We start from the raw sequence: 63,832 nt of genomic DNA, 5'->3' as shown, positions 1-63,832 counted from the left end.
TGATCTTGATCTTCATCTTGAGTACCAAAAGTGTGCAAAGTACACTCCACAATCAAATGACCTTGTAATCTTTGCTTGTCATGCTTCTAGATTTTCTCAAAACCAAACTTATATGCCTCAATTACTTATAAACATATTTCCAATTTGAGGACCTTTCAATCAAAGTGACTCTAGATCAATCCAATATTTGTCACTTTTCTGGCAGATTCTGCACTCTTCAAAGAAATAAGCATATCTTCCAAAGTACAAATCCAAATATCACAAAATTTGGTGGAGATGTGATTTACTAAGTTATCTAGCAGCTGTAAAAAATTAAGCTTCATTTGACTTCTAGATTGCTACCAGATTTCAATTCTTCCACTACTGCTACATGCTGAAAACTGCTGCACTATAGCTGACAAGATCCACTCCAAGACTGAAGCATTTCTTATCCAATTCTCATAAAAATTTTACAGCATCTTATACCATAAGTCTAGAGCATGTACACAAATTTTTATGCCAATCCAATAAGTTTTGATTACTCAAACATGGCTAAGATCACAGTTCATACAGATTTTCAATATAGGACAGATTTCAATCACTTGAGCTATACTTTATCAAATATGAATCAAACTTGAAACTAACTCGTTTGAATACTTTCACAAGACATAAATTCATTCAATCTACTTACTAAATATCATCTTATAAACTTATCCAAAACAAATCAATCCAAACTTGACTACTAATCAATTATCCATTCAATCATCTCATAGCAAGCAACATTGCATATTTATCCAATTCAATCAACTCATATGCACCCAAATAAAATGATCAACAAGAGATATACCTTGGTTAGCTCATGATCATCCAACTAGCAAGCTTCAACTCAATTATTTGTAAGTCATCAAATATATCCAATGAATCACCAACAACTTGAATTATAGCACTTGGACTTTACTCAGTTAATCATGGCATTGGGATAATGATCATCACTTATCAATATTTGGCTCAACTACATAATCAACAAGATGAATATCATTTGAACCAAGCGTCTAATGCCAATGGTACCTATAAATAATCATCCACTTTTTGATGGTACCCAAACTAGTTTGGGTCCTCTCAAGTTAGGAGCAACATACTTAGGCATAGCCTTAGTATGAATAGCGAGATGTTTTGCAATAACAACCATAGCGGTACCATTACCATCCTTCCCAAGCATAGAATCATCATCAATTGAAATATGCTTAGGAGTGTTACCTAGGGGACATGAATATGCCATGTGTCCCCTTTCCCGGATGAGTAGCACTTTCTCTTTGATTGAGCCTTCTGTTCCATGCTCATGTGATGCTTCTCATTTCCTTGCCTCTCATGGATTGCTTGAGCCTTCTTCTCAAACTTGGTAGGACATTTAGAGGCAAAGTGTCCCATACTTCCACACTTGAAGCACTTGATGTGAGCGTAATCTTTCTTCTCATCTTCATTCTTGCTCATCATCTTGGCATCTTGAGTTTGCATTGGATACCTTGCCTTTCCACCCCTTCTTGTTTTCTTCTTCTTTATCATCAAATCACCACCATCTTCATGGTTGATCTTGATTTGCTCTTGAGGCGTCTTCTCTTGCTCAACTTGTGGCTTTGGTTGAGGCTCTTTTAGTTGCTTCACCAATTGCTTGGTTGGGCACATTGAGGTAAGGTGACCCCAAGTGTGGCACTTGAAGCACTTCACATGCCTTAGCCTCTCTTCTTCTTTCTTCAACTTGAGCTTTTCTTCATTGGGGCAACCATTTGCAAGATGTCCCACTTCATGGCACTTGAAGCACATGAAATGAGAGAGCTTCTCTTGTTCTTGCTTCTTCATCTCTCTTTCATATCTTCTCTTCCCCCATCTTTTGCCCTTGATCTTGCTCTTGTTGAAGCCAATGCCACTTATGTCATTGCGACCTTCTTGATGATTGACTTTGCTAGTCTTGAAGCCGACTCCACTCTTGTCACCAAAGTTTCTTTGAGTCTTCAACATATGCTCAAAGGTGACTTGAGAGTTATAGCACCTCTCTAACTTGTTGCTCAATTTCTTCACTTGTTCATTGAGCTCGTTGTTCTCCTTCAAAAGGTTAGTCTCACAAGACATAGAAGTAGAACAAGTATCTATATGCGAAGAATATGTCATAGCTAATAAATCATCACAAGAGGTGGATACATGCTTCTTGCCTACATCACAAGGGTTAGCAACAATATGTGATTGATCAATTGACCCATGTGATGAGCTCTCGCTATTTTTAAGTTTCTTTGTTAACACTTTAATTAGAGAAGCATGTTGTTCTAATAATTCATCATGAGATGCAAGTAGTGTCTCATAATTCAATTTTAGCTCATCATGTGAAGATTTGAAAGCATCAAGTAATTTCTTATGTTCTTCACAAGAGTTCTTTAGAAACGAGTTCGTTTTCCAATTTCAATGTTTTAGCTTTCTCATTTTCTAAAGACATGGTCATGCAAGCAAGTCTACTAACAAGCTCATCATATGAATCAACATGATCAACCACATTATCATTTGATACATTGGTGTCACCTTGTGACATGAGATAATGTGGTGTAGTTGGAGAGATTGTAGTAGCATCATCATCATCATGGCTTGAGCATGAACCAACATCACCATCAAGTGTGCATGGGGTAGCATCATCATTTGCAACACTTATGGCATCATCATCAACCTTGTCAAGTGAACTTGTAGTGAATCGATCATCATCATCATCACTTGACCATAAGGTGGAGCAATCTTTCTCAATCATCAAATTGTGATCATGCTCGACACACTCATGCGCCTCCTTCTTAGGCTCATCCTCCTTCTTGAATTTGCCATCATCCCATGTGGTGGAATCACCGAAGGTGTCCTTGATGGACTCCCATATCTCACGAGCGGTTCCCGTATAGTTTACTTGTTTCATCAAATCAAAACTCAATGCATCCATTAGAAAACAACAAGCATGTGCATCAAGTTTATAGAGAATTTTTTGAGCTTTGGTGAGATTTCTATGATCTAAGACATGAGTGAGATCACTAGTGACAATCCACCAAAACTTAGGTCCCTTTGCACGAAAATAATCAAGCATGTGATTTTTCCAAAGTGCAAAGTTTGTGCCATCAAAAATATGTGTCTGACAAACATCTAGTCTACTAGACGCCATCCTCTCGGGTCGGTGAAGACAAAAAATGAGAGACCTAGCTCCGATACCACTTGTTAGGTCAAGATGGCGGACTAGAGGGGGGGTGAATAGTCCTTTCTAAAATTAATCGCGTCGGCTAACCGAAACAAGTGCGGAATTAAAACTATCGGTCTAGCCAAGACTATGAAAGCATCTAAGCCCCTAGTTGGGTTTCGGTGATTAATGACAATACATGATTACTGTGACTAACGTGTGTTTTGCAGAAACAATTAAGTTAGGTCACGGTAATGGAGATCGATTGGGTAATTATGGTTGTCATGCCTCTACGATGGAAATCGTTTTGGTTTTCAAAGGATGGACGACAAGGTTAAGGATGGACTAGTTCTAAGTATCGATTGGAGTTGGAGAGACACTTAGAGTAGTTTAGGACTTTGTTTTTCCTTTGGCCGTACTATTAAGGGCGGTATGAACGGGTAGCTTGACCTAGATGAGACTAGTGAGTTAGGTGTGGTGCACACTTGTTTAAACTAGCACTAGGTAGCTCCATAACAGCCCTTTGATCCAATGGAGCAAACTTCATTCACATATGATCGAGAGTTGGAAGTCAATGGAGGGTCAAATACTGACCGGACGCTGGCTCAGGGTCCAGTCAGTTCATTTCACCAAGTTGAAAGCATCTGGAAGTGACCGGACGCTGCGAGGTCAAGTCACCGGACGCTAAGGACCAGTGTCCGGTTGACTCCAGTAAGGTCCTAAAGAGGGAGAATCCTGATCGGACGCGTCTGGTCAATGCTGACCAGACGCTGATCAGGTTCTGGCTACTGACCGGACGCTGCTCAGCAAGTGACCGGACTCTGGAGGTCCAGCGTTTGGTCGACATCAGTAAGGTTCCAGTGAGGGGAAAACGTGACCGGACGTGTCCGGTCAGTGCCGATCGGACGCTGCCAGCGTCTAGTCAACACTTAACCACTAGAGTTCGGGGTGTACTGACCGGAGCGTCCGATCACCCCGTAGAGGCACATAACGGTTCATTTTTCAGTCGGTGTTATAAATACAACCTCCGCTCGTGTGTGGGGGTACTTTTGCTCATTCCAATAGCTGAGAAACACGTTTGTGAGTGCCAAGAAGTGTAAGGTCCTAGTGAGGTGATTGAGATTTGAGAATCCCAAAGAGAGCCCTCATTAGTGAAGATCAAGAGTAGCAAAGTGTGCACCCACCGTTCTCATTAGGCTTGTCATGGTCAAGTGAGAGTTCATGCTTGTTACTCTTGGTGATTGCCATCACCTAGACGGCTTGGTGGTGATTGGGAGCTTGGTGATCATCCGGAGAGCTTATGGATGGCCCAACTCAAGTTGTGAGCGGTTGTGGGTGATTCACCGCGACGGAGTATCAAAGAATCAACCCGTAGAGAGCACTTGATCCTTGCCCGAATCAAGGGGGAGCTACACCCTTGCGCGGGTGCTCCAACGAGGACTAGTGGGGAGTGGCGACTCTCCGATACCTCGGCAAAACATTGCCGCGTTCCTCCTTCTCTATTTACTTTGAGCACTTACTTTGAGCAATTCAATTCTTGTCTTTACATTCATAGAATTACCATGCTAGAGTAGGATTGGAACTTAGGTTGCAAGTCTTTTGTGCGGTAGAACAATTAGAAACACTTTCTAGGCACAAGGGGTTAATTGGGCTAACCATAGGATTTAATTATTGCAAAGAAATTTAGAATTAGCCTAATTCACCCCCCCTCTTGGGCATCTTGATCCTTCCAATTGGTATCGGAGCCTCGTGCTCACGTATTTAGGCTTAACTGCCTAGAGCAAGATGTCTCACGAGGATAGACCTCCTCCTATCTTTGAGGGAGATGATTTTCCTTATTGGAAAATTCGCATGGAGGCGTATCTAGAAGCTCTAGATGTTGGTATACTTAGAGCCGCCTCACAAGGCTTCCTAAAACCTCGAGATGCTACTCACCTACAAGGCGATGAGGTGAATTACGAGAAGTGGAATGCAAAGGCTTGAAACACCATCTTTAGAGGCCTTTGCAAAGATGTGTTCAATTGGGTGAGGAACCACAAAGACGCCTATGCACTATGGTCGGACGTTTGTGCGCTCCATGAGGGAACTAAGAGTGAGCGTGAGGAACACTATCATCTTGTCATGAAAAAGCTCAACTCTTTTGAAATGCTTCCTAAAGAATGTGCTAATGAAATGTATTCACGTTTAAATGTTCTTGTAGAGGAAGTCAATGGGCTTGGACTTACTCAAATGCAACCATCTGATGTTGTAAGAAAGATCTTGAGTGTCCTCCCCATTAACAAATATGGGCATATTGTGACCGTGCTACACCAAGGTGATCTTTCCACCGCTACATCGACACAAATCTTGGGGAAGATCAATGCTCATTAGATGTACATGCACATCACACCTCAAGATGGCTCATCCTCTACAAAGAAGAAAGAAAAAGATTTAGCATTCAAAGCTAGCCAAGAAAAGGGCAAAGCAAGACTTGAGTATGAGAGCTCAAGTGATGATGAAGTTGATGATGAAAGTCTTGCTCTCATGGTGAAGAAGACCGCCAAGATGCTAAAGAAGCTCAACAAGAGTGGCATCAAGTTTGATGGCAAGAAGAAGTTCTTCACTAGCTCTAGAAGGAAGCCAATCTCCGAGATGGATTGCTTCAATTGTGGAGAACTTGGTCATCTAGCACACCAATACACTAAGCCCAAGAAAGACAAGTTCAAGAACAAATACAAGGGCAAGAAAGATGACTCAAGTAATGAAGAAGAAGAAGAGAAGAAGAGAAACAAGCCATACAAGAAGAGAGATGGCAAGAAGAGGGACTTCCATAAGAAGAAGAAGAGTGGAAAGGCATACATTGTCAGTGATTGGCTCATGGATATTGATTCATCTAGTGCCTCATCCGATGATGATAGTGACAACGAGAAGGTGGCCGCAATTGTTATCAACTCTTCATCATCTTCATCGCCACCACCGCCATCATCCTCTACACACCTATGCCTTATGGCCAAGGGTGACCGCAAGGTATCGAATAATGATGATAGTAGTGATGATGAGCATGCTAGTGATGATGATAGCGATAGTGATGATGATGAATATGAATCACCTACTTATGATGATCTTGCTAGATTGCTAAAACAATACACTAAGATCATTATAAAAATTAGAGCTAAAAATGAAAAGCTAGAGGCTAAAAATGATGCACTTTTAGCAAAATGTGATATAGCCGAAAAGGCTAGTGTTGAGCTTAGAGAAGCTAATGATGCTATATCATCCAAACTCAAGGAGCTCAAATCTTCTAAGAAAGAGCTTAAAGATAAACATGATAAACTTGAGAAGACACATAATGAGCTCATCACTAGCCACAACAAGCTAAGAGAAGAATATACTACTCTTAAGGTTAATCATGATAATCTTGTTATTGCTCAAGAATTCTTATCCAATGAGCCACATGATGCTACTAATGATGTTGTTAAGATTGATATAGCTACATCATGTGATGACTTGATTATTGAGAGCATTGAGCAAAGTTCTAGTAGCAAGGGCAAGCAAGTGGTTGAGGCCGATGATTATGATGAGTTTGTCAAGCTCAAGAATGACAATGCAAAGCTCAAGAAAGATCTTGAAGAGATCAAAAGCCACAACACGATTGTGCTAGAAACCCTTGATCATGATGGTGATTGATGCTTGAAAATGAGAAGCTCAAAGAAGAAAACAAGAAGCTCAAGGAAGAGAAGAACAATGATGCTCTAAAGGAAGAAAACAAGAAGCTTAAGTTGGAGAAAGAGCATCTTAAGATTGGATTGAGCAAGTTCACTAGAGGCAAGCATCTTCAAAGTGAGCTACTTATGAACACCATCATGAAGATGGATAGAAGTGGCATTAGGTACTTGGCAAGTCAAGAGAAGAAGGCTCAAGCTCAACAACAACATAAGTCTAAGCCAAAGCCAAAGAGATGTTTTGAGTGTGGACAAGAAGGCCACTTTGCTCATGAGTGCCAAACTCCACCACCACAACCCTTGCCCAAGCATGCTAGACCTTTTGCATTCAATGCTCACTACATGCTTAGAAAGGATTCTAGTGGAAAGATAAAAGTGATGTTCTTAGGTCCTCCCAACAAGAATAGGCCTAAGAAAATTTGGGTTGCAAAGTCACTTGTTGAGAAGGTGAAGGGCCCTCAACAAGTTTGGGTTCCTAAAGCTTGATCTCTTATGTGTAGGTGAACTACAAGACCGGTGGAAGTCATTAGGTTATTGATAGTGGTTGCACACAACATATGACCTGTGATCCTCGTATGTTCACCTCACTAGATGAAGAAGTAGATGGACAAGAAAGAATCACATTTGGAGATAACTCAAAGGGCAAGGTCAAAGGATTGGGCAAAGTGGCTATATCAAATGATCATTCCATCTCCAATATGCTATATGTTGCTTCATTGAGTTTCAACTTGCTATCCATTGGACAATTGTGTGATCTTGGCTTCCAATGCTTATTTATCGAGAAGGAGGTTGTTGTATCCAAGAAGGATGATGATCATGTGATATTCAAAGGTTTTAGATATAACAACCTATATCTAGTGGACTTCACCTCCGAAGGTGCAAACTTGAAGACATGCCTATTTACCAAAACAACACTTGGGTAGCTATGGCATAGAAGACTTGCTCATGTTGGGATGAACTCACTCAAGAAGTTAATGAAGAATGATTTGGTGAGAGGGTTGAAGGATGTGAAGTTTGAGAAGGACAAGCTTTGTAGTGCATGTCAAGCTGGCAAGCAAGTTGCAAATACCCATACAACAAAAGCTTTCATGTCAACCGCAAGAGTGCTAGAACTCCTTCATATGGATTTATTTGGACCAACAACATACAAGAGTTTGGGAGGAAATCTTTATTGTCTTGTGATTGTTGATGATTATTCAAGGTATACATGGGTATTCTTCCTTCATGACAAATCCAAAGTTGCATCTTGCTTCAAGAAGTTTGCCAAGAGAGCACAAAATGAATTTGAAGTGAAGCTTAAGAAGATAAGAAGTGATAATGGGAAGGAGTTTGACAACACAAACATAGAAGCTTATTGTGATAAAGTTGGAATCAAATATGAGGTCTCCGCAACATATACTCCTCAATAAAATGGTGTCGTTGAGAGGAAGAACCGGATATTGATCACTCTTGCAAGAACAATGCTTGATGAGTACAACACCCTCAAAGCTTTATGGGTGGAAGCAATCAACACCGCATGTTATGCATCAAACTGCCTATTCCTTCAAAAGTTCCTTGGCGGGACACCTTATGAGTTGCTCAATGGGAAGAAGCCAGATGTCTCTTTCTTTAGGGTGTTTGGTTGCAAATGCTACATCTACAAGAAGCGGCAACACCTAGGGAAGTTTCAAAGACGTTGTGATATTGGTTTTCTTGTTGGTTACTCATCAAAGTTCAAAGCATATAGAGTATTTAATCATGCCACCGGCTTGGTTGAAACACAAATGATGTGGAATTTAATGAATCTAACGGCTCCTAAGGAGCACATGAGAATCTTGATGATGTAGGTGATGAACCATTGAGGGAGGCTATGAAGAACATTCCGATTGGAGACATCAAGCCTAAAGATAATGAAGATAATGTACAAGTGATTGATCCACCTTCTTCATCAAGTGTGCCATAAGATGGTGAAAAAGATGGGAGAGTAGAAAATGAAGATACTCATGTCTCCCATGAACAAATGGTGGTACAAGCATAAGATGTTGATACTCCACAACTTCCCCCTCAAGTGGTCAATAGAAGAAATACACCTCTACTTCAAGATCATCCATAAGATCTCATCATAGGGAGTCCATCAAAGGGTGTAATGACTCGATCTAAAAAACTTGCTTCATTTATTGCTCATCACTCTTTTGTCTCTTGCTTTAAGCCTACTAAGGTAGAAGAAGCTCTTCAACATCTGGATTGGATAAATGCAATGCATGAAGAGTTGAACAACTTTACCCACAATGAAGTTTGGACTCTTGAAGAGCGGCCGAAAGGTGCAAGAGTCATTGAAACAAAGTGGGTGTTCCGAAACAAGCAAGATGATCAAGGTGTTGTTGTGAGGAATAAGGCAAGACTAGTGGCAAAGGGGTTCTCTCAAATTGAAGGTTTGGATTTTGGAGAGACCTTTGCACCGGTTGCAAGACTAGAAGCCATCCGTATCCTCCTTGCATATGCATCACATCATGAAATAAAACTTTATCAAATGGATGTGAAAAGTGTATTTTTAAATGGCTTTATTAATGAACTAGTCTATGTTGATCAACCTCCTGGGTTTGAAGACCCTGGATATCCTAATCATGTTTATAGGTTGTCCAAGGCATTATATGGGCTTAAGCAAGCTCCAAGAGCTTGGTATGAGCGCCTTTAGGACTTCTTCATTGAGAAGGGCTTCACCATTGGGAAGGTCAACACCACACTATTCACCAAGAAGCTTGATGGGCATATCTTCATTTGTCAAGTGTATGTTGATGACATCATCTTTGGATCATCAAATGAATATTCATGCAAAGAATTTAGTGAATTGATGTCGAAAGAGTTCGAGATGTCAATGATTGGAGAGCTTACATTCTTTCTTGGTTTTCAAGTCAAGCAAATGAGAGAAGGGATTTTCATCTCTCAAAAGAAATATACTAATGATCTTCTCAAGAGATTCAAGATGGATGAATGTAAGCCAATCAAGACACCAATGCCAACTAATGGACATCTCGACCTAGATGAGGGAGGTAACCCGGTTGATCAAACTCTCTACCGCTCTATGATTGGTAGCTTGTTATATTTGACCACATCTAGGCCCGACATCATGTTTAGTGTGTGTATGTGTGCTAGATTTCAAGCTAATCCTAAGGAAACTCATTTAATTGCCGTAAAAAGAATCCTTAGGTATCTTAAGCACACACCAAGCATTGGCCTTTGGTATCCCAAAGGAGCTATATTTGAATTAGTTGGCTATTCCAATTCGGATTATGCCGGTTGCCAAGTTGATAGAAAGAGCACATCCAGAGGGTGCCATTTGCTTGGTAGATCACTTGTGTCTTGGTCCTCCAAGAAGCAAAATAGTGTGGCTTTGTCCACCGCCGAAGCAGAATACATTGCCGCGGGTGCTTGTTGTGCACAAATACTCTACATGAAACAAACTTTGCTAGACTATGGTGTAGTTCTAGATAAAGTACCTCTTTTATGCGACAATGAAAGTGCGGTAAAACTTGCAAATAATCCAATTCAACACTCTCGCACCAAGCACATAGATATTCGCCATCACTTTCTTAGAGATTATGTTGCTAAAAATGATATATCACTAGAAGGTGTAAGGACCGAGGATCAATTGGCGGATATCTTCACTAAACCGCTAGATGAGGCAACATTTTGTAGATTACGGAATGAGCTCAATGTGCTTGATTTTAGTAACTTTACTAAAAGATGAGTTTGTGTTGTCCCTTGCATTGCATTGTAAAATACAATATGTTTAAATCTTTGGTAATGCATATAGGGCTTGTCTAACATGGTTAAGATAACCATCGAAAAGCGTGTGAAGAAGCTTAACCTTGGATCAAATTTGACAAGCAACTAGATTTACTTACAAGTATTGCATTGCATATGCATGGATGTTGTTTTGTCGTTTGTCTTCAAATTGCCCTCTTATTGTCTATTTTCTTAAAAAGAATTATAGCCTAAGGCGAAATATTTTGAAAAACTTGAGGGTTTGAGAGAGGTCACTCACATCAGTCCCAATTGGTGTTTATTTGGATCTTATTCAAGTTGGGACTTGATTGAGAATAGGCAGCACGAAGGACTTTGAAGATTTGTTGAAGAAAGAGTGATCGGACTCTGGGTTTCAGCGTCCGGTCAGAAGGGTTTCAGCGTCCGGTCGTGTGGCGAAGACGAAGGCTATATTGATCGGACTCTGTGCTGCGTCCGGTCGGTGTTTACCGGACGTGTCCGGTTGCGATTCCAGGGGTTTTGGACCTTACTGGAATCGACCGGATGCTAGGTGGCTGTGTCCGGTCGCTGCCACCGGAGCGTCCGGTCAATGGGAAACGTGCGGGATTCAATCTCTTTTCTTGTTTCCTTTTCTAATCCATCGGGGCCACCTTAAAATCCCATCTTCTGTTGACCTAAGGCCCTAATCCACCGCTGCCCTCAGCCATCATCGTCGCTGCACCTAAGCCGCCATCCTCACATCGCCACACAGTGCCTCCCCAACGACAGCTTCGCCCGCGCGCCTCCCTGCTGCACCGCATGCCGCCGCAAGCCCCGCACCAGCGCCGCCGAGCAAGCCCACGCCACCATGTCGTCCTCTCCTATGCGCCAGCCATGCTCCCACGCCGTCGAGCACATCCACTGCCCTAACCGCCACCGCACCACCATGCTAGCACGCCGCCGAGATCCACTGCAGCGTCCACATCCCACGCCCAGCGCTGGTAAGGCCATGCCCTAGCACTCACATTGCTTTGCCCGTGACCTAGATCGGTTTCAAAGCACTGACTTCAATTGCATCCAGGGTCGTCGATTCACTGCTCACCACGAACCCTAACCCTAGCCGATTCGATGGTTCCCCGCGTGACGCTTCTCTTTTCTCGGGTCACCGATTCGATAGGTAGCAAGCCTCCGTTTCAATCTCGTACCTAAATTGCTTGCTTCCTAGGGTTTCGTATCTATTAGATATATTGTATTTATTTGTATATCCTATCTATTCCATCATGCAGTGAGCCAATTCTGTTGAGGTGTCAGTGGCAGTTGTCAGATAACTCGGGGCCAAGCTCGCGAGTACAGAACGAGGCCAAGCCTCGTAAGTGACAGTTGATCTTTGTCAGGGGCAGTTGATCTTTTTTTATCCATCAGATGGCTCGTACGAAGAATGTCAGAGGTGGTCCCGATGATGAGGATCTGAGGCCCCCACCTCGTCAGCCTGCAGATCCGAAAGGCAAGGCGACAAAGAAGTTGGTAGTAAGGAAGCACAAGTATCCAGATGTAGAGACAGCAAGAGCCGCCATAGTTGCAGAGGCCACAGAGCGTGCCGAGAGAGGAGGCACTCGCAGTGGAGTCCAGATTGCTGATCAGCTTTCACCAGAGGCGAGGGCTTCACTTGAGCGAGTTGAGCGCCTTCATGGTGGTCCAGCTAGGACCCTCATGATTGGAGGATGGCGTGTTGCCATTGATGAGGTTCAGCCTTAGGGGGAGCCACAGTAGCAGCCACAGGCAGCGGAGCAGACTCAGGAGCCATAGCCAGCATAGCAGTCTTAGGAGGGTGAGCAGGTCGAGCAGGCCGAGGAGACAGAGCTGGCACCACAGCCACAGTTACGCCGCTCTAGTCATACTCGTGCTCCAGTTACACCGAGGCCATACACTCAGAGGAGGGGTTCTCGTCCACCGCCTCGACCACAGGGTCCGCCTCTAGTGACCCATCTTGACCTGAGGGCCGCCACGGCCAAGCAGGTGTAGCAGCTGAGGTTCGTGGACATTGAGGTGTGGTTTCCACCCAGGAGGGATGAGAGAGCATCAGAGGGATTCTATACACCCCTGCAGGAGGACTTCTATAATACCTATCTTAACAGTGGCGTAGTCTTTAGATCACAGAGAGTCTGCAACATAGAGTCTATACTGGCAGCAGCTAGAGAGCACATTCGCCCGTATCTATCTTATTTGCCAAGGCTGATAGATCTGATCGGATGGACATGCCTGTATGTTCCATCTTGGGTTCGACAGTTCTATGCTACTCTTTGGATTGACCCGTAGCACAGGTTCATACACTTTGCATTCAGAGGTAGAGACTACCAGCTGACGAGCACTAGGGTCAGGGAGATACTCAGACTTTAGGAGCAGCCTATCAGGTTACATGAGGTGTGCTATGGACAGATTGCACCCCCTAGACGCCCTCATGGTGGTATGGTGCCCCCTATAGACTTGGTTCATTATTGTTTCATAGAGCCCTTTGGCGAGGGGTCACAGAAGAACCCCAGTGATCTCAGTCCCACTGCTCGTGTGATTGAGGCTATCATGAGGACTTTACTTTCGAGGATGGGATATAGAGAGGGACTGACTCGGATACAGCTATGGCTTCTCAACTCTATGATGCAGCAGATAGTTTTTGATATTTGGGATCTTCTTCTATCAGAGATGGAGGACACTATAGCTGAGGGCTTCAGAGGTCACAGGCAGCTACCCTATGCTCACTAGATCACATTCCTTATCCATAGAGCTATTACAGTTGCCTGAGATGATTGCTGAGTACAGTGGTGCCACTATAGAGTTTCCTGCTTATAACCTGACTTAGATGATCCACCACAGTACGCCACAGGCACCTAGCCAGCCACGCCGTCGTCCAGAGGTGCTAGAGACTACAGCTTAGCAGGATAATATTATCAGGGGTATTGCAGCCATAGAGGAGGAGCAGCTTGCTCAGCGGGAGGGGTTAGTCACTAGCGAGCCCAGTGACAGTTCTGATGATGACTACCAGCCCATTCCTCAAATGCCTCCACGACGACATGCTGCCAAGGCCGATAGCTCTAGTTTAGCGCCACCTGCCCCGCAGACAGACCCCGCTCTTCTTGCTATACTTGAGCGAATGAGGCAGGACCGGGCACGATAGGCTCAGGAGGGTAGCTGCTACATTTGCTTAGTTCTAGACTCAGCTGGACGAGTTCCAGCGACAGCAGCTAGTTATTCAGCAGCAGACACAGGCTCTACAATAGCAGCCGCAGGCCATGCATCAGCAGTAGATCCTCATGCAGTAGCAGCTTCTTGGATTCATGCAGCATGTAGTGACAGCGATTGGGGCCCCACCGCCATAGGCTTCGCCTCAGCTTGGTCAGCCTACCACCACTTTGATGACTCCAGCATTACAGCCTAGTGGGCTTCAGAGTCAGGGACAGCCACTAGCATAGTATGCTTCACCGACAGAGCAGGTGTCCTAGTGGTTCGCTTCGCCAGTGATAGCCCCACAGTTCGCACCTCTTCAGACGGGCTTCACACCGGCACAGACGTCGTCGTTGCTAGTGCCAAACACTTCAGTCTCTAGGAGTCTTGGAGCCTCCTTTAGTGAGTTGACAGGGTAGCCCACTCCTCCATACCTGCATGTTCCAAGTCCTTCTATGGCTGCACCTATCACAGCGACTACAGAGATGCTCCCCTCCTCAATGGCATCATCAGAGCCAGCTGCTTTAGTTATACCAGCATAGCCTACAGCAGCACCAGTTCCTGATCCAACCTAGACTGCTTCAGCATCACTACCAGCTATAGAGGGTCAGACTGCTCGGAGCTCCGGATCAGATGATGATGGCACCTAGTTCCACCTCGCTCCTCGTACCTCAGCGCCCGGCTCATCCGTTGCAGCCCCGCCGATCGACCCTTAGGTTTTGGTGTTTGACGCCAAAGGGGGAGAGGGTTCGAGTATGTTAGGCTTAGGGGGAGCGACATATCTAGGGGGAGCTTAGTTATTATATTAGCTTATCTATTACATTTGGAGTTTTTATATGTGAGATACACTATTATGCATTTATGTGTGTGATACATTATGCATTCATGTTTACTACTATATTTATGTGATAGTGATATCTACGTGGTCGTGATATATGACATGTGTGCTCTCTACTTTGAATTCTTTATATGTCATATCACTTATGCTTTGCTCATTTGACTTTACTTCCGCGTTTTACTCCGATGCAAATGAGCTTTATTACTTGTACTCATGCTTATTTCATATCTTTTGAGTACATCATGTTGGCTTGGGTCATATAAGCTTGCCTAACACTTTTGTTCTTATTGCCAAAAGCTTATATGAACCAAGCATGTTAAAAAACCTCATCTCTTTCACATACTCGAGGTAGTATTGTCATCAATCACCAAAAATGGGGAGATTGAAAGCATCTAGGCCCCTAGTTGGGTTTCGGTGATTAATGACAATACATGATTACTGTGACTAACGTGTGTTTTGCAGAAACAATTAAGTTAGGTCACGGTAATGGAGATCGATTGGGCAATTATGGTTGTCATGCCCCTACGATGGAAATCATTTCGGTTTTTAAAGGATGGAGGACAAGGTTAAGGATGGACTAATTCTAAGTGTCGATTGGAGTTGGAGAGACACTTAGAGTAGTTTAGGACTTTGTTTTTCCTTTGGCCGTACTATTAAGGGGGGTATGAATAGGTAGCTTGACCTAGGTGAGACTAGTGAGTTAGGTGTGGTGCACACTTTTTAAATCTAGCACTAGGTAGCTCCATAACAGCCCTTTGATCCAATGGAGCAAACTTCGTTCACATATGATCGAGAGTTGGAAGTGAATGGAGGGTCAAATACTGACCGGACGTTGGCTCTGGTGTGACCGAACACTGGCTCAGGGTCCGGTCAGTTCATTTGACCAAGTTGAAAGCATCTGGAAGTGACCAGACACTGCGAGGTCAAGTCACCGGACGTTGAGGACCAGCGTCCGGTCGACTCCAGTAAGGTCCCAGAGAGGGAGAATCCTGATCGGACGCGTCCGGTCAATGCTGACCGGACGCTGATCAGGTTCCGGCTACTGACCAGACGCTGCTCAGCAAGTGACCAGACTCTGGAGGTCCAGCGTCCGGTCGACATTAGTAAGGTTCCAGTGAGGGGAAAACGTGACCGGACGCGTTCGGTCAGTGCTGATTGGACGCTGCTAGTGTTCGGTCAACACTTAACCACTGGAGTTCAAGGTGTACTGACCGGAGCGTCCGGTCAACATGACTAGAGTGTCTGGTCACCCCGTAGAGGCACATAACGGTTTGTTTTTCAGTCGGTGTTATAAATACAACCTCCGCTCGTGTGTGGGGGTACTTTTGCTCATTCCAACAGCTGAGAAACATGTTTGTGAGTGCTAAGAAGAGCAAGGTCCTAGTGAGGTGATTGAGATTTGAGAATCCCAAAGAGAGCCCTCATTAGTGAGGATCAAGAGTAGCAAAGTGTGCATCCACCGTTCTTATTAGGCTTGTCATGGTCAAGTGAGAGTTTGTGCTTGTTACTCTTGGTGATCGCCATCACCTAGATGGCTTGGTGGTGATTGGGAGCTTGGTGATCATTCGGAGAGCTTGTGGATGACCCAACTCAAGTTGTGAGCGGTTGTGGGTGATTCACCGTGACGGAGTGTCGAAGAATCAACCCGTAGAGAGTACTTGATCCTTGCCCGGATCAAGGGGGAGCTACACCCTTGCGTGGGTGCTCTAATGAGGACTAGTGGGGAGTGGCGACTCTCTGATACCTCAGCAAAACATCACCGCGTTCCTCCTTCTCTATTTACTTTGAGCATTTACTTTGAGCACTTACTTTAAGCAATTCAATTCTTGTCTTTACATTCATAGAATTGTCATGCTAGAGTAGGATTGGAACTTAGGTTGCAAGTGTTTTGTGCGGTAGAACAATTAGAAACACTTTCTAGGCATAAGGGGTTAATTGGGCTAACCATATGATTTAATTATTGCAAAGAAATTTAGAATTAGCCCAATTCACCCCCCTCTTGGGCATCTTGTTCCTTTCAGACTACACCCCTCTATTTATGTTCTCTAGCACCTTTCAAAGATATTAATTAAGCAACAAAGGTGCCAGGCTAGCTAGAACTCACCTAACCAATTCTAGAAGCAAGGTCACACAAACCTATGCCACTAATACTTTAAGCAACAAGGGAGCTCCTACACATGCTAGTAAGCAAAAGCACAAAGCCAACTAAGCTCCCTAGCAATGCTCAATAACAAGGCAACCAAACCCAAATTAGAGAGCGCAAATACTTAGCTACACAAACTAAGCAATGTGACTAACAAGGTTACACAAACCAAATTAGCCACGCAAGGGAGCTATTTCTATGCTACACAAGCAAGAAGGTAACTAGTGAGCTACATAAGCTAACTAATTACAAGAGCAACTACACAAGCACAATGTATATAAAAGTAATCACAAGCTTGTGTAAAGGAATTCCAAACCAACAGGAAGAATAAGGTTGACACGGTGATTTTTCTCCCGAGGTTCACGTGCTTGCCAACACGCTAGTCCCCATTGTGTCGATCGCTCACTTGGTGGTTCAGCGGCTAATTGGCATCACCCGCCAAGCCCACACGTCGGGCACCACAAGAACCAACCCCGAAAGTGAGGGTAGCTCAATGACATGCTCAACTAGAGTTGTTATTCGTGGCTCCCGCGGGGCGAGCACAATGCCCCTCACAAAGCTCTTCTCCGGAGCACCGCACAAGCTTTTTGCGGGCTTCGATGGAGACCACCACCAAGCCGTCTAGGAGGTGGCAACCTCCAAGAGTAATAAGCACCATCGGCTTGCAGCTCGATCACCTAGTGCCACTCGATGCAACCTCACGATGCAATCGCACTATAATCGCTCTCTCACACAATCGGATGATCACTATCAAGCATATGTGAGATGGAGGGCTCCCAAGCACTCTCAAGCATGGACACAAAGTCCCCCGAGGTGCTCAGCACTAGCCATGGCCAAGACCACCTTCTATTTATAGCCCCATGGGCTAAACTAGCCGTTACCCCTTCACCTGGCAAACTTTGGGACGACCGGATGCTCCGGTCAGATCGACCGGACGTAGGACCTCAGCGTCCGGTTGCCTGATATTTGCCATGTGTCATTAGCTTCAAACGCTGTTCACCCGATCTCAATGGTCAAGTGATGACCGTACGTAGCTGCTCAAGTGACCGGACGCACCAACACCAGCATTTGGTCATTTCCAGTAAGCATCCAGTCGCGACCGGACGCGTTCGGTCGGTCACGATCGGACGCAGTGTCAACATCCGGTCCTTCTCCAAGTTTTATGTGTCACCTATGTCACCGTACGTCAGCCTGACCGGACGCACCCTGTCAGTGTTCGGTCACTTCCAGCGCCAGCGTCCGGTCGAAGACCGACGCCTACACGCTCTCTGCAGCCAGTGACCGGATGCAGGACCCCAGCGTCCGGTCACCACATGACCAGCATGCGGTCCACTATGTGGGACCCTGTCTTTTCTGTATAGGGCGCCGGTGGCATTGCCGGACTATCCGCACTCTACGGGCGGATACTCCATCGGTGAAGTTCGAACCCTTGCCTCTGTTCCTTCACCGAGTTGATCCACATCAACTATAACTTCATCTTCTTTGTAAATGTGCCAATACCACCAAGTGTACACCATCATGTGTATGTGTGTTAGCATTTTCACAATCATTTTCCAAAGGATTAGCCACTCAACTTTCCATGCCACTCAATCCTAGCGATGATGCAAAGTTAGATCACTCGAGTGGCACTAGATGACCGATATGCAAACAAGTTTGCCCCTCTTGATAGTATGGCCATCTATCCTAAATCTGGTCACAAACTTCTCTATACACCTATGACTGGTGAAATGAAATGCCCTAGGTTATACCTTTGCCTTGCGCATTCCATTCCATCTCCTCCAATGTTGATGCAACACATGCACCAACATGATCAACAATGATATGATGCACTTCATATCATCATGTGATCATATTGGTTCATCGATCTTGACTTCACTTGCTTTTCACCATTGCCTTCGTCCATCGTCATCAAGTCTTGCTCAAGCTTCACCGCCACGCGGTCCATCGCTCCAAAGCCTCCGACTTGCCCTTCACGCTTGCAACCGGTCCATCAAGCCAAGTCTTGTCTTGATCTTCTCCACCTTGATCATATGACTCAATGTCATGTCTCATGTGCAATGAGCTCCTTCATCATCACATGTGTGAGCTTTACAACATCTCTAAGCCATTTTCACCTTCATGGCATATGTTGCTCACACATATGTACTTGTGGACTAATCACCTGTGTATCTCAGATAAACACAATTAGTCCACCTAGGTTGTCACTCAATTACCAAAACCACACAAGGACCTTTTAGCCGCGATGAAGCCACTACTGATGGCATCACCTCGTCATCGCGTCCACGCACTGCTACCCCACCTCGCATTGCTGCTACCGATGCCACCATGATGCCGTGCTGCGCTGCTGCCGCTTGCTCTACCACCGTGGGCACGTGGGTTGTCCTGACTGCGCAGGCCGCGCCCCCACTTGCCTCCCCGCACGCGCACATGGTCTGATCACATGTCACGTAGTGAGTGCATAGGCATGGTCGTGAGTCTGGCCGACCGCTAGCTGCCAAGGTGAGGACGGCCAAAGCTCGGACCCATCCCTCTTTCCCTCTACTACCGCCGTCGGAGCTACGCCAGCATGTTAGATAGCGAGTGGTCATCTCCAATCAATTCCACCAGTGTATGGCCCTGCCAGTGAGTTCTCCAGTTGCCCAACCCCACCCAGCCATGAAGCACACACTGCCAAGCTCTAATTTGGAGCTTTCCCCGCGTGGGAGATTCACTTTTCATTTTCCTAAGGATTCACTTTTCATTTTCCTAAGGAATTAGAAATAGTTTTCTAATTTAATTTCTGAGCTGTTGTCTGATAATTAATATAAATCATGTAGGTGTTCAAAAATTGTGAAACAAATTTTGTTAGGTTTCTAAAATTGTGATCTATCTGTTAGTATATTTAGTTCATCTATATATGTGTTGACACTAGGAGCTATTAAATAGTATGAGAATGCTTAATATTATTAAGTTGATTATTGTAGGAATTTTTGTGGTAAATTGGTGATAGCTTTAGTCATGAAATTTTTACAGCAGTTTCATTGTATTATTATGTGTTCACTGTGGTTTTTGTAGCCTTAGAATAGACTAAGCATTAGGGTAGTTAGATGCTCTCTGTTTCAATATACATTAAATCATTAGTAGAAATAAAGATATATCCTTGCTTTGCTAGGCTAAATGTTTGTTAGTTGAACCCAACACCTTGCTTGATGAAAATGATAGTTAGCTTAGTATCTTAGTCATTAGAGCTAGCTTAGTAGTTTAGTATGCGTATTCTTATTTTAAAAGTTGTTGTTGCCAAAATGCTAAGTGTTGCAGCAGCATCACATGCATGTAGAGAACGAGTTGGTGGAGATAGTGACCATAGACGATCGCGAGTTCATGGAGATCAACGAGGAATATGAGGAGATCCTCATGAGGAAGGTGGTCCCAGAGCCACCAACAACTAACTCAGCTGACACCGTGCCTGCCCAAGACAAGCCTCGATGCATAACCCTTATTTTTAATAATCACTGAATATATATATATATATATATATATATATATATATATATATATATATATATATATATATATAGAACTACTACCCTATAGCTGGCTACAAAATAACGTATTCTGTAGCCACTTTGAGTTACGATAATTACTATGTTAATTTACGAGATTATAATAACTCCTTACTAAGTGGTTTACTATAACGTTATGGTAAATATCCCCATGTGTTATAGTAACCCAACTATCGTAAATATGTATTGATATTATCGTAAATTAGTATATAAAATTATCGTAAATAGAGGTGGCTACAGAATAACTTATTTTGTAGCTGGCTACCGAATATGCACTCTGGCGGCGGTCCTGCTGTTTCGGGTGGCCATTTGTTGGTTGACGTCGGTGGCGACTGACTTGTGGTGGGTGCTACTTATATATATATTTGGCAGCCTATATATTTTGGTGTATGAATGTGACGTAGCTAGCTTGGCAAGGTGCTCATCGGCAAGGCGCTCTATACAGGCTCCAGCTCGATCTCTTCTTCTACTATATGTCTATATATACCATGTATATATAATTACTCTCCTCTGGCATTATATATATAATATAATATGGATACAAGAAATTTTTTACTATGGTTGAGCGGAATTTCGACGGCTCACGACGAGCGATCCGACGGCTCACGATGTTGGAGGTGACTGACCGGTGGTGTAGGCGCCGTGCTACTATATATATATGTATATATATGTGATGTGCATTTACGTTACAGGAATTTTATGGAAACCACATGCATAGATATATCTGTCCTATGAGTCTTACTAGTGCAGGTTCGAGTAGCTGATATGCTTAGGTTTTCGGTAGCGTGAGTAACCTGCCGTTACTCACAATAGGTGATTATTATAATTACTCTCATGATAAAAATGATGAAAGAAAAATGGAGACTGGGCAGGGATATGGTATGGGTTATGGCGGGTGTGACGAGTTGTGTCCCGTCGCCACGGAGCTTAGCTTGGTTACACTATTTTCCATGTCCGTGTCGATTGAGGATCATCTATTGCTATGGATGGTAGTGAGGTCACAGACTTATTATCCTAAGCACATACTTGCTTATAGGAGTGGGAAGACTGGTTACGCTCTTGTCGTAGGTTCCGGCTCTTTCTGGACTGTCTGATTGGAGGAGGGGAAAGGTGAAGATCTAAGCACCATATTAAGACCGGATCTTAAGTGTGGGGGCTTGGAGTCTAAGTTTGGACGGGGACCTAGACCCCATGACAGGAGTGGAATGGGTTGGTCTTATTTGTGCCTGGGGTACAAACGGGGCGTGTGTTTCGGGATACCTAGCTGGGATATATTTGTTCGCGAATCATCATTTTTGTGAGACGATATGACTTGGCTATGGTCTAGCACCATATTAAGAACTGGAATATGAAAGATGGTAAAATAGTTCTCATTGCTCAACCCTTGCTTGAAGGTAGTACATGTGCTTACCTAGAATGGTTAGCTAATGAAGTAATCATGACTGCTAATTAAACTTGATCTTAAGGACGTACTTCTAGTAATGCTTTTTACAAACAAAAAGAAAACAGTAAACCCATATTGCCTATCATACCCCTTGGAGTTAGGAAACTATTCCCACTAGTCAGGTAAGTCTTGCGAGTATATTATGTACTCAGGGTTTATTTTACCCTATTGTAGGGGTAGCTTGAGGAGTAACTCTTATGTGCAGGATTCTTCTGGTGAACACAGATGGATCCTTGTATCATTTCTGCTATATGTTTATTTTTATTCCACTGTTTAATTATTGCACTCTAAACCCTGGTATTGTAATAAATAATTTCTAAGAACTCTTGTTATATGAAATGGACTAAGTATTATAAGCTCGTACTCATTATTGGATTCTAGAGGTAAAATGTGAATTGATTCAAGTTCTCTCGTGGGGGTGTGCTCGACAGAACTGTCCGATGTAGTTAACTTTTCAGGGTGCTTAGTGTCTAGTGAAAGACGAGCGTCTCTGAAAACGTGTTATTAAGGGCAGTTCTGCCACAGACAGGGTGAGTCCGACGTGGTCCAAAGAGCACCAGAGAGCGCAAAACACATCGGACGCCCCTCGTTGGACCAAGGGGCGGTCCAACAGTGCCACGTGTCACGCCCGCGCTCGCCTTGCCTTCTGCCACGCAAAAAGAACAGTGCTAGCATATAGTCTGACATAGCCGATCAGCAGGGTCCAACGTTGCCGCGCCCAAACCCTCTTTCTCGAGCAGACCGTCGGACCCGGCCAGCCAGGGTCCGACGCCCTCGGAGCCAGGGTCTGATGCCCCGTTCACTTCTCCTTTTCTTTTTCTAACACTTCAACCTCTTCACCCTTGCTTTCAAGTTGCTAACCACAAAGTGTAGAACTTGTGCGCACGTGTGTTAACATTTTTCAAAGCATTTTACAAGGGTTAAATGTTAGCACACTAGGTTCCTAATACATATGCAAGAATCATGTCACCTAGTGACACTCGATAACCGCTTAGCCAAATATTTCCCTTCTTTATAGTACGGCTATCGATCCTAAATCACTCACACCCTCTATGGTGTTTTGATTGCAAACCAAAAATAGCTCCTATCATTATACCTTTGCCTTTAGCTCATTTTTGTTTTTTTTCTCTTTCTTCTTTTTCCAAATGTGAAGCACTTGATCATCTCTTTTGTGGTCATTACCTTCACCATAACCATCATCTAGCTCCATCACTTGGATTGGACTACCTTATCTAATTCACACACTTAGATCAAAGATTAGTCCTATGTTTCATCAATTATCCAAAACCAAATTAGGGTTTTAGCATGATAATTTAGTAATGTAAGAACATGAATGTAATTGCTCAAATGTAAATGCTCAAATTAAAGAGAGGGTCAGGAACATGGTGATATTTTTTAAGGTATCAGAGAGTCGACACTTTCTACTAGTCCTTGTTAGAGCAACTGCGCGAAGGACATCACTTCCCCTTGATCCACGCAAGGATCAAGTATTCTCTATGGGTTGATTCTTCACCTCACCTCCTGACATCTCTCAATTATTACTAGAAAAGACTGATTTACCTCCATTCAACTAGAAAACCAGATGCTGAACAGGAACGCAGTTTTAGACGAGCTAGGAATGCCAAACTTTATGAGTTTCCTAAAATCAACTCGAAAAAACATAGATAATTATTTTAGAAAAATATGAAATTGGTTTCATATTTTTCGAGTTAAAACAAATTTTCTAACATTAAATCAGATTTTAGTATTTTAAATGTATATTTATTTTTAGAAAAAATATTTTGATGATTTTTGAAAAAAAATTGTACAATTTGTTGGATAAAGTCTAACCGACCTTCTGAACCCTTTTTCGGGCAATTTCCACGATGGGGAAACTCATATAAACACATTTTTTTTGGAGAATAAAAAACCTTTATTGAGCTTCATAAGAAGTACAAATGCCATTCGGTGGGGATACAAACCAAACATGTCTACCAAGTTCATCGTAGACACTACTTCTAGCTAAGACATGGGCATCAAACTTTGATTGCCTTCCTTCATGAACAAAATCAATGAGATTGAAATTGCGTGATCTAGCTCTAATTTCATGAACAATATGTCCATAAGAGCCCATGGTCCCTTCTCGGATGCTCCTAATAACTTCTGCATTGTCACATGATAGTCTAAAATCTCGAAGGACCATCCAAATCACTAGCAAGCGCTAGGCCCTCTTTGCATGCAATTGCTTTCACCATGTTAGGTTCCAAAAGGCCCTTCATCACCACAGCCGAGGCACCCAGGAACTTTCCCACAACATGTCTTGCGACCGCTGCTACAACGACGACTACCGAATTTTTAGCCCAAGCAGCATTGATCTTCATCAAGCCAATTGGTGGTGGGATCCACCGAAATAGGCTTCTATGGGTGTGTTTGGTTACCTGGTTTCCTTCTAGCCTGGTTACGATATAAGCTAGGCTAGCCTAAGATTGCCTCCAGCAAGCCAAGATAGACTTGTTTGGTTGCCTACACTATCTAAGCCTGGCTACCAACTAGTTTGTTTGGTTGCCTCATTTGGCTTGGATAGAGTCACCTCTTCTTTGGGCATGTAACTTCACCAGCTTTAAAGCAATTCGTCGAACACCTTTAAGGCGGGCAGACAGAGCGGAGGACAGTAGAGGCCATGGCCAATCGAACTGGCCGATGCCTCTCGAGAGGAAGGGTGGCGCAGTTCATAGAATCATCAATGCATACGAGCAATAATGCGGTTCTACATTTATTCATTATTGTTTATAGAATGTTGACGAAGCTCATAGTCCAACAACATTCCCTGTTTGCTTGATGACCGTGATAGCAGCAGTAGCAGAGCATCCTCCTCCTCCTGCCGACAGGACGCTAGCAGCATGGAGGCTCAGACTTGTAGCAGCCTGTTGGTGGAGGAGCAGCAGAAGGGAGTGGCAGAAGCATCGTCCCGCTCGGTGGCCGCGGAGGACACGAGCGCCACGCGGCCTCGGACTCCATGCACCAGAGCTCCGCTTGGTGTGCGGAGCGTGACGCGTGGAGCTCGGTCAGCGCGTGGACCAGCGCTCACCGGAGCTCTGGCGCCGTGGTCAAGTCCAACTGCTGGTGCGTGTAGAGCCGCCGCTGCTCGAGTCTCCGGATCCCGTTGCGCTCCTCGAGTCTGAATCCTGCCGGTGCCATAGGACCTCAACGCTGGGGACATGGTCGGAGTGCTCGACGATGACGGCTGTGGCAGGGGCGGGGGCTGGAAGAAGCGAGGGAGGTGATGCGATTCACATCCGAGGCCACCGACGGGCTAGCCAAGCCCGGCCAGCGAAAAACGGATCCCAACTCATTTTTCTAGAGCTAGGCTAGGGCATCCAATGTGGCTTAGCTGGGTCTAGCTTCGGGCTATTTACAGGCAACTAAATAGTTATTAGAAGTTGGCTACCTAGAGCCTTGTTAGGTTAGCCACCCAACTAAACGTCACTACGTGCTTCAGGCCGTTGCATGGGCCGGCGGGGTCATCCCCGTGGATCAGGCCACAAACCCGGCCTGGGCGGTAAGGGCCCAACCTTACAAAGCCTAAATAAATAGGGAATAAATAAGGAATCCTCTCCACCCGCCTCCACCAGCCACTCCTAACCCTAGCGCCGCCGCCGCCGCCTCACAGGTAACGGAGCGATGGTGTCCGGCTCCGGCGTGTGCGCAAAGCGCATCGTTGTGGACGCGCGCCACCACATGCTGGGTCGCCTCTCCTCGATCATCGCAAAGGAGCTGCTCAATGGGCAGAAGGTGGTGGTCGTCCGCTGCGAGGAGATCTGCATGTCCGGTGGCCTCGTCCGCCAGAAGATGAAGTACCTCCGTTTCCTCCGCAAGCGGATGAACACCAAGCCGTCTCACGGGCCCATCCACTTCCGCGCCCCTGCCAAGATCCTGTGGCGTACCATCCGCGGGTATATCTTTGTTCTCTGTTCTTCCCATTTTGCTTTGCGATGTACGTTCTTTGTGAGATTTATTTATGTGTGTGCTGCCTTCGGTCGGTTTTTTTTTTTGCAGGATGATTCCGCACAAGACCAAGAGGGGAGAGGCGGCTCTGGCGAGGCTCAAGACATACGAGGGCGTCCCGCCGCCGTACGACAAGACGAAGCGCGTGGTCATCCCTGACGCTCTTAAGTATGTGTTTTTCATTCGTAATTCGAGATTTGTCTGATTTTATCATCCTCTGATGTACTAAATCCGTTCCAAATTATAATTCGTTTGATTTTTTTTGACCTCAAGTTTGAACCTCGTCTTATTCAAAAATTTATGCAAAATATCAATTCTTTTGCTGTGGCTTGCTTTAATAACAAAAGTTCTTCAAGAATGACTTAAATTTGACTATGTTTGCACAAATTTTTTGAATAAGACGAGTGGTCAAACTGATGATAAAAAAGTCAAACGAATTATAATTTGGAACGTAGGGAATGTTCTTGTCTGATGGTATTCTGTTGTTGTGGATCGTTCCTAGGGTTCTGAGGCTGCAGCCTGGGCACAAGTACTGCCTCCTCGGCGAGCTCTCTAAGGAGGTCGGATGGAACTACCATGACACCATTAGGGTTAAGTGTTTCACTCCTCTTATGTGCTTGTTCCTATGTGCCATCGTTTTGCAGCTTGTTGCAAGTTTGAGTGGGTTAGTATCGTGATTCTAAATGGTAGTGAATTGTCCGCACTTTTCATCTACCTGTGTATGTACATAATGTTATGAATAGCTTGGTGATTCAGACATTACTACTAGAAGTTGTTTATCTAGTTTCCTCTGTGCTGGCATCTTCTAGTTATGTATTGCTTGGTGATTCAGACATTACTACTAGAAGTTGTTCGTCGAGTTTCCTCTGCGCTGGCGTCTTCTATTACTGTTAATTTTTCACTTTTGTTACTGAATTCTTATTTCTAGAATAGCCTTTTACATGTTGGGAGAGACATTATGCTGAATTGTGCATGGTTCTGGATGATGAAGAAAAATCATTTGGATTGATTTTATAATATGATTCAACAACCAGCTACTTCTGACAAAATCATGCACATCAGAACATACTTGCCTTTTTTTATCTGGCAATCTTATGCTTTTGCTGATGTTTTGTGCCATCGTGGTTGATTATTTGATACATACATTTGTTATGACGATATAACGTTTTCAGATCATAATTTATGATTCTGTATGGAGTTGCATGGTCTCTTTGCATCTAACATTTTCAGATCATAATGAATTATTCATTTCATATTGTGATGTGCCTATGATGTGATCAAAATATTTGCTACTCTTGATGGGTGTTCCCATTTGATGATCTTAACCACCAAGAACTCTGAGGCCCATTACATTGCAATTAGAAACACTCAGTTCATGCGACTGCTTCAAAGTGGCAGTATGAGTTGCTGTTGTTTATGGCTCTGTTCTTTACATTTGAATTTATCGTAGTGTGTGTCCTGGTATCTGACTGATTGCCCTTTGTTTGCTCTATCAGGAACTTGAGGAGAAGAGGAAAGAGAAGGCCAAGGTTGCCTATGAGAGGAGGAAGCAACTGGCCAAGCTGCGCGTCAAGGCTGAGAAGACTGCCGAGGAGAAGCTGGGATCATCTCAGTTGGAGATTCTTGCCCCGATCAAGTACTGAGAAGCTGTGCTTTTGTGCAGCATCAGTTTTGTGGAACATCTGGCCCTTGTTTAAAGTAGTTTTGATATTAGTTTGTGGCAGTATAATCTTCAGTGGTAAACTGTTATCCTTCTGTGACTTCTAGTTTGGTTGATCAGATGTATCGGTTCGCATCCGATAGATTTCAGATCTCATGTTGTTACTGTTGGTCTTGCTATATCCTATATGCTTCCCTTGAACTGATCTTCACAATTAACAGTTCTACCACTTCGTCTTACATGATTATCGAGATGAATGGATTATGTAGTTTTTACTAGGCACCTAATACATGCTATGGCAAGATACTAGTAAAAATTATATATTTTGCAAATTGATAAATAATTTTGTACAGATGGAGTAAATAGCTTTCATGTAAGGGGAAAAAACAAAATTCAGGTGTTGAGTTTGCCACTTTAGAGTTTCAATGTTTTTTTTTCTTTCGAACGCGCTCGTTTCAATGTTTCTTTAATGTAATTTCTAAGGAGAATCAGTGTAGCTGAAAATTCAGGTGAAAAAATTCTAAGGAGAATCAGTGTAGCTGAAAATTCAGGTGTGAAACTCTTTAATCTAGATGTGCAATCCTAAGACATTCGGGATCTCTCAAGAAAGTTGCATGGATGTTCACAGAATCCATGCCCGGGTGTGAGATATAATACCAATAAAAAGAATCAAATGCACGTAGAAAGAATCAAATCCTGCTTCGGTTATGGTCTAGTCAAACCCTAATGTTTGCCACGTAGAAAGAAATTATGCAGAGAGGATCAGCAAAGCAGTAAGTGCCCGTTGAAGGCACGTACTCCCACCGGTTACGAAAAGAATGCAACTGTAGAATTTATCCAAGTCAAACTATAGTTTAACTTTGACTAAATTTATGCTGAATAGTATTAGCATTTATGTTCTAACTAAGTTTACTACGAAAATATATTTTATAATTATAATTTAATAGTATTTATCTTGTATCATAAATGTTACTCCATCCATCCCAAAATAAATCAATTCTTAGAATCCGTACCAGTCAAACTTTTTTTTAAGTTAGACTAACTTTATAGAAAAGAGTAACAACGTATATGACATAAAATAAGCATCTTATAAAAATATATTCTATGGTAAATCTAACTATACTAATTTGATACCATAAATCTTGAATTTTTTTCTAGAATTTTGTTGGTGTTTCGAGTAAACACCAACGAGTAAATTTGTATTATTGCACGTTTGACTCGGATTGTGTGCTTAAAGACACAAGGTTTATACTGGTTCGGGCGGAATGTCCCTACGTCCAGTTTGCTGCTGCTGCTCGTGTTATTAACGCTGAAAGGTTCGTAGTAGGGGTTACAAACGGACGAGAGAGGGACGGGTCCCAAGTCTCTGATAGAAAGGTTGAAAGGACGCTAGGATCTTGGTTGCTTCTCCGCTGTGTGTTATATGATGCGTGATGTGTTGAATCGATCCCCCCTTGGTGGGGTGCCCTGTCTTCCCTTTTATAGACCAAAGAAAAGCATGGATTACATATGGGAGAAAGAAGAAAAACCAGAGGCGAAGAAGGTTCTTCGAAGGTGCTGGGTCTTCCTTTTCCTCTAAGCGAGCCCTGCTGACACGGCAGACGGTGCCAGGGATAGCTCCATGCTGGGCGTCTGTACGCTGATGATGCCGTGCTCTAGCTTGATCAGCAAGTGGTCACGTCCCATCCCGCCCCGATGGACGGCGCGACGGACCAGGGTGTTGATCCGGAAGGGCTTTAAAGCGCCCGTCTTGTCATATCCTGACGGTACTTTCCTGCAGGCACACAGGGTATGTTCCTCGGTATTGCGGTTGACTTGAGTGTCTCGCCTTATCTGCGCGTGTAGTTATGAAGGAGCAGCGCGCAGACGTCGGGCGAGGCGGAGTCAGTCCACGGACGTCAGGCGAGGCGGAGCCAACCCCTGGACGTCGGGTGAGACGGAGCCTGCCCTCAGACGTCGGGCGAGGCGGAGTCAGCCCCCGGACGTCGGGCGAGGCGGAGTCTGTCCTCAGACGTTGGGCGAGGCAGAGCCAGCCCCCAAACGTTGAGTGAGGCGAAGTCTGCCCTCAGACGTTGGGCGAGTCGGAGCCAACCCTCGGGGGTCGAGCGAGGCGAAGCCAGCCCTCGAACGTCAGGCGAGACGGAGTGTGCCCTTGGACGTCGGGCGAGGCGGAGCCAGCCCCCGGGGGTCGGGTGAGGTGGAGCCTGCCCCCGGACGTCGGGCGAGGCGGAGGCAGCCTCGGACGTCGGGCGATGCGGAGTCTGCCCTCAGACGTCGGGCGACGCGGTGCCAGTCCCTGGACGTCGGGCGATTCGGAGCCAGCCCCCGGACGTCGGGCAAGGCGAAGTCTGCCCTTAGACGTTGGGAGACGCGGAGCCAGCCCTCGGACATCGGGCGAGGCGGAGCCTGCCCTTAGACATCGGGTGAGGCAGAGCCAGCCCCCGGGGGTCGGGCGAGGCGGAGCCAGCCCTCAGATGTCGGGCGAGACGGAGCCTGCCCTCGAACGTCGGGCAAGGCGGAGTCTGCCCCTAGACGTCGGGCGAGGCGAAGTCTGCTCTCAGACGTCGGGCGACATGGAGTCTGCCCTTGGACGTCGGGCGAGGCGGAGCCAACCCCCGAACGTCGAGCGGGGCGGAGTCAGCTTGGGGCGGGGCCCATGGCCCCGGTGGTCGGACGAGGAGTGACCCGGTAAGCGGTGTAGTCGCGCTTTTGATTGTGCGGATGAGTCAGCGTTCGATGGTTGTTAGCTCCTCCTCTTCAGGTACCCTAATATTAGTCCCCGACAAAATTCGGTCAAGGTTTAAAAAATTTCACTTTAAACAACTCTAGGAATCTATTTATCCAAGAATAGAGGGAGTTATACTTTTATACATAACTTCTGTTAATTTTCAAACCGTTTGACTCATCAAAAATGAGAATTGCATTCTATCGCAGATGATGGGAGTATATCCAATCATACAATGAGTGGAGGACGAAGAGGAAATTATTGTCATTCGCTCAAGATCTAGCACCAATTTTAAGGCTAGCTGGTTTGAAGCATGAGTCTGACTAGGTTGTACGTGCCCCCGTCATGAAAAACGTTATTTTGGATAAGATTTGGTAATATTTAGTTTGCAAACATTTAAATTATGGCCTGTTTAGCGTAGCTCCACCAGCTCTAGATCCACAAAAAACAGATCTTGATGTAGCAGCTCCACGAGATCCATGGATTTGCCCCAGATTCATGGATTTCATGGAGCATCTCGAGAGGTGCTCCACAAAACTTAAGTTTCGAGAAAATTACCCACCACTGTCACTAGTTACATAAAATAACGATTCATTTATTTTGTTTCGCTTGTTCCTTGCCCGTCTTCCATCCATGCAAGGTTGCGAGCTCATCGGTTCCACCGTGGGCTGCGCGCCCTCACCCGTGCAAAGCCAGCCAACAGCTTCGCCTCCCATGAGCTCTGGTCGCACAACCACCGGAGCCCGGCAGCGCGAGCCTAGACGCAAGCTCCGGCCCTCCTACCACTAGTAGAGAACAGACCTTTGATCCAAAGACCAAACCAGGCTCTAGTCCTAGGAAATATTGCGCCCAGGACTAGAGAGACCTTTAGTCCCGGTTGATGGCTCCAACCGGGACTAAAGGTCCCTGCCCAACGGCTCCTGCGCCAGGCCGTTGTGGCAGGGGACCTTTAGTCCCGGTTGGAGCCACCAACCGGGACTAAAGGTCGACCTTTACTCCCGGTTGGTGGCTCCAACCGGGAGTAAAGCTCTTGTCCCAGCTAGTGGCGTGGCCCGGGACTGGAAAGTGACCTTTAGTCCCGGTTGGATCCACCAACCGGAACTAAAGGTCCCCCCTATAAATCCTGCTGGCTGTCTTCTTCCTCCCCGAGCCCGCCCGAGAGCTTCAGTTCAAATTTAAGCAGTGTTCTTGCTCTTTCTCCATCCATTCTTCGATTCCTCCATCGATTTCTTTGATTCCTCCGTCGATTCTTCGGTTCTAAAGGTTACCAACTTCATACTCTCATGTTTCACCATTGCCTTATCTCATTTTGTTCACTATATATATGTGGTTCTTTATTGTGGTTTTTTTTCATTTGTAAGCAATTTGAGCTCAAAATCACTTCAAGCTTGCATATTTACATGAAGGAAGGTTAAAGTAGCTATTAAAACTAGTATTCACCGTTCATTTGTAGCATGCATAACACACTTCATTGTTTAGAGATATAGAGAATTTTAGAGTTTTTTAATTTTATTTGTTTATAAAATGAGAAAGTTATAGTGTATTAAAAAATGAGTATAGAGAGTAGATGGCAACTGCTTCTGGGTCCTCGGCCTCTCATGGGTTTCCAAAGCAACTTAGGCCGGGCCTCCCACTCATTGCATGCGGCAAGTGTTGTGATGAGACGAAGATTGTGATGGAGTACCGAGTGAAGAAGGAGGGTCCCAACAAGGGTCGCATTTTCTACAAGTGTCCAGATCGCAATGTGAGTTATTTTATCGTATTTAATGACTATGGTTAGTTTATACCTATTTTCATGATGGTTGTGATTAAAGTTCTAATTTTCTGTTTTAATTTCAGTGGGATGGCACTGGATGTTCAGGCTTCTACTGGAAGGAAGAGTATGTTGAACTCATGCAAAAATATCTTGCACAACAGGCAGATATGGCGGCTAATGAGGCAGTGATCCAGCCGAAGAAGCCCAAAGATGTTGAACAAACAGGGGATCTATCTGTTTTAGTTGGGATTGGTCGCGAAATCCTTGTGCTGCTGAAGTGCATTTTAGCTTTAGTGTTTTTAGTGGTAGTTGGGATTGTCTACATTGTAGCGAGGCTTTCTTAAATTTATAGCTTTTGTGGTGGTATGCATGTTGTATAATTAACTAATTATGTTCTAGGTTTTAATACGGTATTTATGTCATGTAATGCAGATGAGTCGGCATTGGATGTACAATGCTGATCGTCGCTCCCAAGAGTTCATGGACGGTGTGCATTCTTTGTTACGTGCGGCCGAGGCAAACAAACGCGATGGTTTCATGTGCTGCCCATGTGCCGTATATAAGAATACGATGGAATATGCTAACTCAAAGATTCTTCATTCACACTTGTTCAAGTCGGGTTTCATGCCAAACTATATTTGTTGGACGAAGCACGGAGAAACCGGAGTTGTAATGGAAGAAGGTGAAGAAGAACAATGGGGCGATGATGACATTTTTGCTGAATATGGTGCCTTCAATGATACTACAATGGGGGAAGCTGAAGAAGAGGTGGGGGCAAAGGAGAAGCCCGCTGAAGAAGAGGTGGGGGTAGAGGAGAAGCCCACTGAAGAAGAGGTAGGGGCAGAGGAGGAGCCCGCTGACGATCTTGGTCAGGCCATTCGTGACGCACAAAGAGAATGCGAAAGTGAAAAGGAGAAGATCAAGTTCGACCGCATGCTAGAGGATCACAAGAAATTGCTATACCCAACTTGTGATGCAGGGCAGAAAAAGTTAGGTACCACATTGGAATTACTGCAATGGAAGGCAAAGAATGGTGTATCTGACAAGGGATTCGCGGAGTTACTAAAAATCCAAAAGAAGATGCTTCCCAAGGATAACGAATTGCCCAGCACTACGTACGAAGCAAAACAGGTAGTCTGCCCTTTAGGATTAGAAATCCAGAAGATACATGCATGTCCTAATGACTGCATCCTCTATCGTGGCATGGAGTATGAGAAGTTGGATGCATGCCCTATATGTCACGCGTCGTGGTATAAGATCAGGCGAGATGACCCTGGTGATGTTGAGGGCGAACGTCCCAAGAAGAAAATCCCTACCAAGGTTATGTGGTATGCTCCTATAATACCACGCTTGAAACGTCTTTTTAGAAACAGAGACCATGCAAAGTTGTTGTGATGGCACAAAGAAGACCATAAGGTAGACAATATGTTGAGACACCCTGCTGATGGGTCCCAGTGGAGAGCAATCGATAGAGAATTCCCCGAGTTTGCAAGTGACGCAAGAAACTTAAGGTTTGCTTTAAGTACGAATGGTATGAATCCTTTCGAGGAGCAGAGTAGTAGTCACAGCACTTGGCCTGTTACTCTATGTATCTACAAACTTCCTCCCTGGTTATGCATGAAGCGTAAGTTTATTATGATGCCGGTGCTCATCCAAGGCCCAAAGCAACCTAGCAACGACATTGATGTGTACCTGAGGCCACTAGTTGAAGAACTTCTACTTTTATGGAACAAGCTAGGTGTATGCATGTGGGATGAGCACAAGCAGGAGCACTTTGACCTACGAGCATTGTTGTTCATAACAATCAATGATTGGCTAGCTCTAAGTAATCTTTCAGGACAATCAAACAAGGGATATAATGCATGCACGCACTGTTTCGGTGACATGAAAGGTATATTCTTGAAAAAGTGTCGCAAGGTCATGTACCTTGGGCATCGATGATTTCTTCCTGCAAATCACCCCGTAAGAAAGAAAGGCAAGCATTTTAAAGGTAAGGCAGACCACCAGACCAAGCCTCGCAATCAAACTGGTGAGGACATCCTTGATATGGTCAATGATGTGAAAGTAATATTTGGAAAGGGACCTAGCAGCCAACCTATTTCAAAGAACGCCAATGGTCACGCACCCATGTGGAAGAAGAAGTCTATATTTTGGGAGCTACCCTATTGGCAAGTCCTAGAGGTCCGCAGCGCGATCGACGTGATGCACCTGATGAAGAATCTTTGTGTGAACCTGCTAGGCTTCATGGGCGTGTATGGGAAGCCTAAGGACACAATTGAAGCACGACAGGACCTGCGGTGTTTGAAAGAATGAGACAACCTGCATCTAGAGAAGACAAATGATGGACGCCAGTACTTAAGTCTTGCCAACTACACTCTTAGCAAAGAAGAGAAGGACAGCTTGTTTGAATGCCTAGATAGCATTAAGGTACCATCTGGATTCTCCTCAAATATAAAGGGTATAATAAATATGCCAGAGAAGAAATTTGGACACTTAAAGTCCCATGACTGCCATGTGCTCACGACTCAATTGCTTCCAGTTGCATTAAGAGGAATTCTACCGCCAAATATACTCTAGCCACCGTGAAGCTATGTGCATTCCTCAATACAATTTCTCAGAAGGCAATCGATCCAACAGATCTAGCGAAACTACAGAATGATGTGGTTCAATGTCTTGTCAGCTTTGAGTTGGTGTTCTCTCCTTCCTTCTTTGATATCATGACACACCTCCTAGTTCATCTGGTCAAGGAGATTACTATTCTTAGTCCTGTGTTCCTACATAACATGTTCCCTTTGAGAGGTTTATGGGAATCCTGAAGAAATATATTCATAACCGTGCTCGGCCAGAAGGAAGCATCACCAAGGGCTATGGAACAGAGGAGGTCATTGAGTTCTGTGTTGACTTCATTCCCGATATTAACCCGATTGGTGTTCCTAAATCACGACACGAGGGGAGACTAAGTGGAAAGGGGACACTAGGGAAGAAAACATATATTGGTAAGGGTGATGATTATTTCAATAAAGCACACTACACAGTTCTACAGAACTCCTCCTTGGTAGATCCGTATATCGAGACACACAAGAACCTCCTCCGATCTGAGTTCTTAGGGAAGTCTGCAGCATGGATTACGCGTCAGCACATGGAAACTTTCAGCGACTGGTTGCGAAAAGAATGTTAGGGTGATGAGAGTATTGATGATGAGCTGTATTTGTTGGCTAGGCAGCCATCATGGCATATCCTCACATACAAAGGGTACGAGATAAATGGGAATACATTTTACACAGTAGCACAAGATAAAAGGAGCACCAACCAGAACAGTGGTGTCCGCATAGATGCCACCGACCCAGTGGGAACAAGCAAACATACTATGGCCGCATAGAGGAGATATGGGAACTAGACTATGCATCTCATTTTAAGGTACCTTTGTTCAAGTGCCAGTGGGTAAAGATGACTGGAGGCGGCGTAGCAGTCGACAACCAGTATGGAATGACAACAGTGGACCTCAACAATATTGGGTACAAAGGCGAACCGTTTGTCCTTGCGAAGGATGTGACTCAGGTGTTCTATATCAAGGACATGTCTACAAAACCAAAGAGAGGGAAAAACGACAACCACCCAATCAATGATGAGCCAAAGTGCCACATAGTTCTTTCAGGAAAAAGAAACATCGTCGGAATCGAAGACAAGTCAGACATGTTAGAAGATTATGAAAAGGATGACCGAATTTCACCCTTCACAGTGAACAAAGACCCTAGGATCTAGCTAAACGATGAGGACACTCCATGGTTACGGCGCGATCATAACCAAGGGACATACGTCAAGAAGAAGTTCATTACTGTGCCTGCTTGATATATATATTGATGTTCAATAGTGTGTATTAGAGATATTATGTAATAATTGTGAATTTATGTTTGATGTTGAATTATGTCATGTTGAAATGATGTGAAAACAAATTTATGTTTGATGTTGGGATTATGTCACGTTGAAATAATGTGAAAACAAATTTATGTTTGATGGTGGGATTATGTCATGTTCAAATGATGTGAAAACAAATTTCCAGTCGAAACACAAGAGTTTTTCTAAATTTAATTAAACACTATATTTTTGCATTATTGAAATAGTAATTTAAACACTATATTGTGTTTTAAAACTTGTTAAAAAAATTAAAACTTTAGGTCACATAATTTTCCTGTGTGCAATAAAGCAAAATATAATCTATATTTTTTTAAAATATTTTTATGTCTTTTATTTAATTTTCTGTGCTATTAACTATCCTTTTATCATTTGTGTAAAAAGAAATATATTAAAATCCTAATGAATTGGTGGGCAGCGAAACTGCAGTTTGACTGCCCGCCAAAAACCTTTAGTCCCGGGCGCCACCAGCAGCAGGGACTAAAGGTTACCTTTAGTCCCGGGCGCCACCACCAGCCGGGACTAAAGGTGTGACCTTTAGTCCTGGGCGTTAACAGGGCCTGGGACTAAAGGGCCTTTAGTCCCGACTGGTGGTGGCGCCCGGGACTAAAGGTCCTCTCCCTTATATAGCCTCTGCGCCCGCCCCAGCCCCTCTTCTTCCTCCTCCCCACTGCCGAGCCAAGCCCTAACAGACCCGCCGCCGCTCGTCCGATCCGCCACCGACGCCGCACCTGACGCCGCGCCTGATGTCGCGCCACCCCTAACACCGCGCCACGCCCTGACGCTATGCCTGACGTCGCACCACGCCCCTGACGCCGCGCCACGCCTGACGCCACGTCGCCCCTGACGCCGCGCCACGCCCCTGAAGCCGCCCCGGACGCACGCCGCCCCTGACGCCCAACGCCACCCCTGACACCACGCAGCCACTGACGCCGTGCGCGCGACCCTGACGACTCCACCCTGGCCTAGCCGGCCACGACGCTCGCGCCGCCACCAACGCCACCCGGCCCAGCCACCGACACTGCCCTCGTCATCACCGCCGACCCCTACGTACGTCGATCGTCACCGCCGACCCCTACGTACGTCGATATGTGTTTGTATGTGATATATGTAGAGGAATGCCTCGTTGTGTTGTATGCGGAGCAACGCTGTCGTTGTGTTGTATGCGGAGCAACGCCGCTTCATTGTGTTGTATGCGGAGCAACGCCGCCTCGTTGTGTTGTATGCGGAGCAACGCCGCCTCGTTGTGTTGTATGCGGAGCAACGTCGCCCCATTGTTGTATATGCGGAGCAACGCCACCCTGTTGTTGTATATGCGGAGCAACGCCGCCCCGTTGTTGTATACCCTAGCGAGAACGACGATTTGCCCTAGCGAGAACGACGATTCACCCTAGCGAGAACGACGAATTCGCCCTAGCGAGAACGACGAATTCGCCCTAGCGAGAACGACAAATTCGCCCTAGCGAGAACGACGAATTCGCCATGGGCGAATTCATCGTTCTCGCTAGGGCGAATTCGTCGTTTATATGACTTGTTTACATATATGACTTGTTTATATATATGACTTGTTTATATGACTTGTTTACATATATGACTTGTTTACATATTTGACTTGTTGACATATATGATTGTTTACATATATGAATTGTTTATATATATGACTTGTTTATATGACTTGTTTATATATGTGACTTATATTTATTTTGTATATGACTTATTGTACATATATGACTTGTTTACATATATGAATTGTTTATATATATGACTTGTTTATATGACTTGTTTATATATGTGACTTAGATTTATTTTGTTTATGACTTATTGTACATATATGACTTGTTTACATATATGACTTATTTATATATATGTGACTTAGATAAATTTGTATATGACTTATTGTATATATATGACTTGTTTATATATGTGACTTAAATTTTGTTAAATTTGTTAGATATGGCTGCCCCGGGAGACAACATGGAGGAAGAAATGATGAATATTATTGCCAATGCTGGTGAGCAGGATGTTGATGACGGAAGTCAATACCTAGCTCTTAAAAATGAACAAGAAAATGTTTTGCAAGAAAATACAGGCGAGGTATATATATTAAATATATATTATATGTGAATATTGTATATATTTCTATGTACAAAAGATATTTATTTATTATTTTTTTATATGTAGCCCTCTGGATCGGCAACCACAACGGCGAAGAGCAAAAATGTTCAAGGACCGAAGAAACCACTGGAGGGCCGGTACATAATATCGGAATTCAACATCGAGACAGGCGAACCACTTGGTCCACATAAAAGGAAATTCGTGGAACACTGTGGGTACCTTGTAAGGGACAGAATTCTGATCAGTATCCATGAATGGAAGAAAAAGATCAACGAGCCTGATGTTAGTTTTGTCTCTGATGTTGACAAGAATTTGCTCTGGAATGATATCCTTGCCCATTTCACGTTGCAAGCGGATGATTATGATGATATCAACAATGATGAATTGAAGGAGCTAGTTCGGTCGTGGGCTATGAAGAAGATGGCCACACAATTCCAGACTTGGAAGAAACACCTATACAACACATACATCAAGAAGAACAAAACGTTGAATTTCAATACTGCTACGGCCTCGATCTCGAAACAGAGGCCCTATTGGAATGATTTCGTAGAGTACAAGACATCAGCAGAGGGTGAGGCATGGGTGAGAAGGAACCAAGAGAATGCCCAAAAAAAGGTATACCACCATGACATGGGATCAGGTGGCTACGATACTGCCATTCCAAAGTGGCAAAAAATGGAAGCAGACATTATTGCCAAGGGGATCAAACCAGAATCAGCCAAGTGGCCCCCACGCTCAAAGAATTGGTTTTTCGGTCATGGGGGAAGACTCGACCCATAGATCGGTCTGGCAGTGTATGGGCAAAAACTCAAAACAGCAGCACGCTGATTGGCTTTTGCTATAGAAGCTAAAGAGATTGGTGTGTTCAAGCCCAATAGAGAGAAGGATGAGCTGACGTATGCCATCGGGACTGCTGAACACACTAGCCGAACCAGAGGCTTAGGACGTAACACTCCATGGGTTCATGGTTTCCCTAATGACAGGGAAACCTACCGAAGCCGCTAGAGAAGCAAGGAGGAGCAAGCAGCGCGGGTGACAATGTTGGAGGAAATGATGCTTGAAGCAAAGGAGCGAGAAAAAGCAATGGAAGCAAGAATGCAGGAAGAAATCAGAAAGCAAGTGCAAATAGCAATGAGTGCCTAGAGGCAGGCATCAAAGCTAGGAATGAATGTTAATATTAGCCCCCCTAGTTAGTTGAAAAGCAGCTGCACTTCCACTGAGCTACCAAAGCAAGATGACGCAGCGCTGTGCTTCCCCGTTGATGATGTCACTACTCCAATGACATCAATTGAGCTACATGTTCCAAGGGGGAATGACACAATCAAGGTCGCTGTCGGTGTTTTTACTCCTCTAGACCCTACCAAGACACCAAGAATCCATGGGCACCAATACAACCTGGATATGCTAGGGTCGCAGTGGATAAAGTGAGCAAAGGTTATGAGGATCTAGCTCTTGACATTCCTAGAGGTGATAGAGAGAAGACTCTAGGAGAAGCAGAGAAGGCATATATACTATGGTGCAAGCGCTACATCATTATCCCTAGGGCGTCTGCTCCACCGCCAGCAGACATTAGGTGCGGACAAAAGTTAACAAAACAATTTTTTGATAATTTTCTATGGGCATGACTAATAATAAGCATTTACTTATATCTCATTATTTTTTGTACTCACAAAGCAGGGCCTCCGCCAACCAAAGTCCAGTTGTTTCTTCTCCCGACCATCATAGTGCTCAGGGCAATGATGACGCCTTCGATGGCACTGCTGCATCCCCACCATCTCCAACTCCTTTGCCGCCTCCAAGGAAGTCCACAACTCCTCCTCCGAGGTCTCCAACGCCTCCGCCACCTCCAAAGTCTGCACTGCCTCCAAGGCGGTCTCCAACGCCTCCCCCACCTCCAAGGAAGCCAGCCCCTAAGAGGTCCGCCCCGCAAACGAAGCCGTTGCCCTACCCATCGGCAAAGAAGCAGAAAGCAAATACTCATCCAGTTATTCCCAAAAAACTATCTTATGAGAAAAGTGAACAGGAATTAAAGGATGCAGTATAAAAAGAAGTGACAGATTTCTTTGAAGGTGCAAAATAGGCACGACGAGTGAGGGAGAACCCGGAGCCATCATACTTCTTCCTACCTCCAGATCAGCTAAGAAAGAAGTTGGAACAAAAAAATGGGATTTTCTTAAGAACGCCGCGAAACAACCGATATCGGACTATGACCGCTCTCTCACCAAGTCATATGAGGCGGCGCAAAAAAAGAAGAGAGTAGGGAAAGGTGTTGCACAACTTGGACAACAATCGCAACAATCAATCCCCCCCCTTGTCGTTCCTAACGAATATGGTTCAAACTTAAACTTAGTGGAGGAGGTAGGCGGCTATGAGTCGTTTCTTTGGTTTTATGAGGACACTGGTTTGAACCTTGCCGAAGTGCTCGCTAAAGGACCATCTGCTCCGGAAGTGGATCCTTACAAGAAATTTGTATCAGGCTAGAGTCTATACAACCCAGAGAAATTAGGTGAACTGGGTACGCAAATGTACCTGCTAAACAGGTGGTACATGTCGGGATGCGGGACAAATCTATCTTTCTGTCAGAATTAGAAACCACCATTACTTTCGTGGCAATGACATTATCTATGTTGAGCTTCCAGATTTACACCAACTATGCCACCTGGACTCTCTCGACAAAAGTCTCATTAGCTGCTATTGTCTGTAAGTGTGATTATTTTCTACTATATTCATAATTTCTTTATTATATATTCACAATATATATATTTACAATTTTCATGTATGCAGATATGAGATGACAGAACTTAGAAAGAGAAAGGATAATGATGTTGGGTTCGTTGATCCGTATGTCGTATACAAACACCCTAACCCCCCGAAGGATTATAAGCCTCAACCTGAGAGAAATCTCATGAATTTCTTAGTGAACCAACGCGACAAGAAGGAGATACTCTTCCCCTACAACTTCAAGTGAGTGTTATTATAAGTAATTAATGTCGATCATATATATGGGACATCAATATTTCCTTACTAGCTAGTTACCTCTCTCTCTCACACACACACATATATATATATATATATATATATATATATATATATATATATATGCAGCTATCACTGGATATTGATGGTCATCGATATGGCCAATAGTAGATTGAAAATCTTAGACTCGTTGAGAAAACCGCAAAAGGAGTATCAAGACATGATAGATATTATACAAGGGTAATTAATTTAGTTTCTCTATAACAATATATATATATATATATATATATATATATATATATATATATATATATATATATATATATATATATATATAATGGCGCCGATCTCTCAACAATTATTAAAGGTTAAATTATTTTTTTATTTTATTGGGAGCAGGGTTTGGAAAAAGTTCATTGAGGAACAAAAAATAAAATATTGCAAAGTACCACTGGGTGTAATCGCACACAAAGTAAGTACTATAACTACACATTTATATTCAATTAACACCATATGATGATTTCAATTCACCCTAATTGATTTTTTTTGTCGTAAAAGTGGGTTATAAGGCAGGAGCAGGGTAACAACTACTGCGGATACTATGTTTGCGAGTTCATCATGGCGTACTCAAAGAGAACTCCTGAAGAGCAACTCAAAGTACGTATATAAATACTTTTTCCTTTATATTATTTCGATCGTATATTTACAATTTCTTTATTGCTCTCATTTGTATAAGTAATTACATGAGCAATACACATACATATATATATATATATATATTAATACTTTTTCCTTTAACTTTTATTGAAGACTGAATGGTTGAGGGAAAGAGTCATACGACTTGACCAACTTAAAGCAATTCGAGAGACTATAGCAGGATTTCTAAATGACCAAGTCATCAACCCCAACGGCGAGTTCTACAATGACTCGAACGAAACGTGGATGCCAAATCTAGAGGAGTGAATTGCTAAGGACATAAACAATTTATATATCAAACCTTTGTAATTGCACATATTATATGTACATAAAATAATGTGTGTATATATATGATCATCATATATATATGCATGTACGCGTATATTCGTTTGTTATTTATGTACAAAGTTCGAACGAAAACTTACGCGTGCGAAGTACACATATATATCACTACTACATAATCGAATTTGCGCGACGTCGCCCGAGTGGCCTCCGTGGCGGGCATCTTTTTGCCCGCCACGGTTAATGCCTGTCGATTTACGTAGGCGGGTGTTTTTTATTTTCTGAGGCGGGCACTTTTGCCCGCCACAGTAAATCGATTTACCGTGGCGGGCGTCTTAAGACGTCTGCCTCGGAAAATAGCCTATTTCCCAAGGCGGGCGTCTTAAGGTGCCCGCTACGGTAAATCGATTTACCGTGGTGGGCATCCTATATACATCAATTAAAAATAGCAACAACAGGGCGGATGGCCGAGGCGGACGGCGTGATGATCGTGTTTCTCCTTGTGACGCCGGGCGGAGCTACCAGGGTCTAGGCCACGCAAGCGCGCTGGTCCACCCTGCCCCGCATGCCCACTTAGCATTGGCTCGTTCTGATCCGTTGATGCCAATCCGACGGCTGAGGACACTCCTGCCGGGAACAAAAATCCATCAGCCGCCGCTGACCCAAAAACCCTAGCTTCATTTTCTCTTGTTCCTCTTTCTCGCGTCGCGCAGCTGAGAGAGAAGAGTAGACAAGCAGGTATCGGCGACGTCGGGACATGCAGAGCCGAGCTGAGGGCCGCCGCCGATGGGAGCGCGCATGGCAGGCTGACCCGCTCCGCCTCCGGTCCAGGCCGCTCGCCGGAGCTCGAGTGCAACTGTGGCCGCGCAGCTCCGTCAAGCCGCCCTGCAGTGGCGCTCACGCATTTGGCGGTCGCGAGCGGTGAGCCCAGACGCCCCGGCTATCGCGTGGCCCGCATCCCTGGTGGCCGCACGCCTCCACGGATCCATGCCTTGGCTTTGTCGCGCTGCTGCACAGCTAGGCGGCTGCCGAGCCCAGCCAGCACCTAGCGGCGCTCCGCGCGGCCAGCAGTTGGCGCGGGATGACTGAGATGTGCCCCTTCCTCCTTGCAAGGTGGACGAATCGAAGTTCGCCGTGCAGGGTCTGGCCCTTCATCAAGCCAGGTGCGTGGATCGACGACCTGTTAGCCGGATCAAAATATCCTTGCGGCCACAATTCCCTTCTTTTCCGAGGCGGAGTTGCTTGCGGCTGGGGTCGAAACGTCATGTGATGCGGAAGTTTGATGTATATTGGACTGTTATTTATGATCTCCTGCGCTTGAGTTCTTGTTTTGGCGTGCCATTTTAGAGTTCTTTTTCATCTTGAATCCATTCTCTCCTTTTTTCTGCTTTATTGTATTGTAGTGATTTTTAATCAATTTGGATTCCGACTGTTGTTGCTATGATTTCTTCGTCTCCCTCACTATGCCCTCTCCCCTTTCCCAGATCTAGAGCCGGCACGAACGTCGGAGCTGCGGTGGCGCCCTCCTCCTTTCCGGCCTCATCTTCGGCAGCGGCGCTGTAGAGGCGGCTGTAGCTGGATCCAGGGACGACGATGGCGGCGCTAGGGTTTCGGTTTGGGATTGGGCTCGCCGGTGGGCTCAGTCAATGGGCTCGCCGGTGGGCTTTGGGTTTTTTTGTTTTTTTCCAAACGATTAACTGCGGCGGGCGGTGTAACGTGCCCGCCGTGGTAAAAGTATATTTACCGCGGCGGACACGTTACATCGCCCGCCGCGGTAAATCAGTTAACCGCGGCGGGCGGCCACGATTTACCGTGGCCTCTAGGCCGCGGCGGACGGCTTTGCCCGCCGCGGAAAACCGAAAACGCCCGCCTCCAGTAAAGTTTTTGTAGTACTGTATTACTATTAGCAGCGTATTCGAAAATGTATTTTAATATCAAAACTAATCATTAAGTGAAAAAAGAAACCAAAAATAGAAACTAGAAAAAGGAAAAAAAAGAGGGACATTTAGTCCTGGTTGGTAACACCAACCAGGACTCAATGTCCTGCCCCGTGGCGGTCCCTGGCCAGGCCTGTAGGCCCCCTTTACTCCCTGTTGGTGTTTCCAACCGGGACTAAAGGTCCCCCTTTAGTTCCGGGCGTCAAGCCGGGACTAAAGGAGGGTATCTTTAGTCCCGGATTGGTGCTCCCGGTTGGGAAACCGGGACTAAAGGGGTTTTCCAACCGGGAGCAAAAAGTCTTGCTGCACCAGTGTACATGCTAGCTCGTCGGGAGGAAGACGAAGAAGTCTGTGTTTTTTTTTTTGCATTTGTTTCATTACATGTCCCTTGACATGTGAATCCAGATGGCAGTGAGCTAGAGAGATGCGAACTCCAGCGTGGATCTGGAGCTGCTTGAGCTCAGTCAAAAGATGCTCCTACCATTGATACAACCACACCTAAGGGACAGAAAGAACAACCACAAGCAAGACATATAGTTCAGACTTGCTGGCTTAATTCTCAGGAATGACAACGAAGAATCAGATCGGCACAGGAGCAACCAAAGAGAACCAGAAAGGTGCTGTTACCATCAAGGGAAGGAACGAGCTAGATATTTGGACCTCAAGTTCGAACCTACAGGCAACACCAGATTGAAACGGCCATAACTTTTGATTCAGGATGTTGCTGAAGGCCCATGAGTACTTGTTAGAAAGCTCTTGAAGTCTACTTTCAGAAGGATCCAACCCTGTTGTCAGATTCTACCGGAACTGAGAAGAATCAATGAAGTAATGTTCATACCTCCATGCTGAAGACAACTTCTGCTTCTGGGCTTTGGGCCTTGTATTTATTGGAGCCCAAGAGGGGGCGTCCTAGGGTTTGGAAGGCACATTCAGGACGTCCTGGTTGCAGCCTCCATATAAAAAGAAGTAGCAGCCACCATTTGAGACTTGAGTTTTGTTTAGATGAAAGTTTAGCTTCCAGCTACTTCTTTGCAACGCGTGTGTCGAATCAGACCACCCGGCTGCTTGTATTCAGAACCCCAAATTTGTGATTGCATATTTCATCCCTTGAACAAGGTCTGTGCGCTGTTTGCTTGTCCACTTGTTCTTCGATTTGCTTGCAAGTTCAAGGTTGTTCTTGGCACGACAAGAACAGCAACAAATTGAAGCCGGTGTAACTGTCGCTAAGGCGCAGCGCCCCTATTGATTGTTGTAGTCGGGCAGCACAACATCGAATCCACCCCAAATCGAGTTTATCCCCACTCACCAAAAGATCAAGAACAAACCCTAGCGAGTCCTATCACTCATAGCTGTGTAGATTTGTATGTAAAAATTGAGGAATCACATACTATTTCTATCCCGCAAAGGGTGTCATTGTGGTTTTGCCCTAAGTCAAATAATCTTAAGTTTAACTATATTTATATGAAATACAAATATCATTAGATTTATTATGAAATATATTTTTAGAGTTAACCTATTTGGTGATATGTAAATTTAATCAAACATAAAATATTTTTACTTGGAACAAAACCAATATGTTCCCTCTTTGCGGAACGTTGGTAACTTGGTATATTTGGAGGAGCCTTTTTTTTTCATCAGCTCGTACAACAAGGGCCTGTTTGATATCATGGCCTAAGAGCCTGGTTGCTCCTGTGGGCTACAACACTTGTGTTTTGTGTCCTGAGCCCAATCGCGAGCCTGGCCCATGCGGTGCAAAACCCACTCTTTCTCATGGCTCCTAGGAAACAAAACTAAGGTCCATTTTTTCAGGCCTGGCTAAGTTGAGCGCCCACGGACTCCACGCTAAGGATAGCGTTACCCCTTCTCACCCACTGCCCCTTTTCACCGACTGCCCTTTCACCGTTCCATGCCGCATGAGCAAGCCGTGGGCGCCGTCTTCACCGCCGCCTTCCCTGGTTCTTCTTCATCCATGGCCGCAACGGAGGGGATCCGAGGTCTAGGTCACCTACTTCTAGACGGAGCTGGCCCCCGCACACGCCGCCATGGCCGGAAGGGCAAGCTCGCCTTGCGCCATGGCTAGGGCTGGAGCTCGCCACGTGCCGCCGTGGCCGGAGGACCAAGCTCGCCCCGCGCCATGGCTGGGCTCCGGAGGTTGCACCGCACCGCCATGGCTGGGCGCCGAGATTACCCACGCCACCGCCGCCGCTGCGGCGTTGAACCGTCTGCGTGCAGGCGTGGTGCTCGATGAAATGTCAACAAGGAAAAAGAAAAGATGAGAGTGCGGTGGTAAGGCTACCGAATGTGTACCGGAGAGTAGCCATAGCTGAAAGGTCCTAATATGAATAGAGGAGGGTGATTAGCCTATTTAAAACTTGTACAAAGCACTAGAGCAAATTGGTTAGTAACACAAATGGCACAATGCAATTTTGCTCTAGCTCTATAAGGGTTGCAAGCCACCTATCCCAATAATTCTAGTTACTATGATCACTAACACACACAACAAGCTAGATCACTAACACACACAACAAGCTAGATCACTACTCACTAAGTTTGTGTGCTCTCAAAGACTAACTAAAGAGCCACACTAACCAAACTAACAAGCTCTTAAAGACTAACTACACTAAAGAGCTTGACAACTAGTTTCTGGGAATGCAAATGAGTAAGTAGGGTGATTATACCGCCACATAGAGGAGTGAACCTATCACAAGATGAACACCAATTCAATCACCGGGAGAATACCAAAGGGCAAGAGATGACAGATTTTTCTCCCGGGGTTCACGTGCTTGCCGATACGCTAGTCCCCGTTGTGTCAACCAACACTTGGTGGTTCGGCGGCTAATAGGTATCACACACCTAGCCCACCACAAGAGGCATCGCAAGAACCTACCCACAAGTGAGGTAGATCAATGACACGAGTAATTTACTAGAGTTGCCTTTGGCGCTCTTCCAGGGAAGACACAAGACCCCTCACAAGCAACCGATCGAGACTAGAGACAATCACCAACTTCGCTCAATGATCCTCCAATCACCGGGCCATCTAGGTGTCGGCAAACACCAAGACTAACAAGCTCACAACTAGCCCAAGTCACCCAACTAGTGCCACAAGATGATGCAACTCAATGCAATGCACTAGTGGCTCTCCAATCTCACTCAAGATGATGAAATTAAATGAACAAGTGAGTGGAGTGTGTTGCTTAGCTTCCAAAGGGTGTGCACAAGTGTATGAGGTGCCAAGAGAGTGGCCAAGGCCAGCCACACTCTCTATTTATAGCCACACAAGCAAATAGAGCCGTTACCCCTTAGAGCTGCTTTCTACGAGGGCACTGGACAGGGCGGTGCAGTCACTAGATAGGGGGTGCCGGTGCCCCCAATGGTCAAATTCCAATGGCTAGTTGGTCGCCGGACAATGTGACGGTGGCACCAGACAAGGGATGACGGTGCCCCCAATGGTCGAATTCCAATGGCTAGTTGGTCACCGGACAGGGGGTGACGGTGTCCCCAATGGCCGAATTCCAACGGCTAGTTGGTCACCGAACAGGGGTGGCGGTGCCACCCTGGCCGAGCCCCCCAAAACACCCCTCTCTAGATAATTAGGGTGGTGTACCGCCACACCCATGGCGGTGCCCCTCTCGGCTATAAATCCAACTTGCTACCCTAGGGTGAAACAGGGCGGTGGCACCGGACAGGTAGTGATGGTGCACCGCCGTGCCCATGGCGGTGAAAACCGCCATGTTCGGTGACCACCCCACAGCGGCCCTTCTCTATTAGGTCCTGGTGGGCATCGTCATAGGGGTGATGGTGCACCGTACAAGGGGTGGCGGTGCCACCTAGGCACACCACTAGCTCTCCAAGTTGCAAACTTTGTCGTGTTTCGATCCACGTCAACTCGAGCTACTCCTCGCAAGCGATGCTAACTCTCAAAGTGTTTTCTCAAAACATATTAGAGCCAAGTTAGCATTTTCAAAACATTTTCCATAAATATTTTTGCTTCCTCTCCGATGTGCACTAGGCCTAAATACAATGCATAAAGTCCAACACCTAGTGGAACTAGATGACTGAATTGTCTAGTTAAGAACCCCTCTTAATAGTATGGCCATCTATCCTAAATGTGATCACACTCTCTATAGTGTCTTGATTACTAAAACAAAATCCCTAATTATACCTTTGCCTTGATCTCCATAGGGTTTTGTTTTTCTCTTTCTTCTTTTCCATGTTGAGCACTTGATCATCATCACATGTGGCCATCTCATCATTTCATGTGATCAACATCACCATTTGAGTGCCACCATGCTCCTCACTTGGATTGCACCAACCTAGCTCATATCATCACTCATGACAAAGGTTAGTCCTTAGGTTTCATCAATTATCCAAAACCAAACTAGGGCTTTCAATCTCCCCCTTTTTGGTAATTGATGACAACCTATTTACAAAGATATTTAATGAAATCTTTTTGGAGTCATGTTACTTGCCCAAGCATATCACCATGTGTAAAGATTATGGACAAGTTTCATAAACCCGAAATTGGTAGTATTAGCTCCCCTACATATGTGCTAAGAGTTTGAATTTGAAAGCTTGCACATATGCATGGATAGAAAGTTTAGAAGAGTAATAGCTACCAAATGATGCTAAGGTGTAAAAAATGGACCTTTGAAGCATGATACCAATCAGAGTTGCCAATATACACCATCCTTAGCACCATTAGTAACTAGACATTCACAAAAACTAGAAAACCCCATGAGATCAACAATATATGAAAGGGTCTAGTTTAAGCACAAGTCTAGTTACTCTTCCTATGCATGCTTGTTTTCATTTCATCAATCATTTTCTATGATCTAGCATACACCACACAAGCATGGATATAGAATTTAAAACTTGTGCCATGCAAGCAAACATATATAAATGCACATACAAATGCAACATACAAGTTTATGAGCTTGCTCCCCCTACTTGTGTGCTTCAAGTTTTAATTGATCCCTTCCTTTCACCTGTCTTACTATCTTTGGTTTCTCCCCCTTTTGCTTATCTTTGGAAATTACTTCTCCCCTTTGTCTTCAATGGCCACAATAGGTGAGCTTAAGTTTTAGATAGGTTGTGTGAAACCATGATAAGTGAGGACCATTTTCCCAATTTGGTTCAATCTAGATCATTTGCAAAATATATTTAACTTGGTTTGGTCCCAGGGCAAGCTTCTTCACACCTCCAAATAAGGGTTATCATGCACCATGCTGAGTTAAACACTTATAGCTCATTTTCTAGATTAAACACTAGGTTCACAAGCCCACAAACATGTCATATGCTACCACTAGATTATTTCAAGCATACAAGCAATAGTGGTACCATACAAGCATCAAATTCACTTGTTTTTCATGAATGAGCCTAAGACATGATAGGAATGACTAGATGCACTAAACAAGTCCTTAGCAATGGATGAATGACATGTCAATCAACTTTACCTTGCTTAGCTTGAAGGAGAGGCATGTCATATATGGGGGTGCATCAACACATATTAAGTGTGTTCAATTCATTCCTTAGCTTGCAAAACCTCTTATCATCAAGTGGCTTGGCAAAGATATCGACAAGTTGATCATCGGTGCCCACACTCTCAATGCATGTCCCCTTTTTGTTGGTGATGTCTTATGAAATAATGGCGGACATCTATATGCTTTGTTCTTGAATGTTGGACCGAATTGTTGGTTAGCTTCACGGCACTCTCATTATCACATAGCAATGGCACTTGTTTGAACTTGATTTCAAAATCACTCAAAGTAGCCTTCATCCAAAGTAATTGAGCACAACAACTACCGGCCAAAATGTACTCCTCTTCGGCGGTTGAAAGTGCTACACTATTTTGCTTCTTTGATGGCCAAGACACAAGTGATCTTTCCAATAGTTGACATGTGCCCGATGTGCTCTTCCTCTCAACTTTGCATCCCGCATAATCAGAGTCCGAATATCTAATCAACTCAAATCTTACTCCTTTGGGATAGCACAATCCAATATTTTGTGTATGCTTCAAGTACCTCAATATTCTCTTGGTTGCCTTCAAATGCCTCTCTCTTGGCGAGGCTTGAAATCTAGCACACATGCATACACTAAACATCACATCCGGCCTTGATGCGGTCACATAGAGTAGGCTTCCAATCATAGACCGATATATCTTTTGATCCACCATGTTGCCACTAGCATCACTATCCAAGCTTCTATTTGTCCGCATTGGTGTACTAATAGCTTTAGCATCATCCATTCCAAACTTCTTGAGCATGTCTTTGATGTACTTTCCTTGACTCACAAATGTGTCATTTTTTAATTGCTTGATTTGAAGATCAAGGAAGTAACTAAGCTCTCCAATCATGGATATCTTAAACTCACTTGCCATCATCTTTCTAAACTCCTCACAAAAATCTTGATTGGTTGATCTAAATATGATATCATCAACATAGATTTGCAACACAAACAAGTCATTGCCTAGCTTCTTGGTGAAGAGAGTGGTGTCAACCTTGCCCATCTTGAATCCCTTAGAGAGTAGGAAATCACTCAATCTCTCATACCATGTTTTTGGTGCTTGCTTCAAACCATACAAAGCCTTTCTCAACTTGTAGACATGGTTGGGTTTATTCTCATCTTCAAAACCAGGAGGTTGCTCAACATACACAAGCTCATTGATGTACCCATTTAGAAATGCACTCTTCACATCCATTTGGTACAACTTGATGTTGTGGGCACAAGCATAGGCTAACAAGATTCTAATTGCTTCCAATCTTACAACCAAGGCATATGTTTCTCCAAAATCAAGACCTTCAACTCGAGTGTAACCTTGAGCCACTAATCTTGCTTTGTTCCTTACAACTATCCCATCTTGATCTTGCTTGTTCCAAAAGACCCATTTTGTTCCAATCACATTATGATACTTAGGCCTCCCAACTAACTCCCATACTTGATTTCTTGTAAAGTTGTTTAGCTCTTCATGCATAGCATTTACCCAATTAATATCCTTCAAAGCTTTATCTATCTTATTTGGTTCAATAGATGACATAAATGAGAAGTGTTCACAAAATGATGCCAATCTTGATCTTATTTGCACACCTCTTGAGATATCACCAATAATAGAGTCCAAAGGATGATCTCTCATAACATTAGTAGGTTGAAGCACTTGCACTTGATTGCTTACATTTGATTGATCATTTGGTTGAGATGATGAACTATCCACTTATTGTTAATCTTGCACTTTATCATCACTTGCACTTGCTTGAACTTGATCATGAGAACCACTAGCTTGCACATTTGAGTTAGAGAGCACTTGATTCTTGTCATCTTCAACATCAATCGCCTCTCTAGTCCTTATGTCACCAATATCCATATTCTTCATTGCATTTGAAAGCATCTAGGCCCCTAGTTTGGTTTTGGTGATTAATGATGACATGAGATTACTGTGACTAACGTGTGTTTTGTAGAGGAAACTTGACTTAGGTCATGGTAATGGTGATTGATTGGGCAATTATGGTTTTCATGCCCCTATCGATGGAAATCATTTTGGTTTTCAAAGGATGGACGACAAGGTTAAGGACGAACTAGTTCTAAGTGTTGTTTGACGTTGGAGAGACACTTAGAGTAGTTTAGGACTTTGTTTTTCCTTTGACCGTACTATTAAGCGGGGTATGAACTAGTAGCTTGACCTAGGTGAATCTAATGGTTTAGGTGTGGTGCACACTTGTCAAACTTAGCACTAGGTAGCTCAAGGATAGCCCATAGATCAGTTGAAGTCAATGACGTTCACAAAGTTGGTAGAATTTGAGGTGAATGGAGACTTGGATGATGATCAGACACTGGACCGGATGCACAGGTGCCACATTCGGTCAGCGTTAGCTCACATAGCTTGGGCTTCCTCATCGACCGAACGCTGGCTCCTAGTCAGGATCGGACGCATAGGTGTGCACAACTGAAGAGCGAGCAACACTCAGGAAGGACCGGACGCTATGACCAGACACACTAGAGGCCACGTTCGGTCAACAACAGTAAGCTTCCAAAGAAGGAAATTGCTGACCGGACGTGTCCAATGAGTGGTGATCGGATGCTGGTCAGAGTTTGGTCTCTGATGACTGTGCTAGCATCATGTAGCCATTGGCTACTGACCGGATGCGTCTGGTCACTTTGACCTGAGTGTCCGGTCACCTCGAAATGTGCCGAGTTGGACCCCCAATGGGTATGTTTTGAAGTGGGAAGTATAAATACTTCCCACACTCATCCAACTTAGCACTCTTGTCCATTTGTTCAGCTAAGAAACACATTTGGAGTATAAGGAAGAGCAAGAGCCTAGTGGGGTGATTGAGATTTGATAATCCAAGATTAAGGACCTCATTAGTGCATAGGGAGTAGCAAGTGTGCATCCACTTTTCTCATTAGGCTTGTCTTGGTCAAGTGAGAGTTTGTGCTTGTTACTCTTGGTGATCGCCATCACCTAGATGGCTCGGTGGTGATTGGAAGCTTGGTGATCATCCAACAGAGCTTGTGGATGACCCAAGTCATGTTGTGAGCGGTTATGAGCGATTCACCACGACGGAGTGTCGAAGAATCAGCCCATAGAGAGCACTTGATCCTTACACGGATCAAGGGGGAGCTACACCCTTGCGCGGGTGCTCCAATGAGGACTAGTGGGGAGTGGCGACTCTCCGATACCTCAGAAAAACATCGCCACATTCCTCTCCTTCTCTTTACTTTGAGCATTTACATTTGAGCAATTCAATTCATGTCTTTACATTCTTAGAATTGCCAAGCTAGAGTAGGATTGGAACCTAGTGTGACACTTTTGTGCGGTAGAATAATAGAAATACTTCTAGGCACAAGAGGGTGAAATGGGCTAAGTGCAGGGATCAATTATTGCAAGAAATTTAGAATTAGCCCAATTCACTCTCCCTCTTGGGCATCTTGATCCTTTAAATTAGTATCAGAGCCTCGTGCTCCTTGAATTAGGCTTAACCGCCTAGAGCAAGATGTACCACGGGGATGGACCCCCCTCCCGTCTTTGAGGGAGATGACTTTCCTTATTGGAAACTTTACATGGAGGCGTACCTAGAGGCTCTAGATATTGAAGTGCTTAGAGCCGCCTCACAAGGTTTCCCAACACCTAGAGATCCCACTAACCTTCAAGGTGATGAGATTCACTATGAGAAGGGGAATGCAAAGGCTAGAAACACTCTTTTTAGAGGCCTTTGCAAGGATGTCTTTAACTATGTGTGGAACCACAAAGACACTGATCAATTATGGCCGGACATTTGTGCGCTCCATGAGGGAACCAAGAGTGAGCATGAGGAACACTATCACCTCGTAATGAAGAAGCTTAATTCATTTGAAATGCTTCCTAGTGAAAGTGCTAATGAAATGTATTCACGCTTGAATGTTCTTGTAGAGGAGGTCAATGGGCTTGGACTCACTCAAATGCAACCATCTGATGTTGTGAGAAAGATCTTGAGTGTCCTCCCCATTGACAAGTATGGGCATATTATGATGGTGCTTCATCAAGGCGATCTTTCCACCACTATGCCAACTCAAATATTAGGGAAGATCAATGCACATGAGATGTACATGCACATCACTCTACAAGATGGCTCTTCTTCCACCAAGAAGAAAGATTTGGCATTCAAGGCTAGCCAAGAGAAGAGGGGCAAACCAAAAGTTGATCATGATAGCTCAAGTGATGATGAGATTGATGATGCAAACCTAGCTCTCATGGTGAGAAGAACCGCCAAGATGCTCAAGAAGCTAAACAAGAATGGTGTCAAGTTTGATGGCAAGAAGAAGAAATTCTTCACTAGTAGTAGAAGGAAGCCCATCTCTGAAATGGATTGCTACAAATGTAGAGATCTTGGTCATCTAGCTCATCAATGCCCCAAACCCAAGAAAGACAAGTATAAGAAGAAGTACAAGGGCATGAAAGATGATTCAAGTGATGATGATGTTGAGAAGAAGAAGAACAAGCCATACAAGAAGAAGGATGGCAAGAAGAAGGAATTTCATAAGAAGAAGAAGAATGGTAAGGCCTATATTGTTGGTGATTGGCTCACGAACATTGAATCATCAAGCGGTTCATCCGATGATGAAAGTGAAAATGAGAAGGAGAAGGTGGCCGCTCTTGTGATTGGGTCTTCACTGCCTTCACCGACACCGTCGTCATCATCTTCTACACACCTATGCCTCATGGCCAAGGGTGAATGAAAGGTACAAAATGATGATGATAGTGATGGTGATGACAATGCTAGTGATGATGAGAATGGTAGTGATAGTGATGAAGAATTTGAATCACCTTCTTATGATGGTCTTGTCAAATTGTTAAACCAATACACTAAAATCATTAGAAAGACGAGCAAAAAATGAGAAGCTAGAACTTGTGAATGACTCACTCTTAGCAAAGTATGACATAGATGAAAAATCTAACGATGAGTTTAGAGAAGAGAACAAAATTGTGTCATCCAAACTCGAGGAACTCAAAACCTTTAAAAGGGAGTTTAGAGAAAAACATGATAAACTTGAGGAGATACACAATGAGCTCACCACTAGTTATAACTTGCTAAAAGAAGAGTACACTAATCTCAAGGTTAATCATGATAATCTTGTTCTTTCTCATGAGTTATTGCCAAATGAGCCACATGATGTTACTAACAATGTTATTAAGATTGATATAGCCACATCATGTGATGACTTGATTGTTGGGAGCATTGAGGAAGGTTCTAGTAGCAAAGGCAAGAAAGTGGTTGAATCTAACAACTATGATGATTATGTCAAGCTCAAGAATGAAAATGAAAAGCTCAAGAAGGATCTTGAAAAGCTATCCACCACCAACACAATTGTGATAGAGAATATTGACAATAATCATGATATGGAACTTGTGAATGAGATGCTTAGAGAAGAGAACAAGAAACTCAAGATGGAGAAGAACCATGATGAACTTAGAGAAGAAAACAAGAAACTTAAGTTAGAGAAAGAGCATCTCAAGACTGGTTTGAGCAAGTTCATAAGAGGCCAATATCTCCAAAGTGAGCTACTTATGAACACCGTGATGAAGGTGTATAGAAGTGGCATTGGGTTCTTTGAAAATCAAGAGAAGAAAGCTCAAGTTTGACATCAACAACATTACAAGTCAAAGCCTAAGCCAAAGAGATGCTTTGAGTGTGGACAAGAAGGTCACTTTGCTCATGAGTGTGAAACTCCACCACCACAACCCTTGCCCAAGCATGCTAGACCCTTTGTCTTCAATGCTCACTACATGCTTAGAAAAGATTCTAGTGGAAAGATGAAAGCCATGTTCTTAGGTCCACCCAACAAGAATAGGCCTAAGCAAATTTGGGTTGCTAAGTCACTAGTTGAGAAAATCAAGGGCCCTCATCAAGTTTGGGTCCCTAAACAACAAGCTTGATCTCTTGTGTGTGTAGGTGAACTACAAGACCGGTGGAAGTCATTGGGTTATTGATAGTGGTTGTACTCAACATATGATCGGTGATCCTCGTATGTTCACCTCACTAGATGAACAAGTAGATGGTCAAGAAAGGATTACATTTGGTGACAATTGAAAGGTCAAAGTACAAGGGTTGGGCAAAGTTGCAATATCAAATGATCACTCAATATCAAATGTGCTATATGTTGCTTCATGAAGCTTTAACTTGTTATCCGTTGGTCAATTGTGTGATCTTGGTTTTCAATGTTTGTTCACCGAGAAGGAAGTGGTTGTGTCAAAGAAATATGATGATCAAGTTATATTCAAGGGCTTTAGATACAACAACCTATATCTAGTAGATTTCACCTCCAAAGATGCAAACTTGAAGACATACTTATTCACCAAAACATCACTTGGGTGGCTTTGGCATAGAAGACTTGCACATGTTGGGATGAGTTCACTCAAGAAGTTAATGAAAAATGAGTTGGTGAGAGGTTTGAAGGATGTGAAATTTAAAAAGGACAAGCTTTGTAGTGCATGTCAAGCCAGCAAGCAAGTTGCAAAATCTCACCCAACCAAAGCTTACATGTCAACAACAAGAGTGCTAGAGCTTCTCCACATGGATCTATTTGGACCAACAAATTACAAGAGTTTGGGAGGCAATCTCTATTGTCTTGTGATAGTTGATGACTACTCTAGATACACTTGGGTGTTCTTCCTTCATGACAAGACCAAAGTGGCCACATGTTTCAAGAAGTTTGCCAAGAGAGCACAAAATGAATTTGAAGTGAAGCTCAAGAAGATAAGAAGTGACAATGGAAAAGAATTTGACAACACAAACATTGAAGCATATTGTAATGAAGTTAGGATCAAGCATGAGGTCTCCGCAACCTACACTCCTCAACAAAATGGTGTAGTAGAGAGAAAGAACCGGACACTAATCACCCTTGCAAGAACAATGCTTGATGAGTACAATACACCTCAAGATCTATGGGCGGAAGCCATCAACACCGCATGCTATGCATCCAACCACCTATTTTTCCAAAAGTTTCTTGGCAAGACCCCTTATGAGTTGCTCAATGGGAAGAAGCCGGACATCTCATTCTTCTGGGTGTTTGGTTGCAAATACTACATCTACAAGAAGTGGCAACACCTAGGGAAGTTCCAAACATGTTGTGATATTGGTTTTCTTGTTGGTTACTCATCAAAGTCCAAACCATATTGAGTATTTAATCATGCCATCGGCTTGGTTGAAGAAACATATGATGTGGAATTTGATGAATCTAACGGCTCCCAAGGAGCACATGAGAATCTTGATGATGTAGGTGATGAACCATTGAGGGAGGCCATGAAGAACATTCCAGTTGGAGACATCAAGACCAAAGATGATGTACAAGTGATTGATCCACCCTCTTCATCAAATGTGCCACAAGATGATGATAAATATGGGAGAGTAGAAAATAAAGATACTCACATCTCCCATGATCAAATGGTGGCACAAGCTCAAGATGTTGATGCTCCATAACCTCTTACTCAAGTGGTTGATGGAAGAAATTCACCCCTACTACAAGCACATCCACAAGATCTCATCATAGGGAGTCCTTCAAAGGGTGTAATGACTCGCTCTCAAAAACTTGCTTCATTTATTGAACATCACTTGTTTGTTTCTTATATTGAGCCTAAGAATATAGAAGAAGCTCTTTGAGATCCAGATTGGATAAATGCCATGCATGAAGAATTGAACAACTTCACTCGTAATGAAGTTTGGACACTTGAAGAGCGACCACAAGATGCAAGAGTCATTGGAACAAAGTGGGTATTCCGCAACAAGCAAGATGATCAAGGCATCATTGTGAGGAACAAGGCAAGGCTAGTTGCAAAGGGGTTCTCTCAAGTTGAAGGGTTGGATTTTGGAGAGACTTTTGCACTGGCTGTAAGACTTGATGCCATTCGTATCCTTCTTGCATATGCATCTCATCATGAAATGAAATTATATCAAATAGATGTTAAGAGTGTATTTTTAAATGGCTTCATAAATGAACTAGTCTATGTTGATCAACCTCCCGGGTTCGAAGACCCTAGATATCCTAATCATGTTTATAGGTTGTCCAAGGTGCTATATGGGCTAAAGCAAGCCCCAAGAGCTTGGTATGAGCGCCTTCGGGATTTCCTAATTGAGAAGGGCTTCACCATTGCGAAGGTCGACACCACACTATTCACCAAGAAGCTTGATGGAGAGATCTTTATTTATCAAGTATATGTTGATGATATCATATTTGGCTCATCAAATGAAGACTATTGCAAAGAGTTTGGTGAATTGATGTCGAAGGAGTTCGAGATGTCTATGATTGGAGCTTACATTCTTTCTTTGTTTTCAAGTTAAGCAAATGAGAGAAGGAATTTTCATCTCTCAAGAAAAATATACCAAGGATCTTCTCAAGAGGTTTAAAATAGATGAATGTAAGCCAATCAAGACACCAATACCATCTAATGGACATCTCGACCTAGATGAGGGAGGTAAATCGGTTGATCAAACTCTCTACCATTCTATGATTGGTAGCTTGTTATACTTGACCGCATCTAGGCCTGATATCATGTTTAGTGTGTGTATGCTTGCTAGATTTCAAGCTAATCCTAAGGAGGCTCACTTTGTTGCCGTTAAAAGAATCCTTAGGTACCTTAAGCACACACCAAACATTGGTCTTTGGTATTCCAAAGGAGCTAGATTCCAACTAGTTGGCTATTCCAATTTGGATTATGCCGGTTGCAAAATTGGTAGAAAAAGCACATCCAGAGGATGCCATTTGCTTGGTAGATCACTAGTGTCTTAGACCTCTAAGAAGCAAAATAGTGTGGCCTTGTCCACCGCCGAGGCAGAGTACATTGTCGCGTGTGCTTGTTGTGCACAAATTCTTTACATGAAGCAAACTCTTCTAGACTATGTTGTAGTTCTAGAAAGAGTACCTCTCTTGTGTGACAATGAGAGCACAGTAAAACTTGCTAATAACCCGGTTCAACACTCTCGCACCAAGCACATAGATATCCGTCACCACTTTCTTAGAGATCATGTTGCTAAAAATGATATATCACTGGAAGGTGTAAGGACTGAGGATCAATTGGTGGATATCTTTACAAAACCGTTAGATGAGTGTACATTTTGTCGGTTAAGGAATGAGCTCAATGTGCTTGATCTAAGTACCTTCACAAAAAAATGAGCTTGTGTTGTCCCTTGCATTGCATTGTAATATAAAACATGTTTAATTTTTAGTAATGCACTTAGGGCTTGTCTAACATGGTTAAGATAACCGCCGAAAAGCATGTGAAGAAGCTTAACTTTGGATCTAACTTGATGAACAACTAGTTTTTCTTTCAAGTATCACATTGCATATGCATGTGTGTTGCTTTGTCGTTTCTTTTTTATTATTTTTTGAGCATCTGCTGTGTTCGTCTACAAATAGGGAGAGCATTTGAAGCTCCTTTTGGTTATAAACCCTATTGGGTGGCCACATGTTGCTCCTCACCTTTTTTTGTTGCTTTTTTTAAAATGAATTATAGCCAAAGACAAATTATTTTAAAAATTTGAGGGTTTGAGATATCTCTCCCAAATCTATCCCAATTTGTGGTTATTTTGGTCTTATCGAAGTTAGGACTTGATTGGGAGAAAGCATCGTGGAGAAAGGAGAAGAAACTATTGTGGAAGATGGTTCAGACGCAGGGACCGAACTCTCCCATGGCAACGTCCGATCAGTACATCAGGAGGAGATGCAAGTGCTGAAGAAGACCGGACGATGAGTAGCGTTCCTCATGTCCAGTGACAAGTTGAATCCGCATCTAGTCAGGGCAAGTTGGAACACAGGAATGACCGGACTCTAAGCTGCGTCCGGTCTGGGGTAATTAGACACGTTCGGTCATGTTTTGAGGCTCTCTGGACCTCCCTATACTCGATCGGACTCTGGGGATCAGCATCAGGTCATTTTCACTTGTGCGTCTAGTCAAAACTGTCAAAGCAAAATAGATCTATATTTTCTCTAACACTGGGGCCCACACATCCTTTTCTTCTTCTCCCTCATGCGCCTGTGCCCTTGTGCCGCCGTGCCCGCGCCCTCGCACCGCCACGCCCATGTCGCACCACCGCATCCACGCCGTGCCCATGCCACACTGCCGCATCCATGCCACGCCCGCTCCCTCATGCCACCGCTCTCACGCCGCATCGCTGCACCCACGCCGTGCCTCCACGTTCACTAGAACCCTAGCGCCGCCACAGCGTCACTCTGGTCACTCTTTCACGCACCCACGTGCAGCGTAGCCACTGTAGTCACCGCTCTACCCACGCTCGCTCCCCTCCATTGCTACCATGGTGCCCTAACCTCCGCCACCATGGGTCATCGCCACTGCCGTCGTGGTCCTTACATCGACCTCACTGTTGATTCTCTTGACTCCAGTGAACACGTACATCCATCCTTGGCGTTCGCTTGGCCAATTGACATAATTCCCTAGGTGAGTTCCCTTATCGCCTACTAGGTGTTTGTTGTTATACCTAAACCACATCTAGTTCACTGCTTGATCCTTTTAGTTGGCCGTATGTCTATGCAGTGAGACTGTCCCTTCCCATGTGGTGCCCCCGATGCTCTGTGTCTCATCCTTTTGTAGGTCTCGAACTTGATCTAAGGTAGCAAGCCATTCCATCTGTTCACTTACCTAATTGTTTGCTTCTTCTAAGGACCGTCTCACCTCTAGTATATAATGTTGCTTATGTATACTTCCTACTCTATCTTGTGCAGTGAGTTTGCCTATCAGTGTTTCAGTGGCAGATAAACTCGGGGCCAAGCCTACGAGTATGAAACAAAGGCCAAGCCACTTGAGTGATAGACGATAGTGATCTAGGAGGAGTGTCAGTGGTCAGTAGTAGTTGTATCTTTTGGTAGTGAGTTCTCTTAGTTTCAGTGGTTCCTTTCAGTGTCAGATATGGCTCGTTGCAAGAACATCGGGGTGGTCCTGACGATGATGATGAGAGGCGTCCTCCTCGCCCGATAGCACATGAAAAGGGGAAGGGGCCAAAGAAGACCACTACAAAGAAGAAGTGCAAGAGAGGTGACATAGAGACAGAGAGAGAGCAGCAGCAGGGGCCGTCGCCGTAGAGCGTGCTGAGAGAGGTGGCAGAGGCAGTGGTATTTGCATTGACAATCAGTTGTCACCAGCTTAGAGGACTGTAGTTGAGTAGCTTGAGGCTAGTCTTGGTAGTCCTCCTGGTACTATCTTGCTTGGAAGTCGGCATGTTGCTCTAGAGGATGCACTAGAGGTCACTCGAGTGGAGGAGGTTGAGCCTTCGGAAGAGAACGAGCAGTAGGCAGAGGAGGTAGAGCAGCCACAACTTTGACGCTCCAGTCACACTCACACCTAGGTATCATCGAGGCCTCAGACACAGAGATGTGGCTCTCGTCCATCTGCCAGACCATAGGTCTGCCTCCAGTGGTACACTTGGACCTAAGGGCAGCCACAACTAGGCAGGTGCATGAAAGGTCCTAATGGCTAGAGGGGGGTGAATAGCCTATAAAAATTTCTACAACACTAAATAAAATTGTTAGACAATTATGAGGCGAAGCAAATGTTGCGCTAGCCTATTAAAATGCAAGCCACCTACTATAATTCTAGTCTCTATGATCTCTAGGCACACAAAGGCTATGTCACTACACTAAGTTAGTGAGCTCTCAATGACTAACTAAAGAGACTCACTAACCACTAGATACAACACAAGTTAGCTCTCAAAACTAATTACACTAAAGAGCTTAGCTACACTATGAATGTAAATACGTAAGTGGTTGAGATGTTTATACCACTGTGTAGAGAGGTGTGCTAATCACAAGATGAAGCCAATCAATTACAATAGAGTCCCGATGACAAGAGGTGACACAATGATTTTTCACCGAGCTTCACTTGCTTGCCGGCAAGCTACTCCCCATTGTGGCGATACACTCACTTGGAGGTTCATACGCTAATTGGCATCATACGCCAAACCTTCAATAGGGTACCGCACAACCAACATAAGATGAGGATCACACAAGCCACGAGCAATCCACTAGAGTATCTTTTGGCTCTCCGCCGGGGAAAGATCAAGAACCCCTCATAATCACCATGATCGGAGCCGGAGATAAGCACCTTCCTCCGCTTGATGATCCTCACTGCACTAAGACATCTAGGTGCCGGCAACCACCAAGAGTAACAAGCGAAATCCGCAACAAAACACGAATACCAAGTGCCTCTAGATGCAATCACTCAAGCAATGCACTTGGATTCACTCCCAATCTCACAAAGATAATCAATCTATGATGGAGATGAGTGGGAGGGCTTTGGCTAAGCTCATAAGGTTGCTATGTCAATGCAAATGGCCAAGAGAGTGAGCTTAAGCCGGCCATGGGGCTTAAGTAGAAGCCTCCACGAAATAGAGCCATTGGGCTCTCACTACAACCCAACTCGGGGCGACCGGACGCACCGATTAGATGTAATCAGACGCATGCCTCAGCGTTCGGTCATCTAATGCCATCCACATGTTACACCCATTTCAAATGCCCGCTACGCAATGCCAATAGCTAGTAGTCGTTCTCACACGCTTTAAGTCACGATCGGACGCGCCATCGTGCAAACCAGACGCGCTGGTGCCAAGTCAGCCATGCGCGCACACCACTGCTATGCCGTGACTAGACGCTCTGCTGAGATTACCGGACGCATCTATGCCTAGAGTCTGGTCACTTCCAGAGAGGTTCTAGAGAGGACAAATCATGACCGAATGCGTCCGGTGCATCTCGACCGGACCCTTCACAGGGTTCGGTGCAATACCCTAGGTTACACTGCCTCGGCCTCTACTGATCGGACTCACAAGCCTACGTTTGGTCACTGCGAGAGCAGCGTTCGGTCACTGAAAATCAGTGACAAACACCTCCTTTACTTCACTAACTTCTCCACCCTTGCTCAAATGTGCCAACCACCAAGTGTATCACCTTGTGCACGTGTATTAGCATATTTTCACAAACATTTTCAAGGGTGTTAGTACTCCACTAGATCTAAATGCATATGCAATGAGTTAGAACATCTAGTGGCACTTTGATAACCACATTTCAATATGAGTTTCACCCCTCTTAATAGTACGGATATCAATCCTAAATGTGATCACACTCACTAAGTGTCTTGATCACCAAACCAAAAAGCTCCTATCAAATTTCACCTTTGCCTTGAGCTTTTTGTTTTTCTCTTTCTTCTTTTCCAAGTCCAAGCACTTGATCATCACCATGTCACACCATCATCATGATCTTCATCATTGCTCCACCACTTGGAATAGTGCTACCTATCTCATGATCACTTAGATAAATTAGGTTAGCACTTAGGGTTTCATCAATTCACCAAAACCAAACTAGAGCTTTCAATCTCCCCCTTTTTGGTAATTGATGACAACCCTTTCACAAAGATATGAATTGAATTTCAATTGAATCCATGTTGCTTACCCAAGCATATTTACCATGTGTAAAAGAATATGGACAAGTTTCATGAACCCTAATCGGTAGCAATTACTCCCCCTACATATGTGCTAAGAGTTTGGATTGAAGCTTGCACATATGCTTGGATAGGAAATGTAGAAGTCAATGTCTACCAAATGATGCTAAGGTATAAGAGATGGACCTTTGAAGTGTGATACCAATCGGAGTGCACCAATATACTATCCTTAGCACCATTAGTAACTAGACATGCACATAAAAACTAGAATACCCCATGAGATCAACATTAGAAGCAAGGGTCTCGTTTTCATAATATAAACACAAGTCTAGTTACTCAACCTATGCATGCTAGTTTTTCATTTCATCATTCAAACCTACAACTAGCACACACCACACAAGCATGGATATTGAAATTTAAAACTTGTGCCATGCAAGCAAACATATGAAATGCACTTTCAAATGCACCAATCAAGATATGAAATGCACTTTTAAATGCACTAATCAAGTTTATGAAATGCACTTTCAAATGCACCAATCAAGTTTATGAGCTTGCTCCCCCTACTTGTGTGCTCAAATTGATCCCCTTACTTTGTCATATCTCTCCCCCTATGTCAAAGTTCTTACTTTGTCATATCTCTCCCCTATGTCAAAGTTCTCCCCCTTAGTGATTACTTCTCCCCCTATCACTTATATCTTTGTTTCTCTCCCCCTTTGTCATCAATGACCATAAAGGTTCAAATTTTAGATAGGTTAAGATTATCAATGTCAATCAATGGGGTGAGGATCATTTTATCAAATTTGGTTTAATTTAGAACACTTGCCAAATATGTTTAACTCGGTTTGATCCAAGGACAAGCTTCTTCACACCTCATTTCAAGGGTTATCTTGTACCATGTTGAGTTAAACACTTATAGCTCATTTTCTAGATCAAACACTAGGTTCACAAGCCCACAAACATGTCATATGCTACTACTTGATCAAGTCAAGCATAGAAGCAATAGTGGTACCATACACACATCAAATTCATTTGATTTTCATGAATGGGCCTATAACATGTGAGGAATGACTAGATGCACTAAACAAGTCCTTAGCAAA

The 63,832-nt window shown here is 44.2% G+C and overlaps 1 protein-coding gene, 1 non-coding gene and 1 pseudogene across 2 annotated transcripts; all 3 read left to right on the top strand.

The window, feature by feature from the left end:
• Nucleotides 1-25,364: 25,364 nt before the first annotated feature.
• LOC136512661 (large ribosomal subunit protein uL13w-like) lies at nt 25,365-27,627 on the top strand. The gene is made up of 4 exons (XM_066506623.1): nt 25,365-25,714; nt 25,818-25,934; nt 26,269-26,356; nt 27,263-27,627. Exons 1-4 carry the CDS (start codon nt 25,443-25,445, stop codon nt 27,407-27,409), a joined length of 624 nt encoding a protein of 207 aa, XP_066362720.1. The 5' UTR covers nt 25,365-25,442; the 3' UTR covers nt 27,410-27,627.
• On the top strand, nt 26,743-26,815 carry LOC136514628 (small nucleolar RNA R12; annotated as a pseudogene).
• Nucleotides 27,030-27,111, top strand: LOC136514633 (small nucleolar RNA SNORD24). Its single transcript, XR_010773781.1, has one exon. It is a non-coding gene; the product is annotated as a small nucleolar RNA SNORD24 (small nucleolar RNA).
• Nucleotides 27,628-63,832: the final 36,205 nt, after the last annotated feature.

Source organism: Miscanthus floridulus, chromosome 16, assembly GCF_019320115.1.
Source record: "Miscanthus floridulus cultivar M001 chromosome 16, ASM1932011v1, whole genome shotgun sequence".
NCBI classification, from domain to species: domain Eukaryota; kingdom Viridiplantae; phylum Streptophyta; class Magnoliopsida; order Poales; family Poaceae; genus Miscanthus; species Miscanthus floridulus.
This window is presented reverse-complemented; position numbering and strand designations above follow the sequence as displayed.

What these genes read in the sequence shown, in the direction of transcription:
- LOC136512661 (XM_066506623.1), top strand. Translation starts at nt 25,443, where the DNA reads ATGGTGTCCGGCTCCGGCGTGTGCGCAAAGCGCATCGTTGTGGACGCG. An exon ending in CTGTGGCGTACCATCCGCGG is followed by an intron (nt 25,715 to 25,817) that starts GTATATCTTTGT and finishes TTTTTTTTGCAG; the next exon opens with GATGATTCCGCACAAGACCA. An exon ending in ACTACCATGACACCATTAGG is followed by an intron (nt 26,357 to 27,262) that starts GTTAAGTGTTTC and finishes TTGCTCTATCAG; the next exon opens with GAACTTGAGGAGAAGAGGAA.